The sequence below is a fragment of the Elaeis guineensis genome, chromosome 12 (assembly GCF_000442705.2).
Source record: "Elaeis guineensis isolate ETL-2024a chromosome 12, EG11, whole genome shotgun sequence".
Taxonomy (NCBI): domain Eukaryota; kingdom Viridiplantae; phylum Streptophyta; class Magnoliopsida; order Arecales; family Arecaceae; genus Elaeis; species Elaeis guineensis.
Genome location: NC_026004.2, coordinates 25,284,632 through 25,356,720, shown reverse-complemented (window position 1 = coordinate 25,356,720; position 72,089 = coordinate 25,284,632). Strand labels below are relative to the sequence as shown.

General features: G+C 40.3%; 1 protein-coding gene across 2 annotated transcripts; it reads right to left on the bottom strand.

Moving 5' to 3' along the window:
• Window positions 1-39,816: 39,816 nt before the first annotated feature.
• LOC105054626 (uncharacterized) lies at window positions 39,817-52,538 on the bottom strand. 2 transcript variants are annotated; one of them, XM_010936188.4, is made up of 7 exons: window positions 52,393-52,538; window positions 51,089-51,294; window positions 46,741-46,881; window positions 44,788-44,896; window positions 44,573-44,634; window positions 40,881-40,984; window positions 39,817-40,273 (listed from the first exon to the last, which is right to left on the bottom strand). In XM_010936188.4, exons 2-7 carry the CDS (start codon window positions 51,179-51,181, stop codon window positions 40,171-40,173), a joined length of 612 nt encoding a protein of 203 aa, XP_010934490.1. In that variant the 5' UTR covers window positions 51,182-51,294; window positions 52,393-52,538; the 3' UTR covers window positions 39,817-40,170. The 2 variants fall into 2 exon arrangements, with proteins under 2 accessions (XP_010934490.1, XP_010934491.1); XM_010936189.4 differs by having other exon boundaries at window positions 52,398-52,538.
• Window positions 52,539-72,089: the final 19,551 nt, after the last annotated feature.

Below are 72,089 nucleotides of genomic sequence, written 5' to 3'. Positions count from 1 at the left end.
GTTCTAGTTAATGGCCAATGTTGGCTTGTATTTTTTTTTTTTGTTATCTTTCCCTCTTTTGTACTTCTCGTGATGTCCTATTTTTGGTGATTAAAAAAAATAGCTAAAAGTTATTTCAATTTTGCTTACCACTTTCTGAGCATTACTGGGACTCCTCCAGAAGAAACAGAGCTTACTGCTAAATTCAATTTCAGGTGACTCTTCTAGTAAAAATTAGTTGGAGCAAATTTTTTATGATCAATTATCCCTCACTAGTTGATTTGTTATCTTCATGCAAAAATTGCTGCTTAGCCAATGCTCAATGAAACATATATGCATCTTGATATCTTCCACTGAATAAGTGGGGGTTTGCTGCAGTCCCACTGAATAGGTGGGGGCTTAATGCACTCCCATCAAATAAATGGAGACACGCTGTACTTCCATCAAATAGATGGGAGCTTAACGCACTCCCACCGAATAAATGAGGGCTCACTGTACTCCCATCGAATAGGTGGGGGCTTAATGCACTCCCACCGAATAGGTGGAGGCTTAACGCACTTTCACTGAATAAGTGGAAGCTTGCTGCACTCCCACCGAATAGGTGGGGGCTTAACGCACTTCCACCGAATAGGTGAGAGTTTGCTGTACTTTCATCGAATAGATGGAGACTTAACGTACTCTCACCGAATAGGTGGGGGCTTGCTGCACTCCCACCGAATAAGTGGAGGCTTACTACCGCAGTAGAATGGGCATCAATCTTTAATTGGGAGTCAACTTATAAATGAGATCATTCGGAGAGGAGATATACTTTTATTGACCAAATACAACATTTATAATACATATGAAGATTTTTTGAGTTCCAAGGGCGAGAAAGAAGTGTTCCATCCAACCGCTTGAGGCGATAAGTCCTAGGTTTGACAATCTCCTCTATTTGATAGAAGCCTTCCCATCTGAGGATTAGCTTCTCCTACTCTGTAGGCTGAGAGACTTTAGCTCTTCGTAGAACCAGATCATCGATTTTGAACTTCTTATATCTAACACGAAAATTATAATATCGGGCCATCTTTTGTTGATATCATGCTTCCATCCAAATTCTAATCTTTTCGCAAACTTCTTCTAACAAGTCTAAATTTGCCTAGAGTCGCTCCGCATTAACTTCGTTATCATAATTTTTCATCTAAAATGATGGAAGTCCGATCTCTACCTGTATGACAGCCTCTGTACCAAAAGAGAATTTAAAGGGAGTTTCACCTATTGGGGTCCTCTGGATGGTTCTGTAAGTTAGTATATTGTACAGTTCATCAACTCAAGCTCCTTTGGCTCGATCAATTCTGGCTTCGAGTCCTCATAGAATGGTTCTATTGATAACTTTGGCTTCATCATTAGCTTGAGGATGTCCTACCAATGTAAAATGTTGAGAGATGCCACGATCCTAGTAGAACTCAATAAATCTGGACCTGAAGAATTGATGCCTGTTGTCCATAATGATTACTCATGAGAGGTCGAATCTACAAATGATGATTTTTCAAACGAAGTCGATTACCTTTACCTCAGTAATCTTGGCCAAAGACTCGGCTTCTATCCACTTTGTGAAATAATCTATTGCCACAAGCAGAAATTTTTTTATCCTGAAGTTGGAGAAAAATGACCTAGAATATTCATCCCCCATTGTACGAATGGCCAGGGAGTTGCAATTGGAGTTAATAAAGCCACTGGCTGATGCTGGACATTAGCTATCCTTTGACATCAGTCACAGCGCTTGACAAAATTGACAGTATTATCCTACATTTTGGGCCAATAACACCCCTGCCAGAGTAGCCTATAATCCAATAACTTATTGGCTATATGACTCTCGCATATCCCTTCGTATACCTCTCGAAGGGCATATTCTGCCTCAAAGGGGTGGAGGCATCTGAGGAGCGGCAAGGATAAGGACCATCGGTAAAGTTGGCATTCATGAAGGATTTAATAGGGGGCCTGGTGCTTAACTTTCTTGGCTCTTTTCGAGTCAACTGGTAAAACTCCATCCTTTAAAAAGTGGATGAATGGATCAATCCAGCTGGGTTCTTCATCAATTTGTAACATAGGAATCGGATCTTCAAGACATGACTTCTTCAATATTTCAAAAAATGAACCCCTAAGGAGGTCGCCTGATGTCGAAGTTGCTAACTTGGAGAGGAGGTCAGCCCTTGAATTCTCTGACCAGGGAACTCTCTAAATTTCAAAATAAAAAAATATTAAGGTAAGATTCTTTACCTTTGAGAGGTATTTCTTCATATTCTCCTCTTGTGCTTCATACTCCTTTTTGACATGGCCAGCTACCAGTTGTGAATCAGTGTGGACCTTTAGCTTCTTAGCTCTCAACTCTCGTGGGGTTTTCAATCCGAATAGAAGGACTTCGTATTCGGCTTCATTGTTAGCACCAAAAAAGTCGAATCGTAGGGCATATTCCACAACAAATCCGTCCGATCTGAAAACCATCAAGCTTGCACTAGACCCAACAAAATTAGAAGATCCATCCATATCTACAGTTCAAGTCTCATCTTGTATGCCAGATAGGTCCTGATTGGATGCTTCAGTCTCGATAGCCACTTCTAGTTCAATTGGGTCTTCAGGAACAACGCACTCTACAATGAAGTCGGCCAGAGCTTGAGCTTAATTGGAAGGCCGAGGTCTAAAATATACTCCGTACTCCATGAGTTCAATGCCCATTTTGCTAATCACCCAGAAGTATCAGCACAATTCAATGCTGCCCTCAAAGGTTGATCAGTCACAACTACGATCGGATGTGCCTGAAAATATGGCTAGAGCCTGCGAGCGAAGATGATAAGGGCGAAGATGAGCTTCTCCAATTTAAGGTACCATGTCTCGGCATCGTGCAGGATTCGGCTAATATAATAAATGGGCTTTTGAATTTTCTCTTCCTCTTGAACTAGGATGGAGCTCATGGCAACTGGTGATACTACCAAGTATAAATAAAGTTCTTCGCCTGTTACTGGTTTGCTGAGAAGTGGCGGAGAAGCCAAATAATTTTAAGCTCTTTCAAACCACAATTGCATTTTGAGGTCCATAAGAAGTCCTTAGGCAGCCTTAAAACCTTAAAAAATGGAAGGCACTGTTCAACTGATCTGGACACAAATCAATTAAGCTTCGCTATCCATCCAGTGAGGCTCTGAACCTCCTTTATGGTCTTCGAAAGACTCATGTTCTAGATAGCTTCAATCTTCTCCGGATTGATTTCTATGCCTCAATTTGAAACCAAGAACCCCAGGAACCTCCCTGAGGTTACATCAAAAGCATATTTTGTTGGGTTTAGCTTCATTTGGTATCTTCAAAGTATGATGAAGGTCTTCCAAAGGTCGTCTACGTGGTAGGATGAAGTCTTGCTCTTGACAAGCATGTCATCCACGTAGAGCTCCATATTCTGATCGATTTGATGTTCGAACATTTTGTTCACTAATCGTTGGTAAATGACACACGCATTTTTTAGACCGAAGGGCATAACCCTATAACAAAAAAGACCCCGATCAATAACAAAGGTGGTCTTCGCCTCATCTTCAGATGCCATCCAAATTTGATTGTATTCTAAGAAGGCATCCATAAAGCTGAGGAGCTCATGCCCTGAAGTAGCATCTACCAACTGATCAATTGAGGACAAAGGATAGCTGTCCTTCTGACATATTTTATTTAAATCTTTGAAATCTATATAGATCCATCACTTGTCGTTAGCCTTTTTTACTAAAACAATATTAACAATCCAGTCAGAATAAGTTACTTCTCGAATAAAATCAATCTTGAGCAGCTTTCTTACATTTTCAGCCATAGCTCTCTATCGTTCGAGGGTGAAATTTATTTTCTTCTCTTTCACTGGATGATATGTAGGCTTGACAACATTCAACCAATGTATTGCTACGATTGGGTCAATCCTGGGCATATCCGTCGGAGTCCAGGCAAAGACGTCCAAGTTCTCCTGCAAAAAGGAAACAAGTTTCTTCTTATTTTCGGATTTAGTTTGGACCCGATTTGCATCATATGTTCTAGTTTTCCATCATTTAATGGGATTGCCTCAAGGTCTTCTATCGGCTCTCCTCATTCTTCAGTAAGATCGTCGCAGGTATCCAATCCATCGATAGGATAGATCTCTGATTGTTTAGTATCCCTAAGTGCGATGGAATAGTATTGGTGCACCAGCGCCCCCCTCAAACTTTACTGATCCCCTTATGGGTTGAAAACTTCATCTTAAGATGATAAGTAGATACTATTATCTGGAGAGCATTCAGCCCAGGATGCCCAATGATAGCATTGTATGCGGAGGGTGCCTATACTACTAAGAAGTCCACTTGAGCTATTGACTGGCAAGGGGTCTGGTCAGCAATCATAGGTAATGTGACTACTCTTTCAACAGGTATTGCATCATCCGTAAATTCAACCAAAGGAGCGTCCACCCATCCCAAACATTCAAAGGGTATTTTCATCTTAGAAAAGGTATCATAAAATAACACATCCATAGAACTGTCATTGTCTATCAGGACACGACGTACAAGATAGTTTTCTATGTTAAGAGTTACAACAACCGCATCATTATGCGGATACAAGATTCTCTGAGCATCTTCTTTGGTGAAGGTGATGGGCTCTTTGATTTTAGGCTTTTTAGAGGATTCAACTTCTTCTTCATCCCAAGGTCAATGCCCTCTGGCCACTATATTGATGATTCCGATCGGAGATCGATCTTCTGGAGACTTTGATCGATATTCTGATTGCGAAGGATCCCTTCGACACTCCTTATGATGGCCTGGGCGATGCCTGATGAATCGGTCCAAACATCCATGATGAATAAGCTCTTCGATCTCATCTCGAAGCTGAATACAGTCTTTGGTGTCGTGGCCATAATCACAATGGTAGAGGCAGAACTTATTCAAATTTGGAGGCATGAGATTTTTTCTCATCCTTTGTGGCTGAGGAATTTAGCCGCATCCTCCATGAGGACCTGCATTCTAGAGACATTAAAAGGAGTATAGTTAGTAAATTTTTTGGATAGAGATTCATGCCATTCTCTAACTGAACTTGTCTGCTGGCACCCCCTTGGGGGGATTCAAGACCCATTGCACCTGGGAGGAGACTGGACTTGCCGAAGATCTTTTTTCTGAGTCCCCCACGACTGGAACTTCTCAAGTTCTTTTTCTCTCTCTTTAGGGGTCCCTCCGAATGTGAATTCACCCACAAAGACTTCATCAGTGCGAGCATATTTTTTCGCTCTGGCCAACATCTCCGTGAAATCTCGAGGATAAGACTTCTCCAGAGAATATCGAAGGCTATTCTTCAAGAGTCTACTCTTTAAGGTTGTCATTGCGATTGACTGATCCAAGTCATGTATCTCCAAAATAGCCGCATTAAAATGGACAAGGTATGATCGAAGAGACTCCCCCTCTCTTTACTTGATGTTAATTAAGAAATCAGACCCCTTCCTTTACCTCCGGCTACTGATAAAATGGGTTACAAAGAAGCAATCCATCTAGTCAAATGAGAAGATTGAGCATGGCTTCAAACTGGCGTATCAGTGTCGGGCCACACCCTTAAGAGTAGCGAAAAATATTCTACAAAGCGTAGTGTTAGTAGCTCTGTGAAGGAGCATTACCATCTTGAAACTCTCCAAATGATTCACGAGATCCGTTGATCCATCATAGGGCCACACTCTTAAGAGTAGCGAAAAATATTCTACAAAGTATAGCATCAGTAGCTCTGTGAAGGAGCATTACCATCTTGAAACTCTCCAAATGATCCATGGGGTCTATTGATCCATCATAGATCTCCAACTAGAGCATTTTGAAGTGGTAGGGGAGCGATGGACTCATAATTTCAGTACTAAAAGGAGGATCGGTGTTGTAATTATCATCTTTAATGGGGGCTCGATTTTGTAGAGTCTGGATCATTTGTCTCATGTCTCGAAGCTGACGATCAACTTTTGCATCTCTAATAGTATAGGCTCTGGCATGAGGGGAGTAGGTCTGGCCTGGAGTAGAACCATACTCCGAACAAGGATTTGGAGATCACTGAACATTAAGCTCCAAGCCTCTCGGGCAACTTTGATGAGTTTGCGGTTGATTCTGAGAATGTACAGGCAAAAATGTGGCAGGTGGTGAAAGGTTATTTTGTTATGTCACCTATGCCATCGCAGTTAAATTTTGGACCTACTGAACCAGCAGGTTAAACTGATCCACGCCAACGATCGCTCCGGACGATGGAGCGACGATGGTGGGACCACCATCGGGGCATGTGCATTTGGAGATCAAGTGGATTGTCCGCCAGTCGAGAGGTTATGGCATTCGATCGGTGGGAAGATGCTCTTTTGCATGGTGCAATAATAATTTTAAGGCTCTCTCCTCTCCTTCTCAGAGCAGGCTTGAACCCTTCCTCTAGCGTCAATCTATTGTGAAAGATTTTTGACCCTATATGAAAATGGCTGGAGCAAAAAAAAGACCACCAGAGCGGCATTCCCGCAAAATAAGTTCCGATTGAAATTGGCTCCGACGAGAATCCTCCGATGGTTAAGTCAGAAATTTGGTACAACAGAGGAGAGGGAGAGAATGGGAAAGCAAAAAGTATTTTTTGGGACACACACATGAGTGTACATGGGGATATCCTTCTTATCTCTATTTATAGGGGGATTAATGATGATAAACCGTACAGATTATATCAGTTGGTAAGTTACCTTTTGCCTGTCGTGCAGTCGATAAAGGAGTCGACATGATATGAGCTTAGTAGGCACATGGGAGGTGACTAGAATTGCGGTTGTTGGGTATAAAATACCCCCCAGTCAAAGTTCGTGACAGGAGTGACCCTCCGGGGATTCTACCGACTTTCGACCTTCGGCGACATCTCTCCGAACCTCTCTGGCGGCCAAGCCTCTACAACAATCCCAAGTTTTGCCGACGGATAAGCCCCCACCAGCGTCGACCGGATTCTTCATGACGGACGGACTCCACCCAAGTTTCCACGATGATCGACCACCTTCTAGACTTTATCCAGACTCCTACGGGAGCTGGACTTCGTCCACGACTCCAGCTGCAGGAAGACTTCGTTCGGACTCCTACGGAAGCCGGACTTCGCCCCCGACTTCTATTGCAGGTAGACTTCGTCCGGACTCCTACGGGAGCCGGACTTCGCCTCCGACTTCAGTTGTAGGTAAACTCCGTCCGGACTCCTACGGGAGCCGGACTTCATCCCCGACTCTGGCTGCAGGAAGACTTCGTCCGGACTCCTATGGGAGCCGGACTTCGCCCCCGACTTCTATTGCAGGTAGACTTCGTCCGGACTCCTACGAGAGTCGAACTTCGCCTCCGACTTCAGTTGTAGGTAAACTCCATCCGGACTCCTACGGGAGCCGAACTTCATCCCCGACTCCGGCTGCAGGAAGACTTCGTCCGGACTCCTATGGGAGCCAGACTTCATCCCCGACTCCGGCTGCAGGTAGACTTCGTCCGGACTCCTACGAGAGCCGAACTTCACCTCCGACTTCAGTTGCAGGTAAATTCAGTCCGGACTCCTACAGGAGCCGGACTTCATCCCCGACTCCGGCTGCAGGAAGACTTCATCCGAACTCCTACGGGAGCCGAACTTCGCCTCTGACTTCAATTGCAGGTAAACTCCGTCCGGACTCCGACGGGAGCCGGACTTCATCCCCGACTCTGGCTGCAGGAAGATTTCGTCCGGACTCCCACGGGAGCCAAACTTCGCCCCCAACTTCAATTGCAGGTAGACTTCGTCCAGACCCCTACGGGAGCCGGACTTCATCCCCGACTCCGGCTGCAGGTAGACTCCATCCGGACTCCTACGGGAGCCGGACTTCGTCTCTGACTCCGGCTGCAGGAAGACTTTGTCCGGACTCCTACGGGAGCCGGACTTCATCCCCGACTTCGACTGCAGGAAGACTTCGTTCGGACTCTTACGGGAGTCGGACTTTGCCTCCGACTTCAGTTGCAGGTAAACTCCGTCCGGACTCCTACGGGAGCCGGACTTCATCCCTGACTCCGGCTGCAGGAAGATTTCATCCAGACTCCTACGGGAGCCGGACTTCGCCCCCGACTTCAATTGCAGGTAGACTTCATTCAGACTCCTACGGGAGCCAGACTTCACCCCCGACTTCAATTGCAGGTAGACTTCGTCCGGACTCCTACGGGAGCCGAACTTTGCCTCTGACTTCAGTTGCAGATAAACTCCGTCCGGACTCCTACGGGAGCCAGACTTCGTCCCCGGCTCCGGCTGCAGGAAGACTTCGTCCGGACTCCTACGGGAGCCAGACTTCGCCCCTAACTTCAGTCGCAGGCAGACTTCGTCCGGACTCCTACGGGAGCCGGACTTCACCTCCGACTTCAGTTGCAGGTAAACTCCATCCGGACTCCGACGGGAGCCAGACTTCATCCCCGACTCCGGCTGCAGGAAGACTTCTCCCGAACTCCTACGGGAGCCGGACTTCGTCTCCAACCTCGACTTCAGGAAGACTTCGTCCGGACTCCTACGAGAGCTGGACTCCGAGCTCCTCTCAGATGGGTAGCCAGCCACCTCTCTCTACCGGACACCCCAACCGAACTTCGGCCGGCAAGCCTAGACCCCCTGGCAGGCCGCAGTAACGGCCACAACTCTGCTCCACTTCCTGCGACATATTCTGTGCAGCTCCACCACTCCCCACAACAGGCTCCACGCGGTAGGCCGCAGTAATGGCCACGACTCTGCTCCACTCCCTGCGACGGATACTGCGCGGCTCCACCACTCCCTGGTGAGTCGCGACAACGGACGCCGCTCCACTCTCCACAACAGATTCCACATGGCGAGCCATGGTGACAGCCACGACTCCACCCCATTACTCTTCATAATAAACTCCTCCTGGCTCCAAGCAGCCCACTACTAGGCAGTTACAAACGTCGCTATCAATCCGTTGCTCCCTCCGCCTATAAAAAGGGGGCCCCAGATATGTTATTCTCTAAGCTCCAATTTCTATCCCAAAACTCTGCTAAAATTTTCGTTCGAGCACTCCATTCTTGTTGAGGTAGAGAACTGACTTGAGCATCGAAGGGTCTTGCCGGAGCAACCCCAACTCCGATTTAGACTTCTTTTGCAGGTCCCGACGGCGACCGCGACTCCTTCGACTCCAGCTTCTCCGATGCAGGTGAATTTTTGCACCAACAGGATTGACGCTAGAAGGAGGGCATGTCTTCGCAGTATCCTTGTTCTTAAAGGAGCGCTCAACGGGACCGCCTCCGGCCATCTTTTTCGACGTCCTCTCCTCCTTCCCCTGCTAGATCTTCGCCCGATGCCTCCTCACAAAGCATCCGCATGGCGACCCATGGCCTCTGCGGTCAGATCTCAGGCTCCGGCCTCGCCACCAGTTTCCCAGGCTCCTCCTCCGGCAATGGCCGCCGGCATGGAGCGGTCAGACAATCGGCCTCCGACAGATTTTGCCAACACCATCTCGGAAGAATCCCGACGGGGAGCGACCGGCGTATTGGCCGGACCTCCCAAGCGACGAAAGAGCGAGGAATCCATAACTTTCACTGAAGAAGATGCTCGAAGAGTTCAATTTCCTCATAACGACGCAGTTGTAGTTTCCTTGAATATAGCTAATTATGATGTCCGCCGCATTCTAGTCGACAATGAAAGTTTGGCCGACATTTTGTTCTACGATGCCTTCTCAAGAATGTCCATCCTTGATGGCCATTTGGGGCCGATTAGCTCCCCTCTGGTAGGGTTTACCGGTGATGCTGTCCTGGTGGAGGGAGTAATAACTTTGACTGTAGCTGCGGGTTGATATCCAAGACAATCCAAGGCTCTGGTGAATTTCCTGATGGTGAAGGCGCCGTCAGCCTACAACGCAATCCTCGACCGACCTGGCCTCAACGCTCTCTGAGCCGTCATGTCAACCTACCATTTGAAATTGAAATTCTCTACCAACCAGGGGGTCGGAGAAGTCAGGGGAGACCAAGCCCTGGCCAGACACTGCTACAACATAGCCTTGCAAAGAAGTGATCAATCCGACCTCTATCCAGTTGATAGGCTGGACGCCCGCGACGACCTCGCTGAGGAGAGGGGCAGCCCAATTGAAGATCTGGTTTCGATCCTTTTGAACGACGGGAATGCGGAGCATGTGGTGAAGATCGGCTCCAACCTGGGGGAAGAGGTGCGGATGCATCTCATCGATTTTCTACGAAAGAATGCGGATATTTTCGCTTGAGTTCCAGCAGACATGCCGGGGATTGACACGGAAGTCATGGAACACCGTCTAGCCGTCGATCCAAAGCATCGACCGATGAAAAAAAAATCCGAGGTCATACACCGGAGAGGCAGAAAGTGATAGCCGAGGAAGTGGACAAACTCCTGAAAGCCAGATTCATTAGAGAAGTCAATTATCCTGACTGAGTTTCCAACGTCATCCTAGTCAAAAAGGCAAACGGCAAGTGAAGGATGTGTATAGACTTTAAAAAGCTGAATAAAGCCTGCCCAAAGGACAGCTACCCTCTGTCCAGAATTGATCAACTGGTGGACGCAACCTCGGGCCATGAGCTTCTCATCTTTATGGATGCATTCTCCGGCTATAATCAAATCAGGATGGCACCGGAAGATGAAGAAAAGACTGCTTTCATTACTAACCGTGGCCTTTACTGTTACAGGGTCATGCCTTTCGGCCTCAAAAATGCAGGCGCAACCTACCAACGGCTGGTGAATAAAATCTTCAAGGAGCAGATCGGCCGCAATATGGAGGTCTACGTGGACGACATGCTCGTGAAAAATAAATCTTTCATGAACCACGTCGCCGACCTTGAGGAGACCTTCGACGCCCTCCGAAAATATAAGATGAAGCTGAACCCGACTAAATGTGCTTTCGAAGTGACCTCGGGGAAGTTCCTGGGCTTCATGGTATCGAGGCACAGAATTGAAGCTAATCCAGAGAAAATTTACGCCATCCAGGAGATGGCTGCCCCGAAGTCGATAAAAAAGGTTCAGCACCTTACAGGGAGGGTAGCAGCCCTGAATCGCTTCGTTGCGAGGTCGGTCGAATGGTGCTTACCCTTCTTCCAAACCCTCAAGCGGCCGAAGAACTTCTGTTGGACCGCTGAGTGCCAACAGGCGTTCGAAGAGCTAAGGAGCTACCTCGGCTCGCCTCCGTTGTTGGCGAAGCCCGAGTCTGGAGAGGAACTGTTTTTGTACCTGGCAGTCTCCCCCATGGCTCTCGCAGCAGTCCTTGTCAAGGAAGAGGCAAAAATCCAACGGTCGATCTACTACGTCAGTCGCGTGTTGAGAGACGTCGAAATCAGGTATACTAAATTAGAAAAACTAACTTACGCCCTGTTGATTGCAGCCCGGAGGCTCCGACCTTACTTTCAAGGGCACACCGTAACGTTGCTCACCGACCAACCGATCAAGGCGATTCTGCACCGAGCGGATGCCTCTGGAAGGACGACGAAATGGACGATCGAGCTCACAGAATTCGACATCAACTATCGACCTAGACCAACAGTGAAAGCCCAGATATTGGCAGATTTTATAGTGTAGTGCACTATCCTGGAGGAGGCCGAATCTGAACAGGGCAAAATTGACGGCCTGGAGCTCCAACCAAACTCCCCCGAAGAAGAAGCAGACCCCCTGGTTGCTTTTGGGCCCTCTACGTGGACAGGTCTTCCAACATGTCGGGCGCAGGCGCGGGCCTGATCTTGATCAGTCCAGAGGGAATCATCGCGGAGTACGCTCTGCACTTCGAGTTCCCCGCAACAAACAATGGAGCAGAATATGAAGCTCTGATCGCAGGATTGAAGATCGCCAAAGAGTTGGGAGTAGATCGGCTCCAAGTTCACAGCGACTCCCAACTGGTAGTGGGACAAGTCAGCAGAAACTACGAAGCACGAGAGGACAACATGGCTAAGTATCTTGAAAAGGTAAAGGAGCTCGTCTCCGCCTTCAGTAGCTTCAACATCAGGCAGATTCCAAGGATGGAAAATACCAGGGCCGATCTTCTCTCCAAGCTGGCTACGCTGGCCCCGGCTGAATTGCCCAAGGGTGTTCTCTTTGAAGTTCTAAAGTGCCCGAGTACGAAAGAATCGCGGCCCATGATGGAAATTGACCACGAGCCCAGTTGGATCGACCCACTGATAACATACCTCAGAGATGGAGTTCTCCCTCATGATGCAAAAGAAGTTCGGAAGCTCAGAAATCAAGCCTCCCGATACATCCTTTGTGAGGGTAAGTTATACAAGAGATCATACTCTTTGCCCCTTTTAAAATATCTCCGGCCTTCGGAAGCTGACTACGCCTTGTGGGAGGTGCATGAAGGAATTTGCGGAAGCCATCTGGGGGCTAGATCCTTGTCCCACAAGTTGCTCCGCCAAGGATATTACTGGCCGACTATGCATCATGACTCAATTGAATACGTCAGAAAGTGCGACCGATGTCAGAGATATGCCAACATCCAGAGACAGTCCGCCATCGAGCTTACACCCTTGAGTGCCCCATGGCCGTTTGCACAATGGGGGATGGATATCCTTGGACCCTTTCCCATGGTGTCGGGGCAGAGGAAGTTCCTCCTGATAGCGATTGACTATTTCATCAAGTGGGTCGAGGTCGAACCGCTGGCAAAAATCACAGAAGCTAAAGTACAAGTCTTCATCTAGAAGTCAATCGTTTGCAGGTTCGTCCTGTCGAGAACCCTAATTACTGATAATGGATGACAATTCGCGGGAGCGAGATTCGCCGAATTTTGTGAGGACCTAAGCATCTCCCACAACTTCACATCCGTAGCCCATCCTCAGGCGAATGGCGAAGCTGAAGTAACCAATAGAATTCTGCTGCAAGGGATCAAGACAAGGCTCGAAAAAGCGAAGGGAACTTGGGCAGACGAACTTTATCATGTGTTGTGGGCATACCGAACTACCCAAAGACTGCCCACGGGGGAGACCCCCTTCGCTCTAGCCTTCAGAACGGAGGCCATTATCCCAATTGAGCTCAAGCTCCCATCGACACGAGTCGTGGCATTCAACGAGCATCACAATTTGCAAGGTCTTAAAGCCAACCTCGACTTGCTGGAAGAAAAGTGAGAGGTAGCTCAAGTTCGGATGGCAGTCTACAGGCAGAAAGTTGTCCGCTATTACAACTCCCGGGTCAAGAATAAAGTCTTTAGAGCAGGAGATTTAGTGCTTCGACGAGCCGCCGTCTCGCAACCTCAGGATCGAGGGAAGCTCGCCCCAAATTGGGAAGGCCCATACAAAGTCAAAGAAGTAGTCCAGCCCGAAACTTATTTCCTCAAGGAGCTCGGAGGAGCAGACCTCTCGTGACCATGGAGCTCTGAAAATTTACGAATGTATTACCGGTAACTTCATTTTTAATAAAAGTCTTATATCCACATGTCTTCTCTCTTGGCACGAGCCTATATCGACAGGACGATCAAAACAAACAGTGTTAGGAACAGGAGGAGAACCTCGTCCTAACATGAGCAAAGTCGAAGGTCCGATTACATTTAGACCGGATGGGGGGAGAGGCCCTGCAACGCCCATATGTGCCCCCACAGCCATGTTAGGAACAGGAGGAGAACCTCGTCCTAACATGAGCAAAGTCGAAGGCCCGGTTACATTTAGATCGGATGGGGGGAGAGGCCCTGCAACGCCCATATGTGCCCCCACAGCCATGTTAGAAACAGGAGGAGAACCTCGTCCTAACATGAGCAAAGTCGAAGGCCCGGTTACATTTAGACCAGATAGGGGGAGAAGCCCTGCAACGCCCATATGTGCCCCCACAGCCATGTTAGGAACAGGAGGAGAACCTCGTCCTAATATGAGCAAAGTCGAAGGTCCGGTTACATTTAGATCGGATGGGGGGAGAAGCCCTGCAACGCCCATATGTGCCCCCACAGTCATGTTAGGAACAGGAGGAGAACCTCATCCTAACATGAGCAAAGTCGAAGGTCCGATTATATTTAGACCGGATGGGGGGAGAGGCCCTGCAACGCCCATATGTGCCCCCACAGCCATGTTAGGAACAGGAGGAGAACCTCGTCCTAACATGGGCAAAGTCGAAGGCCCGATTACACTTAGACCGGATGGGGGGAAAGGCCCTGCAACGCCCATATGTGCCCCCACAGCCACATTAGGGACAGGAGGAGAACCTCGTCCTAACCTGAGCAAAGTCGAAGGCACAGTTACATTTAGACCGGATGGGGGGAGAGGTCCTGCAACGCCCATATATACCTCCATAGCCCTGTTAGAGACAAGAGGAGGACCTCGTCCTAACCAGAGCTGAAACCTATTACGACAGAAATAGGGGAAGAACCTCATCCCGACACCAATTAAGGTCTGGTCATTCAAGATCGGATGGGAAAAAGGAGACCTTCCCAGCGGTCCCTTCGCGCTCCCGCGACCCCACCAAGAGTAGAAGAAAAACCCTCACTTGAAAAAGAAAAAGGAGAAAGGGGAGGGGAGTTAAAAAGGAAAGTGACGGACTGCGTCAGCGACGAATGAAAAACAAACAGCATCAAAGATGCAAGGAACCTCGTCCCAGCAAAGATTGGGGTTCTTATCAAAAACTCCGGCCTTCAAGAAAGCTCTCAACGCAAGCCCGAGATAAGACGACTTCCTCAGGGTGACGAGAAGCTCGGACCTCCGAGCTCGAACTCTGAAAGGGGGCGTCAAACCCGAGCGGCCTCGGGCAAATCTGCAGCCATGGATGAAAGGATGGGTTAATGCGACGGTAATCGGGTACCTCCGAACGGCATCGATTTCAAGCAAGGCAAAAGCCGAAAGAAGCTCGACAAGCGACAATTCAACACATGAGTAAAAGAGGTAGCAAAAAATTTCTTTCTCATGTTATTTATTAAATATGCATTACAGAGCCATTAAGGCTGAAGAAGAAGGATGACTGGAAAAGCGAGCTGACGCGACAACGACCAGTAACCTCCGGACGACGTCAAAAAAAAAAAAGAAAAGAAAAAGAAAAAGAAGGGAATACAACAATAACAATGGTAAATGAAAGAAGTTCGGCAGGTAGCAATTCGACGCAAAGTGCGGACGAAGTAACAAAATCTCCTTCTCATTCTTGATTAACAAGGTGTACGTTACAAGGCCCTGGGGGCCGAGAAAAAAGAACATTACTACAAGACTCAAAAGGAACACGTTGGAGACCACTTCAAGCTCCCAACTTCTCCTTCCGGTTCCATCCTTCTCGACAGTATTTTTCAGTGCGTGTGATAAATCCCTCAGCTCTCATCCCCCGCCTCGTTCCGCTCCATCGTCGAAACCCCAACCCTAGGGGGAAAAGAGGGGGATAGAATTCAAGGGGCAGCGACGGCGACGGCAGCAGCAACGACGACCTGCATCGGGAAGAACTGAAAGTACCTCGGAGGCCGCGACGGTGCCGGAGGCATGCACCACCATCGTGTGCTCCACGACAACCACCATCCTAGGTACTTCGGCAAGGTCGGCATGCGCTACTTCCACCATCCCCGCAACAAGTTCTACTGTCCCACCATCAGCGTCACGGAACGCGCTCACCGATTGTTTTCGTTATTAAATCCTTATTGTTGAAGAAATTCTCTCTCGAGCCTCCTTTGAGGCGGTGGGAACCCTCAGTGACAGTTCGACAGTCGGAGAATTCGCAGGCCGCTGTTTTCCCCCTCATACTCCTCTTGATCCGTGGCATCCTCTAGAGGTTGGCTTCCGGGGCAGAAGCCCCGGTGGGAGAACCCTTCTAAGGGACTCGGAAGGCTGAAGGCGGCGAGGAGCCGGTGGAGATGGCGAAGCCTGGTGCGAAGAGCGCTTAGAGTCAAAAAGGATGCCGATGGAGTGACTAAACTCTCAGGCAGAAGAAAGGTGTCAACTCTCAGGCGAAGTGAAGCCCGTGGAGAGAAGGAGAGGGCTTAAATAAGCGATGGGGCCTGGCGCAGTTATGGTGGCAGATATCCCTAAGTCCACCAACGCCCGCCACGTGTCCCACTCACCATGACGTAGGGCTAGCTGCTTGCGGGACCATTATGGTGTGGCGCTTAGGACAATGCACCGGGGGGAATTCCAAAAGGACCCTTCGGATCGCCCTAATCGGAAAAAGACTCCAGCACACGCGCATTGAATGCCAAGATTTTTGAGGGTGGTCGTGTGCGGAACTCAAGGAAACAACTTCGGCTGTGAAAATTTTTCTGCACTTCCTTCACTCGAAACTCGAACTCGAAAGTAGGGGGACTGGTGTTGGGTATAAAATATCCCCCAGCCGAAGTTTGTGACAGGAGTGACCCTCTGGGGATTCTACCAACTTCCGACCTTCGGCGACATCTCTCCGAACCTCTCTGGCGGCCAAGCCTCCGCAACACTCCCAAGTTTTGCCGACGGATAAGCCCCCACCAGCGTCAACCGGATTCTTCGTGACGGACGGACTCCACCCAAGTTTCCACGACGATCGACCACCTTCTAGACTTTGTCCGGACTCCTACGAGAATCGGACTTCGTCCTCGACTCCGACTGCAGGAAGACTTCATCCAGACTCCTACGGGAGCCAGACTTCGCCCCCGACTTCTATTGTAGGTAGACTTCGTCCGGACTCCTACGGGAGCCGGACTTCACCTCCGACTTCAGTTGCAGGTAAACTCTGTTCGGACTCCTACAGGAGCCGGACTTCATCCCCGACTCCGGCTGCAGGAAAACTTCGTCCGGACTCCTACGGGAGCCGGACTTTGCCCCCAACTTCTATTGCAGGTAGACTTCGTCCGGACTCCTACGGGAGCCGAACTTCGCCTCCGATTTCAGTTGCAGGTAAACTCCGTCCGGACTCCTACGAGAGCCGGACTTCGTCCCCGACTCCAGCTACAGGAAGACTTCGTCCGGACTCCTACAGGAGCCGGACTTCATCTCCGACTCCGACTGCAGGTAGACTTCGTCCAGACTCCTACAGGAGCCGGACTTCACCTCCGACTTCAGTTGCAGGTAAACTCCGTCCGGACTCCTACAGGAGCCAGACTTCATCCCCGACTCCGGCTGCAGGAAAACTTCGTCCAGACTCCTATGGGAGCCGGACTTCGTCCCCGACTCCGGCTGCAGGAAGACTTCGTCCGGACTCCTACGGGAGCCGGACTTCGCCTCCGACTTCAGTTGCAGGTAAACTCCATCCGGACTCCTACAGGTGCCGGACTTCATCCCCGACTCCGGCTGTAGGAAGATTTCATCCGGACTCCTGCGGGAGCCAGACTTCGCCCCCGACTTCAATTGCAGGTAGACTTTGTCCGGACTCCTACGGGAGCCGGACTTCGTCCCAGACTCTGGCTGCAGGTAGACTCCGTCCGGACTCCTACGAGAGTCGGACTTCATCCCCGACTCCGACTGCAGGAAGACTTCGTCCGGACTCCTACGGGAGTCGGACTTCGTCTCCAACTCCGGCTGCAAGAAGACTTCGTCCGGACTCCTATGGGAGCCGGACTTCGCCTCCGACTTCAGTTGCAGGTAGACTCCATCCGGACTCCTACGGGAGCTGGACTTCATCCCCGACTCCGGCTGCAGAAAGATTTCGTCCGGACTCCTATGGGAGCCAGACTTCGCCCCCGACTTCAATTGCAGGTAGACTTCGTCCGGACTCCTACGGGAGCCGGACTTCGCCCCCGACTTCAATTGCAGGTAGACTTCATCTGGACTCCTACGGGAGCCAGACTTCGCCTCCGACTTCAGTTGCAGGTAAACTCCGTCCGGACTCCTACGGGAGCCGGACTTCGTCCCCGGTTCCGACTGCAGGAAGACTTCGTCCGGACTCCTACGGGAGCCGGACTTTGCCCCCGACTTCAGTCGCAGACAGACTTCGTCCGGACTCCTACGGGAGCTAGACTTCGCCTCCGACTTCAGTTGCAGGTAAACTCCGTCCGGACTCCTACGGGAGCCGGACTTCGTCCCCGACTCCGACTGCAGGAAGACTTCGTCCGGACTCCTACGGGAGCCGGACTTCGTCTCCGACCTCGACTGCAGGAAGATTTCGTCCGGACTCCTACGGGAGCCAGACTCCGAGCTCCTCTCAGATGGGTAGCTAGCCACCTCTCTCCACCGGACACCCCAATCGAACTTCGGCCGGCAGGCCTGGACCCCCTGGCAGGCCGCAGTAACGGCCACAACTCTGCTTCACTTCCTACGGTGGATTCTATACGGCTCCACTACTCTCCGCAACAGGCTCCACACGGTAGGCCGCAGTAATGGCCACGACTCTGCTCCACTCCCTGCGGCGGATACTGCACGGCTCCACCACTCTCTGGCGAGTCACGACAACGAACGTCGCTCCACTCTCCGCAACAGATTCCACGTGGCGAGCCATGGTGACAGCCATGACTCCACCTTATTACTCTTCATAATAAACTCCTCCTGGCTCCGAGCGGCCCACTACTAGGTGGTTACAAATGTCGCTATCAATCCGTTGCTCCCTCCGCCTATAAAAAGGAGGCCCCAGATACGTTATTCTCTAAGCTCCAATTTCTATCCCAAAACTCTGCTAAAATTTCCGTTCGAACACTCCATTCTTGTTGAGGTAGAGAACTAACTTAAGCGTCGGAGGGTCTTGTCGGAGCAACCCCAACTCCGGTTTAGATTTCTTTTGCAGGTTCCGGTGGCGACCGCGACTCCTTCGACTCTAGCTTCTCCAACGCAGGCAGATTTTTGCACCAACAGCGGTGATGTATCTTGATTTGACATATTTAGACAAAAATTATTATTAACCTTGGGGTTTGTCCGTGTGGTGTTTGTTTGTTGTCCTGTGTCCGATTCCTTCTTGGATGTCGAAGTCGAGGGACCAAAAAAAGTCTTTACTTTTAAATGGAGAGCATCGGCCAAAGAAGAGGACCGAACAGTTGGCTTGAGTTCGTCTATCCACGAGTCGATAGGGATTGGGATTGGCAGTGGAGATATAGATATCAGAAGGCTTCCACAGGATCCTGTTCGGAGGATCAATATTATAGAGGCCAACCTCCTAGAAATGATTAGTTGTAATAGTAAAAGACCCTGAGTCCAATTAGGAGTAAGGATTGATCAAGAATCTTAGAGAATAGTTGTGCCTTTTCTAATTCAATACTCGATGCCCTAAAGTTACTTTTAGGGAGGGATCAGCTGTCGAGGGGTTCGAAAGGGGACGGTGTCATATGGCTGAGTTGAGGATCGGTACCGCCACTTTAGTCGGGATGGCTCCAAGAAAATTAGAATCAATAGTGAAAAGATGGGAGTTATTATGACTGTCCTGTTGCATAGAGCCATCTGAGGTACTTGAATACCCCTGACAGTGATCATGAATTGGCTTGGCATGCAACTAGCCTTGAAAATAGTCCCAAGACATGATGTGGGATAGATGAGCAGAGCGACACTGCATGATAGGGCTTTTTACTCAACAAGGGGCTCGTCAGACGTTCTATAGTTTGAACCTCGAGTAAGAATTGAGTAGGATGTGATGGAACCGAACCCCCCGGAGGGGGGATTCAGTTCTGTGTAGTGAGACCGAACTCCTTTCTACGTGGTGAGATTGAACCCCTAGAGGGGGGATTGGTTCTGTTCGGCAGCTAACGGAGGTGAGCTCTAACTGTAGGAAGGCATCTTCCATTCAACAATTGTGTTGTCTGTCTTCTTTTCTTATAGACGGTTCCCAGAAACATCCATTCAGTGATTCTTTTAGACTAGCCACTAATGAAATCTGGATGGTATTCAAGATATATCCCACCGAACGGGGTCGAGGATCTTAATAATTTTCTTTAGCCTGTAATGGCCAATGTATCACCTCCCAACAGAAGCCATTAAAAGGGTGCTACTACTAATTCGATCCATCATCTTCTCTTGGGTATGATCTAATTCAAATGGTCTCTTTCTCTATTTCATGTATCTCATGTTTTCTGGGAGGCAAGTCAATTGGCTAATATGCTTGATACAATGGGCTCAAATAATGATTTCTATTCCTTCAAACTCCCTCCAGTTACCAAACCCTTGACGCAAGCAGATATTTGTTTTTATGAACTTGGTTGGTGGGAGTTTCCCACTTTATTTTACCGAAACAAAAATCATGATTTGTTAAAAAATTGAAACAAAAATGATAAAACATGCAAGCAAGCATAGCATGATAGTTTCCTTTGTCATGTTATGGGTCATGTTAAAAGTAAACAATAAATAATTGGTAATTAAAAATCAAAACCATATCAAAAAAAATATGAAGTGCATGATATCATTCCCATATATAAAATTATGTAACTTGGAGAGGTTATCCTTTTTCTTGTAACACTTACATGTGTAAATGTAGTGATTGCAAATGAGCTTTAACCATTTAAATTATGGGAGAATATATGATAAAATGTTGGAGGAATCTGAACTTAAAATGAAAAGCTACATAAGTTCTAATATATAGAAATTTTTGCTTGTCTTATTTCTTGACTTCCTCATTCTTTTTCCCATTATAATCCATTTCCAACATCATTTCTACTATGACATCAAGACCCAACAATGTAAAAACTTAGAGATTCTTATATCTTAATTTAAATTCTCATATCTGATCATCTATCTAGTTATTACTTTTGTTTAATCTACATATCAAAAGAAGATTATTGAACCAACTTTGATAATAATTGATGTCCTTATCAATCCACCCCAGTTAAACCTGGCTCTTGGGGCAACATTGTAGCGTTAATGAAATCCTTTACTAATCAAAATTTCTTTTGTGATGGTAATTGTCATCATATAATAAAGTCTTCTATCTTTTAGAAGTATAAATGGTTGTCATTGATTTATACTAGATAATAGAAAGTATTAACATAAAATTTTAACAAAACTCCATGTAGTGAGCACAATCAGTGCACTCAAATTATAAACTTATTGAAATGTAAAGAATTCAATTTAGTTGTTTCCAAAGAAAAATAAAATTTTATATAATAAAAAGGTGTGACTTTTGTCTTCTCCATCTTATGGTGCAAGCATGCAAGACATATGCTAATCTTTCACAAGCAAAAAAGGTCATTTAAGGATATTAAGTTTCATGTTTTGTCAACTAGACAAATTAGTCAATTGACCACTCTATTTACTAAAATATTATATTTTTTAATTAATGTTAAATGATAGCTATTGTGTCACATTATTAATTATTTAGTAGTGTAGCTTACTTAGATATGAAATTAAGTAGTTTCGAGACTCCATGTCGTATATTTGAAAGTTTAAATTTATGTATTTAAATGAATTAATGGATCAAGAACATAAGCCAAAATTAAGATTAGTAATGGGTACATTTACTCAGCTACACAAAGTTTCCAGCAAGAAGGCAATGAGATATTAGAAAGTGGTAAAAATGTTCATAGTAGCTTGGAAGCTGGAATATAAATGTACAGATGTGAGAAGAAACTTGTATGGTTATTGTCTAAGTAATTTTTTTATTAGTCTAACTTCGAAAAACACTAAAAATAATAGAGAAAAAATTTTCCTTATTGAATTTTTTGCATATTAGTCCCCATACTTTTGCATTTTTTCTTATGAACATCATATTTGCATGTTAAGCCTTCAATGGTATGGCTTGTTGCATATAAGTTCCTTAGATTAACTAAAGTTAGATATGAACAAAATACTTCTCATTTATTCCCTTAATGCTGTTACTTTACTAATACTCTAATAATTTTGGCTTTAATGATTGTTTTGCCCTAAGTACATGAGAGTTAAATAAATTTTTAATACTTAGGAAAATACTCTTGGCTTCGTATGGAATTTTTTTTTGAGGGTAATCACTTACTATAGAATAAGAGGGGAGAATAGAACACTTAAGAAAACAATTGAAATCCCTAACCCTCTTCACTTTAGCCTCCCCAAGTTCTTTCTTACTTTTTGTCAGTTTGTAGCTGTAATAACCCTAAACCATGGGTTGTTCAAGTAAGTAGCAGAATGGTTAATATACATAATAGAGAATGCTACGGATAGGAAATCTTTTCTCTCAATTAAAGCTGATGCATAGGAAAGTTGGGCCTAGTCTGACCTTGATGTTAACTGACCAGAGCTAGAAAAATCTCAGAATCTGCATGACAACCTATCGTGAATAAATAAAGAAAGAGATAATGATGCATCTGTTCAGATAGAGTAGGGGATAACAAACATATTTCATCAGATAAGATAGGAGATAACAATCATATCGTGTTCAAGCAAGACTAACAATTGGATTCTCCTTCTTCATGGAACCTTAGCCTATACCTATAAATGGAGGCCTACAAGAAACCCCCAAGGTAAGCACAAAATCTCCTTCATGCTCACTCTTTCTTATCTGTTTCACACTTCTAACTTGAGCATTAGAGGTCCCCTATTGGAACCAACTCCGGTCTGAAATTTATTTTGTAGATACTGCAATCATTATCCTACTGTCGCCGCCCACCTCCAGCCAAGCCGATCAGAGCCAGGAGTCTGCAGCAACAAATTGGCACTAGAAGGAGGGCTAGACCTATTTACAGAAAGGAGCAAACATCCTATCGGCATGGCACCATGTAAAGAAACTTCGTTAAGCCACTCCAACATCACTCCTCAAGGCCGACCGAGGTTCCTGCCAATGCTCGCCACCAAGCCCGAGATCGAAGTGAAGGCTAAACACGCAAAGGCTAAGCTCCTAAAGATTAGATTGGCTAGATATCAACCAGATCTAGGCTAACCATCACCAGATCGATCAGATCCAATCATCTTTAGATCAATCGATGTTGATCAGATTCGACCATCTCCAGATAGCCCAAATGTCAACCAAAATAGAATCCACAGTCCTCTAAGGAAGATCAATACTCTATCTTCCACAATCATGAGTCGAGCAGATCAATCAACGCCTTCTAGACTATTCTAGTTGGACTCAAAAGTGGGGAATAGATGATATGGTATGAAATTAGCCTATTAATCATGAAGGGACGTGTGGCAAGAAAAAATTTGAATTCTTGCAAGATTCAAACAAGGAAGGAGATTGCAACAGATTAAAATCCAGATAAGGAAGGAGATTATGGGAATCCCTCAATTTCCACCCCAAATCATGACAAATCCGTGCTTCCTTATGTACATTTCAAAATTCAAATTCTTAGCGAGATCCAAATAAAGAGGATATCGCAGCAAACTAGAATTCAAATAAAGAAGGAGATTACAGGAATCTCTCGATTTTTGCCTCCTAAATCATGATGGATCCATGCTTCCTCATCTATCTAAATAGGACCAAGGAGATCCCAAGAAAATAGGTTCTGAGAAGGAGAGACTCCCAATACTCAAAGCTCTCATAGTAAAAGGCTCTCATGGCCCCATCCATCATTCTATTTTCTTTCCTTCTATCAAGTCCTCAAGTCTTTGAGCACTCGAGCCGAGCTACCAAGCCTAAGGCTAAGGTGAAGACCGAGCCAAGATGAGGATTAAGAGCAAGACTGAGATATCAAGCCTAAGGCCATAGTGAAGACTGAGCCGAGGTGAGAATCAAGATCGAGGTTGAACTAACAAGCCCAAGACCGAGGTAAAGACTGAGCAGAGATAAAGATCAAGATCAAACCCGAGCTATGAAGCTCAAGGCCAAGATAAAGACCAAGTCTAAGGCCGAGGTAAAGATCGAGCCAAGGTGAAGATTAAGCCAAGACAGATCAAAATCAAGGTTGAGCATAGAAGTTTAAGGCCAAGATAAAGATTGAGCTAAGATAAAGATCAAAACTGAGGCCAAGCCATCAAGCCTAAGGCCGAGACCAAATCAAGATGAAGACAGAGGTTGAGCTACTAAGTCCAACAAAAAGATGAAGATCGAGCCAAGGTGAAGATCAAACTAAAGTAAAGGTCAAGGTCGAGGCTGACCTATAAAGCCTAAGGCCGAGGTAAAGACCAAGTTGAGATAAAGATCCAGACTAAAATTGAGCTATCAAGCCAAAGGTGAAGATCGAGACCGAGCTATAAAGCCAAGATGAAAATCGAGATCGAGCTATCAAGCCAAAGGCCAAGGCTGAAATCCAGCTGAGGTAAAGATCAAGATCAAGTCCAAGGTGAAGATCAAGCCCAAAGTCAAGGTGAAGACCAAGCTGAGGTGAAGATCGAGACCGACCGCAAAAGGTCGGTGTCATCAAAAGACTGAGGTCATCAGAAGATCGATCTAAGCAAATCGAGGTCATTAAAAGGCTGAGGTCATGAAAAAGCCAACCTCAGAAGGTTGACATCACCAAAAGGCCCAGGTGCAAAACTAACTTGAGGAGGCCAACCTAACAAAGCCAATCTGAGAAGATCAAGGTAAAAAGCTGACCTAAGGAGTCCAACCTAAAAAGGCCGAGATGTAAAGCTGGCCAAAGCAACCGACCTCACGAAGCTGACCTATAAAGGCCAAGATATGAAGCCGACCCGAGCAATCGATCTCACAAAGCCGACCTAACAAAACTGACCTAAGAAAGCCAACCTAACAAAGCTGACCTGTGGAGGCCGATCTGATAAAGCTGATGTGTGAAGAACAACCAAACAAAGCCAACCTGACAAAGCTGAATTGAGGAGGCCAAGGTAACTAAACTGCACTCTTTTGCAGGGTCTAAAGGCAAAGTTGGATCCAGACCAAAGACCTCAGATGTCCATGAGCAAAGAATGCCCCTCATCCCAAGATGAGTAGAGTAGAAATCCTTGGTCGCCCAAGAAGCGAGGGATAATCCTATAAGAGGATCTTCGAATCCCGAAAGCATCAAATCGGGAAGAAGATCTTAGATGACCATGAATGAAGAATGCCTCTCGTCTTAAGACGAACAAAGCAAAAACCCTTGGTCACCTAAGAGGCATGGAATAACCCCATAAAAGGATCCTTGAAGTCCTAAAAGCGTCAAATCAGATCGAAGACCTTGGATGACCATGAGCAAAGAATGCACCTCATCTTAAGATGAGCAGAGTAGAAATCCTTTGTTTCCCAAGAAGCAAGAGGAAATCCCATAAAAGGACTCTCGAGGCCTTAAAAGTGTCAAATCAGGTCGAAGACCTCAAGACCATGAGCGAAGAATACACCTCATCTCAAGACAAGTAGAGTAAAAACCCTTGGTTGCTTGAAAAGCATGGAGTAACCCCATAAGAGGACTCTCGAAGTCCTAAAGTATCAAATTGGGTTGAAGACCTCGAACGACCTTGAGAGCCAAATGCCTTTCATCCTAAGATGAGCAAAGTAAAAATCCTTGGTTGCCTAAGAAGTGAAAAACAACCCCATAAGAAAACTCTCGAAGCCCTACAAGCATTAAATCGGGCCAAAAATCTCAAACAACCATGAGCGAAGAATGCCCCTTATCCCAAGATGAGCTGAGCAAATATCCTTAATCATCCAAGAAGCGAGAAATAACCTTATAAGAGAACCCTCGAAATCCTAAAAGCATTGATCCAGATCAAAGACCTCGGATGACCGAAGAGCCAAAAGCTCTGTTGAAAATTCTCATAAAGTAGGCTTCCATTGATTATAGACCGATTTCTTATTTTGATTTGTTACGAAAAAATACGGACTAGGTTGTCGTCTGAATAAATAATTAAGGAGCCCATATGATGTGGCAGATATTAGTGTAGGCCTGACTTGGTTAATAGGCTCTGTGATGGATGGATCCATTAGTATTACTAATTGGGCTAAGTCTCCACTCTACTTCTATATATATCCGTCTGTAGAGAAACTCTAGGGTATCAAGATCTCTACGTTTTTAGAGCAAACCTATCCCATTGAGGAGACAGGCATAACATAGAGACAGAGAGAAAAATCTATGCCACTATTATTGATTTTTTTCTTCTATAAGATGCTAGTATTACGATCATTAATGACCGCTTAAAGATTTTAAGATATGATTCATTGATTAAAATTTATTTTGATTTTTTGAATAATTATTTTTTGTGTCCTAATCTTTTGCATGAGATTCAAAAGAAAATTTTTTTAATTAAATTTTTTATAATTAATATCAGAGTTCAAATTTTATAAAAAATTAAAATTAAAATTAATAAATTTTTATAAATTATTAGAATCAAATAAAGAATCAAAATTTTGGGATTCAATTAACAAATATATATATATACATATTAGAGGAAAGGGAAGAGGGACGGTCTTCCCTGTGGCCGTGCCCTCTTCTCCTTTTGGTTCTCGCCGGCCGGACCATTCTCCGGCGGGATCAAGCTCCGGCCACCACCGGGACCAGCCGGCGGTGAAGGGCTGGCGATTCCCGTCCGGATCTAACGATCTAAGCAAGCAAACAAAAAATAAATAAATAAATAAATAACGGGAGAAGAAAAGAGACGGATCTCCCTGTGGCCGTCCCCCTTCTCTTCTTCTTCCCGTCGGCATGATGGGACCAGTTGCCGTCGAGGTGGGATGAAGGTCCAGTGGCCACCTCGTCCTCCTCGGACGGGCTGGCGGTTCCGGTCGGATCTGAACAAAAAAAAAAAAGCAACGACAAAAAAGGGGCGGCGGTTCCCACCGCCGTGCCCTCCTCCTCCTCTCAGAGCGCCATTCGGGTAGGCGGTGGTGCCGGGCGCCGGTTCTCCTCTTCCTCCCATCCTCTTTAAAAAGTTCCAACAAAAAAAAAAAAAGAGAAGGAACCGCCGGCTTTCGTCTCTACCGGCGGTGGACGGCGGAGAGAAGCCAGCTGCCGGAGGAGCTCGGCGGAGAGAGGCCGGCGGTCGGCCTACTGAGGCTTCCTGCCGGCCGCCGGACCGGAATAAGGAGAGGAGGGGCGCTCGTTTTGCCCCTTCTCCACCGCACGATCGTGAGGCGGAAGAAGCCCTTAACGGGTCACGGGTTTTCGGTTTCAACGCGAAATCCGAGCCCTATTTGCTGCCTTTAGTTCCAGGTAAATTTGCATGTTAGTCCCTGCAGATATTTAACTCAGTATTTTAAAAATTACATTTAGTCCCTATGATGGAATTTATTGTATAAAGATCCCTGTATTACTATTTAGCCCTTGATGAAGTTTGTTATTCATGATAGTCCTTCAAAAACTTCAGTTTAATCCGTGAAAAGTTAATTTCTGATGATGATCCTCAAAAAATGCTATTTTAAATTTAGTACTCTCATATTTAGTTTGAGTAATAATATATTTTGTGTTAATCCCTAATATAGAGGGTTATGAATTTCAATGGGTGGTGACCACCAAAGTGGCCCATTCATTGAGATCTGCAGGATTTCTGTTTGGTATGTAAGGAGTTTGATATGTTAAATTTTGACAAATTGTATGACCTTGGCGTATCAAGATGAATGAATGCATTTATGGGCATATTTAATTGATCCATGACTTAGAGAGTTATAGATTTCAATAGATGATGACCACCAAAGTGGTTCATTTGTTGAGATTTACAGGATCCCTCTATCTGATATTTAATGACATTAAATATGCTAATTTTTTTTAAATTTGCTTGCTATTGGTGCATTAAATGGAATAAATAGATTTTTGGATATGACTGGTTGATCCCTAATTGAAGGCTTGTAGATTTCATTGATGGTGACCACTCCTATTCACTGACATTTGCAAGATCTTCTATACAATATTTTAGAGGGATTTAGAAGTATTGTAAAATTATTGCATACGATCATCTCCCTAAAGGGAGCTTATTGTGTGTTATAATTTTGAAGTGGAATATTTGTAATTGATGAGTGTGCATAGTCTAGAGATTTATTTTACCAAAGTAGATGGACCTCCAAAAGCTGATGATATACCTTGCTAAGTTGATTCCACTAGATGCTAGAAAGATATCTTATGTGGGTTACTTTCTTCCCAAAAAAATTTATGGCATTGCACCAAAGGCTCTCATTAAAATAATACTTACAAAAATTTTCAAGCATATATTTTATCTATATTTGTCTATTGATTAACTGCATAAAGATTGTTTAGTAGTTAACATCTTTGTATTGAACAAACATTACCTATTGGAGAGAGGTACCTTATGTGGGTCACTTCCTTTCCAAAAAAAGTTTGTGGTATTGCATCATGGGCTCTCATTGATATAATACTTATAAAGTTTCTCAAGCATATAAATTGCTCATATTTATTTATTTATTAACTGTATAAAGGTTGTGTAGTAGTTAGCACTTTATATTGAATAACATTATTGCTCCCATTAAGACTTTAATTGCAATAACATATGAAAATATGGAATAATAGTAGCACTGTATTTGATGAAATTTGGATATTGCACTAAGTAATGATCCTCCATCTTAGGTTATTAGTGAGAGTACTATAAAATACAAACTACCTATGAAAAGTAATAGAGAGTGAATCATCTTAGCCTGAAAATCATGAAGAAGTCATTGTTAATACCATTATGGATGCTATACTTAAGAATGGTGATTATAAATAATTCTTTAACCTCATTAATAGAAGGTATGTAGAATCTGATAAGACAAAGGCTGGATAACTAATAAATAAATTAATCAATCTGAGATATGATGGCATGATGATGTTAGGTTTACATTATAAAACTAGAGAGTATTGCACCTAAGCTTAATATTTTTTTAGATCCCTATCCCTAATGCTTTTCTTGGTCATTAAGCTCTTAGTCTTCTTTTTGCGCAATATAGTCATCCTCAAACCACAAATAATGCATAAAGGGATAAATAAAATGTGAACAAATTTATTTCTTTTTTGTTCAAGAGTTTTAATATTTTAGGAGAAAGGATGAGAATGCTTATATGGTGTATTGGTCACACCCTAAAGGTTCTATACATAATAAGAAAAAGATAATGATTCCAAAAGGGATAGTTGCTTAATACATCATGCTTAAAACTCCTGAGTAAACTGGTGTGACTGAAAGGTATAATTGTACTCATAAGCATATGATTAGAAGCACGATGAATGGGTGTAATGTATCATGATATCTTTACAGTAAGACCCTAAAAACCGTTATCAATATCTTGAATAGAGTTCTTAATAAGACAATTTATAAGATATCTTTTGAGTTATCAGTTAGTAGGAAGCCCATTATTATTTTTTTTTTAATGCTGGGGCTACCTTGTAAAGGTTAAATTATATAAACTGATAATAATAATTTGGATTAGAACTACTTATTGTTATTTTATTAGCTATTCAGATAATCTTAAAAGATATAGATTCTACTATCCTGATAGAGGTGTAAAGATTGTTGAGTCTAATCATATCAAATTTTTAGAGTCTGATATGGATGATTACAGATGCTCTTGTACCGAAGATATGACAGTAAAAAAAATAATAAGTTATTGTTCTTATTTCAGTTGTCTAAAAAAATATTATATTTTATTCTAAAAGGATAGTAGAAGAGCAACATCAGATATACGAATCGATTATAGCACTTTTATAGCCAGTTAATGAAGTATCAGTAAAAAAATCATATAAAAAAAAAGAAAACTCATCATTCCTAATGACCATTTGGTTTATTTAAATGAGAATGACTATAGGATTGGCCATATAGCTAAAAGTTAATTTGATTTTATATGATCAGAGTATTGTATATTTCTAATTAGCTAAGTAGCTTGAAGCATGTCTGATAGGATATAGTTTATGGTTAAAAATAAAGTATGGGATCTGATGGCATTACCTGAAGCGTCTAAGCCTATAAGGTCTAAGTAGGCATTTAAAATTAAGAATGACTCTAAAGGTGATATTAAATACTTGAATGCCAGATTGGTTGCATAATAGTATATGAAAGAGGTATCAATTACAATGAGGCTTTTTCTTTAGTCTCTTGTTAGGATTCTTTGAGTATAGTCATGGCATTGATAACCCATTTTGACGTAGAGCTTCATCGGAAGAATTTTATATAAATCAACTATAAGATTTTATTTTTATTGAGAGTGAAAAAGAACATATGGTATATAGACCTAAGGGATATATCTATGGTCTTCAGTAGTCATCAAAAAAATAACATCTTAGGTTTGATGGCTTTGAGCATTTTGGGATTTATAGATAATGAAGTACATCAATATATGTATCTTAAGGTCGATGGGAGTAGATTTCTCTTCTTTATCTTATATATGAATCATGTTTTATTTGTTAGTAGTGACTCTATTATTGTACGAGAGCAAACTATGCTATCTAAGATTTTAGAGAAGCTTTAATTTATATTTGATTTTAAGATTCACAAGAATAATCTATGATATATATTAGGGTTGTCTCAGAGAGCTTATATTGATTGTATACTGAATAATATTGGTATGCACAACTACAAACTTGAAGATGTACATGTAATCAAGAAAGATAAATTTAGGAGAAACCAATGTCCTAAGAATAATGTAAAAAAGAATTCATAAGGAATGTGCCTTATTCAACTACTGTGTAGTTTAATATATGTTGATTTTTAAAAATTGGATCATTTTGAGATGATTAGATATTATAATTATGAATTTTACTGGTTGCATGGATAATATAAAATATAATTTTATTATATTTTTTGATGGAGACAAGAGGAGCTATATTCGCTATTTCTTTAAAAGGTTTAAAATCACACTCTTGTTGTATTTTGTGTTATGTTGGCAGAGTTTGTGGCATGTTAGGTGCTACAACTCATACTGTTTTATTTAGAAACTTCATCCCAGGGCATATTATTATTGATTCTATCTCAAAACCACTTTAGATTTATTGTGATAATAGTGCAGCTATATTCTTTTCAAAAAATAATAAAAATTTTCAGCACCTCTATCTATATATAAATAAAATATTTGGCGGTCAGAAATTTGAATAAAAGAAGACATTGTAATTGAACATATAGAGACTGATGCAATGCTGACAGACCCATTAATCAAAGGACTTAGATTCACTGTATTTATCAAACATGTAAAAATATGGATTTATTGAAATCTTTTGATATACTTTATTAGTGGGAGCATTGTTTTTGTTGAACATTATATGGATGTCATAAAGTTTTTATTTTTCATTATTTTCATAATAAAATATTGTATTTTATTTGTGCACATATGGTTGTTTGTAAATGCTATTTAAATGAAAGTCTTTAGCATAAAGATATCACTTAAGTATAAAGATATTGTTTGAATTGAAGTCTTAAGCATAAAGATGCCTCTCAAGTATAAAAATATTGCTTATGTTATAATTGATATCGTTGATATCACGATTCATCTTAAGACATAAAGGACTCATCTTCAAACATATGATGAAATTATGATATAAGCTTAAAATTGTTGTAGCTTTCATTGGAAAGCATAAAGATATTTCATTTGAAACTATAAAGTGGACTAATGGTGAGCTTTGCATGATTTGATCATGTGGGTACAAAGTTCACACTACAAGCACTACATCACTGAAATCTATGTCAATAAGATTGCTAACATTTGTAATCATATAGAGGTCTAATATCAATAAATGGTATGAAGACTACTGTAATTCAATGTTGGTGGTTTCAGCGAACCGGATTTTTAACTAAAGATGTTATTCATTCAGGATATTTGCATATGTGGCCACATGAGGTGCGCTTAGCCCGAGAGTCATTTTCAAACTATATATATAATAAATATATTTTCTTGAATAATAATAAAAAAAGGATCTTAATCAATATTGCCCAAGTGGGAGAATGTTGAAAATTCTCATAAAGTGGGTTTTCATTGATTATAAACTGATTTCTTATTCTGATTTGTTACAAAAAATACAAACTAAGTTGTCATCTGAATAAATGATTAAAGAGCCTATGATTACCTATGATCATATTATTTGGATCCTATTGTCTAGTCATATGATGTGGCAGATATCAATGTAGGCCTGACTTAATTAATGGGCTCAATAATGGATGGATCCATTAGCATTACTAACTGGATTAGGTTCCCACTACACTCCTATATATATCCACCTGTAGAAAAATCATAGAGCATCAAGATCTCCACATTTTTAGGACGGACTTATCCCATTAAGGAGACAGACATAAGGTGGAGATGAAGAGGAAGATTTATGCCACCATTGTTGATTTTTTCTTTTACAAGATGCTAGTACTACGATCATTAACGATTGCTCAAAGATTTTAAGGTATGATTCATTGATTAAATTTTATTTTGATTTTTTGGATAATTATTTTTTATGTTCTAATCTTCTGTATGAGATCTATAAAGAAATTTTTCTTCATTAAATTTCCTACAAGCCCCTTATCCCAAGACGAGTTGAGCTGAAAGCCATGGCCATCTGACAAGCAAGGGGTAACCTATTGCCTAGAAGGTTAACAACACAAAAGGGGATAAATTGGGAATTACAAAAACTTCTAGCAAATTTAAATCTGAGCAATTATGTGCTGTAAATTACTTAACTTTTGTGCAAGCAATGTGTATGGAATGTGCAGCTGTGGAATTAAAAAATGATGTAGTGAAAGAATCAAAGGCAAGCAAAATAAAGCACACTATAAAAATAAAAGATTTATAGTAATTTGGTACAATCCACATCTACATCCACTTTTCAAGCTCTTTTTAAGAATTTTACAATAATCACCCCAATTACAGTGTGATTGTTTTATCCAAAGTCATAATCAAATCTAGTTGATTTTCGATCTCACCAACCAAAATTTGATACAATTATTTTCTGGGATTGCAATCCAACCAAGTTGATTTTTGAGACTCATCAATCAAAATCATACAAAATCCAATTCCATGCTCGGACATGCCTAACGTAAGTTTCTTTCACCCCAAAGAAATTTGTAAAGAAATCCATAATACAAGAGATGAGAATTTCAACACAAACAAAAAGATTAAAAAAACTATTTTAAGCTCGATGAAGTTACTGAAAGATTGCTCTTTTGAAGCTTAAGAGGATGTAGCTGATGAAGAAATAGATCACTTTTGAAAGCTCACTGAAATTTTTGTACAATCTATTTCTCTCTTTCTCTTTTTCAAGGATATTTAATGATGGCTCACATAAATGAAGTATTCTCTTTTCGATCCTCTTCTTTTTCTTTACAAAATAATTTTTTAGTTTTTAATAGGCTTGAAGTGACTGGAGAATGAGTTTTGATTATTGGAAAGGTTGAACTAGCCATTGGAGTGGAGAAATAGCCATTAAAAAAAGATTAAAAAAATTAGTAATTAGAGCTATTTCTATGTTAGGAGTTGACTCTAGTTCCTCAAGATTGACTTGACCTGCTCACGAGTTGACTCATTCTTTTCAGATTCGGCTCGCCCTCAAGTCTAAAAAAATCCTGCATTCTAACTTCATCAGAGAGTCGACTTCTCTATTTCATGAGTTGGCTCGACCTGTCTAAGAATTGACTCGACTTCTTTATGAGTTCTCTTGCATGGGTTCTAAAAATACAGTTCTCTATCTCGACTGAGAGAGTCAACTTGAGCTCTACAGGAGTCAACTCGTTGTCTATGCTAGTGACCTCCAATATACCAGAGTCAATTTTTCTTTAATAGGGGTCAACTCCTCTAATCCAAACTTATGAAAACTTGTTCTTTGAAGGCTTTAACATGGTATCTTTGAGAGGATTTCTTCCATAGATAATTTTTTTATTGTGAGCATCTAAGAAATCCTATATCCATCTTTGAAACACATAATTAGTATTAATTATACTCGATAATTTGTTATCATCAAAATCGGTCTCAGGATGAGTAGGTCAATAATCTCCCTCTTTATGAAGATGACAAAATTTTGAGTATATATGCAATAAAATATAATGTATTTCAATTAATTTATCAATATGAATGTGAATCATGAAGTCATAAATAAGCAAGCACTAATAAGGATAAACTTCATGATTGTTTCATATAATTTCTGTATAGATTTGGATTTAATACAGATGTTCAAGATGGTATACATCCAAACATATGCTCATTTTATATGACTATCTCTAGCAAACAAACAGGCATCTCAAGTATAACTAGTCCCTTATATTCAATTTAAATAAAAAGACATATAAGCATATACTCAATAATATTTTTTTCTCTTTTTGATAGCATCAAAAAGTCTAAGAGAAAGATTTAAAAAGTATCATCAAAATTAAGTTAAAACTTAAATCAAATTTGAAAAATAAATTCAAATCGAGTTGGAAAACAAATTGAATGTGTATCAAATTCACATTAAAGAAAATAACACTTCTCCTCTTTCCGAATTCAAATTAAGACTTGGCTAATTTCATAAATTATTTCAATTTTTGATACCAATTGTTTTGGCTTTGAGAGAAAAAGATGAATTGATTAAATTTAGATCAAACTATTTTAATACCAAGTGATCAATCATTTTGAATTGATAGCAATAGATTATTTAAAACAAGTCATGAAAAGATTTCTGCTATTCTTCGAAAGGTTCACCTCTTTCTTTTCTTAAGAAATATCGATCAATTTAGTTTAGAAAAGGTATGCATTTTTTGAATTTATCTTAAACAATATCATGTTAAGAATATAGCTATACAAATCAGATTTGAGACAAAATATTCTTTTCTTTTTGTCAAAAAGTAGAGGAATTGATTACAAGACAATAGTAAGCCATTTGATTCCAATCATATATGAATTGTTTGAAACCTTCAATCTTCTTTAAATATCTAGCTCTAAAAATAAATGATAACTGGAAAAATTTTATTTGATACCAATTTCAAAAGATTCAAAAAGAATATTTTTCAAATTTATTTTTTATTACCAATTAATTAGATCAAAGCATGCAAAGTATGAATAAGTGCTCAAAATAAATCAAATGAATAAAACCACATGAATGCATAAACAAATCCATATGACCAAATTAAGATAAGCAGAGTACAAATGTTTATCAATAATTTTTCTTATTAAGTTCAGAAATGACTTCTCCCCATATTTTTAATAATAAATGCTAGAAAAATTATTTTTCTTAATTCTCTCTTTTTTTAATTGATAATTATTAGAAATTTTATTTTTCTTAATTCTCACCCTATTTCTTTCAAAAAGAAATATGCACATTAATCTAATTTAATCAAGCATTCTTTTCCCCTCCTTTATTCTATAAATAAAGCATATTCCCAATCAAACAGATAAATACAGATGTAAACATCAAACATACTGGATAAAAAGTTAAATTTTCATTGATTAGTAAAATCTTCAAAAATCATGAGTCGATTCTCCAGGTCTAAGAGTCGACTTCTTAATACAGAAAATAGTTCAAAGAGTTTTGATCCAAAAAAAATTAGCTCAAATAAGATAGAGATCAAAGACAAATTAAATCATTGATTAAAAATAATATTTAAATCAAAATAGATGAATCAAGTGGGGGATCAAAAATCAATCAATTCAAATATGATTAAATCAAGAGAAAACTAGATAAGGACTCTAAGAATAAATTCAAATAGGAGATTAAGAAAGTCTTAAAGATCAAACTAAGAAATATCAAGATGCAATAATTTATCATGCAAATCAGCATCTTGCACATGATCTTTTGTAAATAAATATTTTATTTTAAAATCTTTCAAATCATGTGATTGTTGAGAAATTTCAATAATTAGGTATCCTATGAGAATATCAAAATTTAATTCATAAGATTTATACATAAATAATTTCTTATACAATCAAGCTTAATATAATTTAACTTTTTTATATAATTAACAATCAAAATAACAAGATATAAAGAATTAAGAGAGCATACAGACTTTATAATAAAAACATATACTTGGTTATGAATAACACATCAAAATATTCAAGACAGAGAATAAGGTTATCACAATATATATTCTAGTATTATGTATGCATATGAAGCATCAAAATCAATCAACTAAACAAAATAAATTCAACAACCAATGATGGTATAACGTCAAAAGATTTAGCTTTTATCAAACACATCATCCATCCATTTTGAGTTCTAAACATCTATTTTTTAAAAATTTACTCATTTTAAAGCATTGGATATTTGGCACACCTACAAAATGATCATTTTCTAGATTTTGGTGCATAAACTTTCTTGAGTCCATAAAAATTAGTGCATATGGTTTCTTTTAGAATTCAAATTTATCTACTACTTTACCATTTAACTTTCTGAAATTGTAGGAATAAACTTTATGTCCTACTTTTTCATAGCAAAAATAAGTAATTTTTGAAGTAGCATGTGATGAAGAACTGGTAAAAAAATTTTTCAGAAACTTTTGTTTGTTATTAGCTAGGGTTAAAATCAAGATCAGTTTTATCAAAAATTGCTCTTTGATTACTCAAAATCATCTGGAATATTTCAAACTATATATAAACTTGTCGACCAAAGATTTAAGATTTTCTACTTCCTTCTTTAGAGAATAATTTTCTTCCATCAAAACCTTATTGCTTTGTAGAACCTCTTCTTTCTCTTTTGATAATGATTAATTTTTTATTTTCAAATCTTTATTTTTCAAACTGATTTTCTAAACTCAAACAATTCATGAAAGGCATCTCAAAGCTCATCAAATGTAAAATCTAAGTTGTGTTCAGATTTTACCTCCTCTTGTATCATGAGACACAAATTTGTAACAATCTAATTTTTTTTATCAAAACTAGATTCTTCACTGTCGCTACATGTGATGACCCATTGCTTTCTTCTTTGTCCATTTGTATCGCTTCTTTAGAATTGGGCAATCGGCTTTGAAATACTTTGCTTTCTTTAGAGTTGAGCAATCGGCTTTGAAATTCCCTTCTAACCGTCCAATGACAAGGAACATGCCACCTAGCTCAATCATTTGCATGTTGTTTCCTCATCTCTGTTGGTCAATATCTTCACATAGCATGGTGGTTGGTCTCGAAGAAATTCGAGAATCTAATTACATTAATGCTGTGATCCTGACTTCATTTCTGGGGACAGTAATTGGAGGCTAGGTATTGTTCTAGTTCAATTACAGAGTTGGGTGCATGCCTAGAAATCTAATTATTCTTTCAGGTTGACCAAATTCAAGAGGGAGCTCAAAGTAGCCGTTGCTAATTTACCACAAGACCCCAACATGCTTTGACTGTTAGGGAAGGGTCAACAGTATATACTATGCCTTCGCAGTCAAGGGTAATATTTGGAGGATGTCCTCTCGGAGGACATCGCATCGGTGTTGGGGGGGCAGGCTTACGTGGTGACCAAAGTAGGGCAATGTAACAAGGAATAGAGACATGGTAATATCCTATGGCTTTGGATCAAAGGTAACCAAAATATTCCAAAGAGCCTCCAGCAATATGGGAGATGGAGTTCACAGCAAGCACCAAATTGAACATTTCTATTCTTTGTTATTAATAATTTTTTATTCTTTTTCTAGTCATTTGATTACGATATTATCATTTAACTTATCCAAGACCACACATTTCGTAGGGCCGAATATACAAAAATAATTTTTCAGATGTTGTTATCTTATTTTTCAAATATTACTGTATTCTTATTATTATTTAAATTATTATTACTAATAAATTAATATTTTAAAAATAATATTTTTATTATTATTTTAAAAAAATAATATTTTTAAAATAATATTTTTTATTAATTTTTTGAAATTATTTTTTAAAAATAATATGTTATTATATAAATAGTATTTTTTAAATTAATAATAAAAATATTATTTTTAAAAATAATAATTTGAAAAAATAATAATTTTATTATTATTGTAAAGTTAATATTTTTTCTTTTGCTTTAAATTATTATTAATAATAAAATAATAATATTTTTTTCTTTTTTTCCTCCCTCTAGCCAAATATTTTTTTTCTTTTTTTTTCTTTTCTTTTTATTTTTCCTTCTTAATATTATTTTAAAAGTAATATTTTTATTATTATTTTAAAATTAATATTTTTTTGCTTTAAATTAATAATAATAATAATATTTTTTCTTTTTTCCTCCTTCTCTCTAAATATTTTTTTTCTTCTTTTTCCTTCCTCCCGCCGCCCCTGCCCCCACAACATAAGACCCAGATTACGGCCATCCGTGCAGCCCCCACGATGGCTCTGACCCACCGTCATCCTCGTCGGATGCACAAAAATAATTTTTCTAATGTTGTTGTATTCTTGTTATTATTCGAATTATTATTAATAATAAATTAATATTTTAAAAATAATATATGTATTATTATTTAAAGTATAATATTTTTAAATAATATTTTATTATTAATTTTTTAAAATATTTTTAAAATAATATTTTTTATTATTAATAATATTTTTAAAATAATATTTTTATTATTATTTTAAAATTAATATTTTTCTTCTGCTTCAAATTATTATTAATAATAAAATAATAATAATTTTTTTACTTTTTCTTTTTTTCTCCCCTCTCCAAATATTTTTTTAAATTAAAATTCTAGAAAAATAATATTTTAAATTATTATTAGTGATAAAATTATAATATTTTTTCCACCTCCTTTCTAAATATTTTTTTCTTACTTTTCTTTTTTTCTTTTTTCCCCCTCCCTTTCCTTCCTCCCGTCGCCTCCCCCATTGCATCCCCCTACTCTAGTGCCACCAACCCCCCCTCCTCTCTACGGCCCCGTCCCATCGCCATCCCCTCCTGATTCCTCTCTCAGTCCTGGCGAACCCGAGCCCCCACGGCTTCGTGCGAGCGCCGACGACCATCCTTCCCCTCCTTCAGCTCCGACGCCACCAATCCGACCCCACCCCACTGCCATTCGCACTGCAAATATTTTACTTATACAATACTTTGCATTGCAAGCCAAGCAAACCTCCTTTTCTATAAACTAGCTCTCTTTCAAGCAACCATCCCATCCTCACAGTGACCATTCTCGGCCAAAGATGGCGTCTAATGATCCAAATTTGCCAAAAGGCCCAAAAAGCCTGGGTCCCCTACCACCGCCGCTCTCTCGACTAACTTTCTTTTCTTTGAAGCCTTGAATTTTCGCTTCCGACAGGTCAAGCGGCCATCCTTGCCGCCGTTTGAGAGAAAGGGATTGAAGACCGACCGAAGGGAGAGACTGCAATCATCATTGGAGTTGTCGCTGGTGAGAAAGTCGAAGGACACATTTTGCCTGTCAGATCTGATAGATATAAATAGAGGAATCCAGTGAAATTCAATCGAAAGAAGGAGATGGACATCTGGAAGACTCAAGAAGCTTCGAAGAAAAAAAAAATGGAAGGAGAAAGATAACGGTGCCTCAAAAAGATTGGATCGACGGACCGACACTGGTAATGATGGGGAGGAAAGTGACGGTGCAGAACGGCAGGAGGTGATGGCGAGGAGAGCAGGAAAAAGATGAAAAAAAAATAAAAAAAATTGAAAATTTTCGTAAGAAAAAAAATAAAATATATATAAAAAACTCAGAGCCCAACGCATGACACTTTTAGAGGATTTTGACTTTCTAAATTGACAACACTATAATACTCCTTCATAAAATATTATTATACATGCGTGCACGCGCGCGCACACACAATTGCTAATATTTTGTCAGCAGGAGTATTATTTTGTTCCTAATTCCCTTTTCCATTTACTTTTTCAATCACCAAAAGGTTTTGCTTTTCTAAACTCTTAACGTTTTAATTATGACAAACAGCTCATAATTCTGGAATAATTCCACTCCAATCAGATCATTCCCAGATGCTGAACTTGTGACCATGCAGGGAGTCTGCTTGTTCAACTAGTAATACCTGCGGAATTCCATCTGGGAACTGTATGGCTTAGGTCTGCTGCCCATCAGCAAACAGATAGAGATTGTGACTTTGTACTCAACACTGCATGTTTAGCAGTATGTAAGTTTTCGATTTGCACAGAACTGTTTGCATCATAATGATCAGGCCAGCTGCAAAATCAATCATCTTATAATTTAAAATTTTCATTTCAGGAATATATAAATTAACCAGGCCAAGTGCAAATAATATTCATTACCTTGATATATCGGTCCATGGGTGTCCATAGCCTTCCCACCTTCTACGAGGATAATATGTGAAGTTCAATACTTCAGCAATTGCAAATCAACTTGCATCATCCGATTCAATACCGAAGAAAAAGGTTAAACAACCTAATTTATAGAATGTATCATGAAAACTAAAGACCTCATATCCTTCAAAAAGCCTTTAAAGCAACTTGGAATTCCTATTGGCTTTATCATGTATTTGATGCTATTCAATAAGCTGTCACATATAACAAAGGGCAAACAAAATATGTGCCAAGTGGCAAAATGATTTGAGAATCACCTTCACATCAAACACATCAGGCTACACAAGATAATGCTGAACTGTAATGGCTACCGTAATTTTATCAACCAGGACTACAAAATGAAGCCAACTGAATGCAGCTTGTGTTGAAGATAAGCTTGAGATCACAAAATTACATCTCCAGACTAGTACAAACAATCTCCATAGCAAATGCTTCAATTTGGATGCTTGCTGACATTAGTTGAGGCAAGGATGTTGCTAAGCATGCCCAGCTGCACCTGTTCGTATTCTTAACAACTCAGTACGTTTACTTCTTTCCATAACCTCCACTAACCACTCGATCGCAAGTTTAATCCCCATCCTGCAAACAAGAAAATATGGTGATTATGGATCACCCAATAAGGCAATACAGAACGATTGGACATTCATAGAATAAAAATCAATCTTTAGTGAGAGAAGACAGCTGATGTTCCATGGGTGTACAAACATGATATCTGTGGCTGGATATCCATTAGGGAGATCTGCTTTGGAATGGTATACTGCAAAGAGTAGCTGACAACCAGTATGCCAAACTTGAAAATGGATTTCCTAAGGATATCCATACACAAGATGCCACGTGCATTTGAATTGTGACTTCCAGCATCACAAAATCCATGGCTTCTCAGTACTCATATACCTTTACCTTGCTACACTTTTAACTCTTGTTGAATTCAAGGCTCACAGTCATGCATTCCAACCATCCAAGGATACTGTTCAGATAGGACATGCATCCAAACCTATAATATTATCTACAAATTCTCTTTGAATTGATTTTCATAATTTACTTTCTGAGATAATATCAACCATAGCCATTATTCAAGCAGTTTACAAGAAGAGGCATTTTACTAGGGTTGTTTGCCACTTCATCCATACATAATACAAGTTCTCACAATGTGGATATGTAAGGGAACTGGGGTCGATCTACTCACCCATCATATGCAGATACAGCTTCAAACATGTACAGCCTTTCATCCAACTCTTTGAGATCCAAATATCTAGCCAGTTCTTCAACAGACACAGATCCAGGAAGATCCTGCCACTATTTATATTAGAACGAGCAATTTGAAGCATTAATTCTGATTCTATAAATTAACTTTCTATTAATCCTTTCAGAAATTAAAGTTGCACAATATTTGAGCAAGTATTACCCCGCACAAACCATCGACCTTGAAATAATTTGGTGCTCGCACCTTAAGGGGAGGAATTCCATACGAGTTCTTTGTTTTTTACTTTCTCCAATAATTTAACAATTACTTATGTTCACAATCTCAATGCCACAAAAGCAAGACCTTCATCATCTCATGAACATAAACTTTGGATGTCGAAAATCCATTTTTAAGCATTTTAAAGTGACTAAGTCATATCCAATTCAGTTGTTCCCTAAATATGACGATTTTCTTGGCTCTTTACATAGGTTTCTTAACCATGCAGTCAGCAAAAGAACTTGAATGTCCCAATTGATAGATCTGCTGAATCTGGAAAAGTTGCAAAACAAGAAATTTGCCTTCACCATATCAAGTAATTATTCCCACATCTGAATATCAAACATTGTTTTTCTGAAATTGAAACTAGTCATGAATGTTATTCCCATGTCAGCACAAGAATTTGATTGCCCCACATCGTAGATATTTGATAGATGTGCTGAATCCGGAAATGTTTAAGCAAGAATTTTACCTTCACAATATCAAGTAATTATTCCCACATCCGAATATCAAACATTGCATTTCTGAACTTGAAACTAGTCATGAATATTAGTACCGCCAATGTAGATTTTTTATTAGCTGTTTCATGTACTGACATCTTAAATTCTATCAAGTGAATTACACAAGCCTGGTGATCTAAATCTTGACAACGCTACATGATATAAAGCACAGGGGCTATTTGGTACCCTGCAAGTTAAGATGCATTTTAGATAGAGTTGCATGGAGCTGGTACCACAACAATCAGAGTTGCATGTCACAGGAAGTATTTTATTTGGATAAATGCAGCTATGGTTGCCATGACTGCAGCTTTTTTTATTAGAAGCACACCAATTGGAATTGTGAGTTCTGATGGAATGTTATTTTTGATTTTATACACACACACACACACATATACTTACATACATACATATATTACGCTTTTTGTTCCAAAAAAGAAAGATTCAATTAGACAAGATTCCAAATTAAAGATAAATTACAGCCACTATTTAATAGTTCAACCAGTTGGGGGCTAACCTGGGAATAAAACAGTGACAAATATGATAGTCATTATTTTCCATTAAATGGGAATCAATTAAAAATGCGAAAAGATAATAGGAGTATTCGCTCAAATCACTTTCACTGAATGGAATATATTTGCCAGCCGACATAAGAATTTCAATTTACAGTATTCAGGTAAACAGTGAATATTTTAAATGACAACTTTTATTTTCATTAAACGGCGGCAAGTTATAATGGAGTAGTGGTCAAATATGGATTGTCATTTAGTTCCTATTATCTAGATAACAAATGCCCTTCAAAATTGCTATGATGACCATTATAACATTGCAAAGACATTTTTTTTAAAAAAACCTAAAAAGAAGTGATTTATCACCAAATGTTATCAAGGTCCCACTCTTTAATTTGTCAGTTTTCAAGAAGTGCCATTCACTAATTCCATGTAAGCAAGCATCTTTCTAGATTGCCCTTACTTAGATGGCCATATTTTCCAATGCTTAAATGCATAACCCATCAAAATGCTAATATCTGGAACTGTTCTAAGAAAACTCACCAAAGAAAAGAAATCTTTTCAAAAACCGCCAGGCTGTCCCTCCAGAAGATTCTCTTTATGATTAGACCAATTGAAGCATCCCAAAACTGCAGCCACCTGTTGAACCCTTGCACTATGGCCCCTCTTAACCAGCATTAGCAAGGTCTCTTAACCATGGCAATGACTCAATGGTCTCTTCAAGTCTATCATCACCCCCCTTGACAACTACAGTTCCCCTCCCCCCACCCAATTTTGTCAGCTTCATCTACTGACTCCTTCACGCAGCAATCATCCTGACTTGTCCACCAACTACTGGCAGAAAATCAGAGTGCTGGATGTCCACCACACAGATCAGTATATAATCACAGATCTTGCCAGCAAGCAAATGGCTGATTTGTATAGTGTGCTGTGTTAGGTGGTCAAAGTCATCAAGCAGGAGAGCCAAGAAGGTAAGGACTCAAAGGAGTGGGACAGGACATGGCCAAGGGGAAGAGGAGGTTCGTTGGACAATGAGGGTGATGGGTTAGAGGCATCAATGCCACAAAAAAGCTACAAAGATGAGTGATCTGGAGAGGCCAAAGAGACATAGCAAGGGTCACCAGTCACCACTGACATCCCAGGTGGGGAAGGGAGATCTGTTTCAAAGAACCACTAGAATCGAGTGGCAAGCCTCTAGTTTAAGATGTTGTAGCTCGACCAGCAATCATCTTGACTAAAGCCGAGTTATTGCCATGTGGCCCTAAACATCAGCCTGGCTTGCTACAGTTCACTGAGCTCCAGTAAATGGAAATCAAAACCCAAGTCTTTGCAACTAGACCTGCCGGAAGGTCCACTAGAGCAAACAGACCCTCAATCCAAACACTATTGCTGCAATTGCTGATTCTTTTTCCCCATCTCTATTTTTGGGAGGGGGAGGGGTGAAAAGAAAGAACATAAAGCTAAGCAAAGGTTAGCCAGATGCCAAATATTTTGTTAAAATTGTCATGGCATTACACTATCACTTGTTTAGCTCAGAAACCTATTTTTAAATTATATTTTGTTATAACAATATCATGGCAGGAAACATGTAGAGGTACCTAGTTTGAAATTTTTCGAATTTCAACAAAGTTTATTCCAGTTTAATCTGTAATATCTTCCTAACTTTTTTTGTGTACCAAATTTGCTAAGATAGCTTCTATGCTTTTTCCACAGGTAACATATTCACCAAACCAAAAGTTATGACTCTCAACAACATGATTACAGTTTAGATACTAATGTGATTTGGAAGCTCTTATCAGTTTTGGGGAATTTCCTTTGTAATTATGCATGTAATAGAATTGTGTCGTCAAGAAAAAGATGACAGTTGGGCTGCAAGCTAGTCATAATATGTTGGCCCATCAAAACAAGTTGACCAATCACTTCCACTAGCCTATGAATACCAATGGCTTTAGGTGATACTTGTACAATCCATGAGCAAAAGCAATACAAGCCAATTTATTAAAACTCAACAAGAATAATACTGGATTATTTTGGACATCAATTAATTGATGTCCAAATCGTCATGTAGATGGAGGATAGACAATACCCGGGCCCAGATGAAAGAACTTTGCACAATAAAATGGACAGTTTTAGGAAATTTTAGAGGAACAGCAAACATAGAACGTACAGTTATGCATCCAAAATATTTTATGTTTACTTGAATGGAAGGGAACTAAAATAGCACTTACGATGTTAGGCCGAACATAAAGCCACAGGTAAACTGGTCTACATTATTAAACGTAATGATCCGGGCCAATTAAAAGAGGTGTGGAACACAAACCAAAAAACAATGATCTATAACATGTGCAGAGGTAGTAAACCATACATAAGTCAAACTAAAAAAAAAAATGAGAAGGGGGGAAAAAACTCTAACCTGCTTGTTGGCTAGTATCAGAAGTGGTGCCCCTCGTAAATCCTCATGTCGAAGTACTTTTTCTGTTCAGCAGTTTCTAGATTTTATTATTCATAATATATATGTGACTATACAGAAAATATCGCAAAGATAATTCAAGCTGAATGGCTGTAGCAGGCCAAAATCAATATCATATAAATTTTCCAGATAATGAAGTAGCAGTGGCTGGTACTAACCTAATGCAGACTTGGAATGTTCAAATGATGATGGACAAGCAGCATCAATAACATAGACTATAGCATGTGCCTCCTCATAATATTTTTCCCAGATTGTTCGCAGACCAATCTGCCAATTTAAGTTAATGTGTCATAATTTTGAAGCTTGATAACCAAAAGCACTATATTATTTTCAGTTATGCATTTAAAGATGAAGTTTTTGTAAATCAAGCCCCCACTATCTACCCTTTTGAAGCTTTTGTAGCTTGAAGCAAGTCCTATTGATAATCCCTACAATCTAATTTATGGGTTCCTTACATTGTTCGATGAAATGAAACTCACTTTCAACTCCAAGGTTCAATTTCCTCATGCACTAAAGACAGTCAACTTGTGGATCTGGAGTTGAAAGGCAATGTTATTAACATATTAATACCAGTGATTAGGAAGGGAAATATTATAACTTCTGTAGGCACTAACATACCATAAACTTAATGAAGATTACTGTGGCAGATAATGCCTATTGCAGTATTCTTGTGTAACTTCTTTAGACCTAGCGTTGCACAATTCCCCATGCAGATAATTTTTACTAAAACAATGAAATCAAGTTACTCTTGAGTGAAGAGGTGAGTCTGCCAACTCGACAAGTAATACAAAGGGGTCATTCTAAAACCTAGGAAACTCAAATATCACAATAACTGCAATTTGAAAACTAGGAAACTGCTTTAGAATACTTAGAGGGAGCAGCACAAATTATTAGCTTTTGAACATGGAGAATAATAGGGGAGGAATCATTTGCATACAAAGAAATCTGAATTGCCATATAGTTTAAGCAGGATTGTATTCCAGTCAGACAGTACAAAAAAAAATATTGTTTGGAGTTCTTGTAGATCTTTTCGAGATAATCAAAAGATCAGTAAGTTGTCAGCATCCATGTTGTGATTAAAAAACTAAAAGAAATTGAATTTCATATTCTAGTAAAATATTGTTTCATATCAACGGTGTTATTTGTTTATTTAGGATAGAAATGTGATTTGTAAAATAATATCTTTGGCATGGCTGAAGTTTCTGAAATAAAACTCCAATGAGCGATCACCTCAATAATACCAATGTGGAATAATTTTAACACGTTTCTTTTCATTATTGAGTCAGATAATTCTATTTCAAGTATGACCCCATATCGAGTTGAAGGCCCAAAATAGAATTCACTTTGGTTCAGCCAACAATGCCCTGCGCCTTTTGTCCTCCTGAATAGGATGTGCTTGATACTGACAGAACCAGTCTTGGTATCAGATTGTACTGATCGAAACCGATTGGAACAGGTCATTCATCCTATTCGCATGCTTTAAAAAATAAAAATAGATCATCCTGACTAGAACGGGCTCTGTACTGGCCTTCATACCGGTCAGAGACGACAGGTACATCCAGATTTTGCTTATTTCATGGTCTAGAGCCATTTTTGTGCAGAAATAGTATGACACTGGCACCACCATCCTGTTTCAGCAGTATTTAAAATCCATTATGTGAAACAATTCTTTTGAAATACGATATTTTATCATGCTAACTTTTTGTTGTTATAACATGTACCTTGCAATAACATATGATGGGAACAAATATGCCAATAATAATTAATCAAGAAGTAGATCTGAGTTGGAGAATTGAAAGAAAGAACTTGCTGACTTAATCAATGAAGGCTCCAAATGGAGTAACATGGAATTTTAATCTTTACCAGTGACTGCCTAATAATTCTTTCTATAAAGAGAGCATATAGAATAACATGTGGAAAACTGGAAAGTATATGATGGATCTTATTTATATGAAGAAAACCTGTTCCTTTCTCTATAGCCAAAACTGTTGCATCAAACTAGACCTAGTATAACTAACAGAACAGTTTACAAAGAATACATAACTCGTGGCATAAGCCTTGCAACTTCATGATAATTTCATAGTTTTAAAGTTGGGCTTGAAAGCAAATACCTGACCTCCTAAGTCCCAAAACACAAGTTTTGCATCTGAAGCTTCAATACGACCAATGTTCAATCCGACTGTTGGAACAATCCGGTCAGGTGGGAGCCCTTCCAAGTTTGAATACAATGACTTTAACTTCTCCAACAAAGTCTTCATTTTCAAAAAAAATATTAAGAATCAAGTTTAGCATACTCAATATATAAAAAAAACTTACAAATGAAAATAAGATGTAATATTTAGTGAAGAAATGGAAGCAAATCACAATGCAGCAAGAAGTAAAAAAGAAATAAATAAATAAAAGTAATATCACCATTTTCATTAAATACATGCACACTTATATAAGTGCAAAATTTTGTTCAGTATTTGCATCAAAACAAGAAGAAAATTAACAAAGAAAGATCAAATCACAAACTACAACTCATATGTTTGATTATGAGGCTTGTAGCAAATAAGGAGATCAACTGTCTTCTCTCTAAGGAAGAAAAAAATAAGTGACTTACTTCTTTTTGCATCACCGACATGATTCATTGTCAAACTCAAACTCAAAAAAAAAAAAGGGAGATACACAATTCCTATTTGCAGAATAAAAATATCAGGCATGCCTATATAATTACCCATTACTGTGGCCACATTAATTGCATATCTGATGTTCATCTGATCAAAATAATATTTTCATATTCCATTTTGTATAAATAGTTGGAAGAATGTTATCTTTTATGACCAATTATGTTCTCATACAATGTTGGCCAACCACCTGTATGATGGTAAGTACAGACTATAACTAGGAATTATTTGTTACATATGTTTGGAGGTACACTGTTGATTAACAGGTCCCATGACCAGTGGCAAGCAATGCTAAGAAGAAGCCAAAAAATAAGGCCAACTACCAATCTGTCAGCATGAGATCCATAATAAGTAACTAAGATGAGAAGCAGAATGTGGCAGTTCTGTCCTGGCTGACAAAAGAAAAATGACATGCAACAGAACTTGCGATGGAAAGAGAAAATTTCAAGTTGCCAAAGCATAAAAATGTTCATTTTGTGTAGTTAGAAGGAAACTAATACAAGTTTGAAGAACAGAACATGCTAGACATCAATGTACCATGCCTACAACAGACAAGCTTGGAGAGGGTAACATATGTGTGTAACACTCCATGCTGGTTCGTATTAGTGAATGCCAAAGAGTGACATACCAGCAGAGATCAATATGGGCTAGCAAATCCTAATTTGTTTGCCACAAGCATCCCATGCCACCGGACCTTTGATTACCCTTAAGTAGCCACACAAGACACATGCATAGATATTGCTATGACATGGTTCGCCAAACCGCCCCAACCAGACCCGAACCATACTGGCAGCCGACCAGATGGTTCTGATGTTCGAAACAAGAAACTAGCGATGAGGAGGAGAGGGAGAAAGAAAAAGAAGAAGAGGGAAGGAGAGAGGGGAAGGGAAGGAGAGAAAAGGGGGGCCGTCAGAGGGCAGCCGAGCTGCCGAGCTTGCATGCAGCAAGCTCAACAGAACCTAAAGGACGAGGGAGGGAGGGAAGGAGAGGAAGAGGGAGAGGATGCTGCCAAAGGCCTCCGAAGGGCCAACAATGCCACCGCATCTCCATCATACTGATGAAGGCCAGAAGAGGGGCTCTGCCCTCCTTTTGATTGAAACAAAAGGCTTTGGCAACTGAAAATCTCAAAAAATTAGAAAAAAACAATGAAGTCGACAACAAATAAATCCAAAGAAAAAAAAAGAAATTGGGGCCGAAGCCACTATTTTGATCGAGAGAAAAGCGGAGCCCCTCCTCTAACCTTCGCCAGCATGGTGGAGACTTGGTGGCATCGTCAGCGCTTTGGTGGTCTCAAGCCGCCTCCTTTCCCTCTCCCTCTCCTTCCCTCCATCCCCCCTCCTTCGAGTTCCGCCAAGCTCGGCAACAAGGTAGCAAACTCAACTGCCCTCCAATGGCCTCTAGAGGCCCTCTCTCCCTCTGCCTCTTCTTCCCTCCCTCTCTCTCCCTCTTTTTTCCTCTCCCATTCTCCCTTCACCTCTCTCTGTATCGGTTTGGGCCTAGTATGAAACGACACAGGATCGTATCGAATTGTAACACCGGCCAACCAGTTTAGGCTCCGATACCAGCAATGCGATCCTTGGTATGACAATTAGATATAGCACTCCAAGAAGAAGTTCCTCGATATTGAAAGGATCAGTTGCTAGATTCATACTACACAATCAACACATAGTTAAGCCCACATAACATAGCAAACACCTAGCACGTGGACCAATGGTGGGCATATGACCAACATGGTACATATCAAAGTTTGAAATCTTATGGGACAAAAGTGTCCCAGTATCTATATAGAACAAGATGTCTCGCTATCTCATCCCGTCCTAGTAGCTATTCCAGTCATATATCCTGATAGATATCCTCTGTCTCTCTTTCCTTTTTTCCTTGCTTTCTTTCTTTTCTTTCCTTCATTCTTTTCTTTCTTTTCTTCTACCTTCTTTCTTTTATTTCTTTTTTCTTTCTTTTTCTTATCCTTTCCTTTATTTTTTTTTCTTTTCTTCTTATTTCTCTTTCCTTTCTTCTTTTTCTTCTCCCTTCCTTTTCTTCATTTTTCTTCTTCTTTCCTTACTCTTTTTTTACATTTCATCTTTCTTTCTTTCTTTCCTCTTTTTTCTTCTCTCCCCGTATAAATTGGTTTCGAAGTCTCAACCCCATCCCGATCCCATTTTCTCACAGGAATGGGATGGGACGCCGGGATGCCTTCCATCCCACCAAGACATGAAATCTTGGTACATATCATGCTAGCTAGTTACCAACATGGAAACAACATGCGGAACATGATAGCATCATTCAATTATGATTGGAGGTTATATAATTCAATAAGGCATATCTTCCTACCGATTAACCAGCCCCATAGGTTTCATATAAGTCTTCACTTGCCTAGAGTAGCCTTCTAATAGAGCCAAAACCAAAGAAAGTAGGCTTGACATCATGCTCCAACTTCATTGGAAAAAAATAATAATAATAACAAGTCTCAATGATTATGCCTATTCCATAAAGTTAACCCCATGTGAATAAGATAAAGCTTGTTAGATAAGGTTAAGAATATGCGTATTCACTGGAAAAGTAAACAAACTGACACAAGAGCTCCTCGTTAGTATGAACTAAATCGAAATAAAGGATAGAACTAATCAGAATAAAGGTTGCAATGAAGACATTAATAACAAGATGGAAATAAAGGAACTAGATTTTAAATAATCGAAAGGTAATAGCATGGCAACATTAAAATTCAAAAGAGAAACTAATAGACATTGGGTAATTGATGGAAAAAATCCATAAAAACTCGATAGAGAACAGGACTACTCTCAAATGTGAGCACCAAGATGACAGAATGATAATATGGGTTCAAACAAAATAAGGGGGAAAATCCAACCAATTTGATTAATGGAAGCATGACAAGAATGTGACATTAAAATTACCTTGCACAAAAAGGGAAAAAAAAAAGTGGGGAAAAGAAGAATCAAACCAATTTTCTGATTAGTGGTCATACTGACTTAGGATAGATAGCACATTTCTAGCAAATGAATTAGTTGTAAGAGGATTCAAATTGGCAGCATTGTGAAGAAGGCTGAAGAAGGAAGAAAGAAAAATTTCCCATGCATGGGTGATCTTCAATATGAACTCTGAAATTGGTAGAACAGAATCAAGCCAGTATGCTTTACTGACATGACTGCATGGAAGAATGTCGACACTACAACATTTTTCCCACACATAAAGATCCTCAATCTTAACATATAATTATAATAGCAAGGTTGCAATCATGCAAGTTCAACACCATCATTATTAAGCCACTTAAATAATTCACTCACCTTATCGTTAGTTACAAATATAAAATCATCCCTTCATAATGGAAGAAAGGAGTAAAATGGCTCGCATAGTTGATTGGAGATGAGCAAATAGAAAATTTTTGCAGGAAATGGGAAACCAAAAAATACATAAGAAAGATAAGAGAGGGGCAAAGGAATCAGAAAGCTAATCAGAGAGGGTGAATATGAGACATAAAGGGAGTACAGTAAGGATTTCCAAAATCAAATAAGCACAATTTGATGTACTATACTATGATGATACCATAAAAGATAAATGTACACCCACACTGCATGTAAAACAAAAGGAAATCGAAGCATGAACACAGAGTTTCTCAATATCTGACACAAAAGAGTATTGGACTTGTACATACACACAAAGCATTCAGGAGCACACTGCGTTTTTAACCACTGAAACTAGGTTGTATGTCAAAAACATAAATTTAAAAAGATGTAGGTTAAAAAAAAAAAAAAGCATAAGGAAGGACAAGAATTACAGTTTTTCCAGCTTTGTCAATTCCAAGAATAAGAACATGGAACTCTGTCTTGCTGAAGAGATATTTCCAGAGTCCATAGAACAATGAGAACATTTCTTTGCCGTTCTTGTTGCCTTAAGATAGTTTGTACTTAGCAGTAACTTTCAAAATCCAATAAGGATTTCCATAAAAATGATGCCAATATCGTCTTTACACGCCACTGAATCCTGCACAGATAAACATCTAACTCAAGATCTGGAAGCAGAAAATAAGAGATGAAAAACTAGAACTAGGTACAAAATCATTCTTGGCTATTTCCAAGCATAGTTGTTAAATTCCCTAACAAGTCTGTGCAGCAGACCTAACTTGTTGTCCCTACAGTCACAAAGGTGCCTAGGTAATTGCCTGAAAACCAGACTCTATACAAATTGAATCATTTTGATTTGACTTCTTTATTTAACATATTAATTTTTTGCATTTTTCAATAGTTTATTTTTTGAGTATTTCTTAAGGACTACATGGCAAAATAATTAGAAACATTTCAAAATTTATTTCAGTTTGATATATATACCAAACTCCTAAAAAATTACAAAAGAAATAAGATATGTTGCTGTTCTTTAAGCTAGAGTGTTAGAGATTGAAACGCTTCTTCAATTGTCCATCTTGCTCAAGACAAGAACTCATGTCTAGGTTTTGAATGAAACAAGGATCAAGATATCTGCTAGTGCCATGATGGCTGGAACTAGCACAGTACTTATCATGCCATTCCATGGCTGGCAAACACTGGCACAATGGCATACCAAGCATTAGAGAATGCAGCCAATATTGTGCCACCGCAGCATGCTGGTAAGGCACAAGCACGATATATAAAGTGTCATATCAACCATGCTGACCAGCATATTAATCCATGCAATGAAAGATCTTTCATGTTCAGCACCTGAATTCAAGTTCTTTTTCTTTTCTATACAACTCTATTTATTACTTGTTTGATAAATTCTACTCCCTTATTAGCATCCATGTATCATTCATAAAGAGAAATAATAAGTAAACACTTCCCATTTCATCGAAAAAAGAAAAAAGTTCAGAGAGTAGCATAATTAGAGATCAGAGCAGAGCACAATTAATCCACGACAAACACGTACAGTTAAGCACAAAAAATTCATAGCAAGTGAAGCCAAAAATTAAAACAATTGAAGGGGAAAAGCCACAGATAGCACGCAAATGTACAGAACACACAAAAAATCCCAAGTTAGAAATGGGAGATCCACATCTACGGTTGAATCAAGGCGGAATATCTGCATCTAGGGTTACAGGGAAAGGAATACCTCACCGCCAGGGAGAAGAGGATAGAGAACGGAGAGGAGGAGATCGCCGGCCGGAGGGGAGAAAGGGAAGAGAGGAACGGAGGAAAGGAGGGGAGAGAGAACGACGAGATCGACGAAGGGGAGAGAGGAGTCGGAAGAGTCCTTTTCCTAAGTAATATAAAAAAAAAAACTTAATTACAAAAATAATTCAACTTTTAACCTATTTATCGATTTGATGTAAAAACAATAAAATATCATTCAAAATAATATTTTATCATCCACGACACCCATCCTTCATTTTCCACGTAGATCATGTTAAAAAAAAAAAATTTAAAAATATTATTTTGTGTGACATTTTTAAAAACACCGTTCTAAACCGTATTTTTAAAAATACCAAGCCAAATAGTACTTTTAAATATTTTTAAAAAAATCAAAAAATAATCAAAAAATAAAAATTATAATTTTCAATTTTTTTAAAAATAAAATTATAATTTTAAAAAAATAAAAAATTATCTTTTTATTTTAAATTATTTTTTAAAAAAAATATATGAAAAAAATTATTATAAAAAAATTTAAAATATCATAAAAATTAAAAAGAAATAAAAATTATAATTTAAAATTTTAAGAAAATAAAAATTTTAAATTTAATTCAAATAAAAATCATCGACAATCACCTTTTCGAATTAATTTTTTTAAAAAAATATCATAAAAGAAGAAAAAAAATATAAAAAAATTAAAAATTATAATTTGGAATGAATTTTTAAAAATTAAATTTTAAATTTTAATTAAAATAAAAAAAATAATTTTAAATTATTTTCTTCATTCAAATTTAATTTTTTAAAAAAAAATATGTAAACTAAAAAAAAATCTAAAAAAAACTTTCTCAAAAAATTTAAAAAATAAAAAATACCCACAAAAATTGAAAAAGAAATGAGAAAAAAATTATAATTATAATTTTAAATAAAAATAAATAAAATTTTAATTTTAATTCAAATAAAAACCATCATTTAAAATTACTTTCCCAATTTTAAATTATTTTTTTTTAAAAATATGTAAAAAAATAAAAAATAAAAAAAATAACATAATTTTAAATTTTAAAAAAATTAATTTTTAAATTTTAATTAAAATAAAAAATATCATTTCAAATTACTTTTTCCATTTCAAATTATTTTTTTAAAAAACATTCCAAACAAAGAAGTAAAAAATGAGAAAAAAATGAGAAAAAATATAAATTTAAAATTTAAAAAATAAAAATTTTAATTTTAATTCAAATAAAAAATAATTTTAAATTATTTTTTTCATTTAAAATTAATTTTTTTAAAAAAAAATTTAAAAAAAATCTTAAAAAATTAAAAAAATAAAATATACCATAAAAAAGATAAGATGAGAAAGAAATGAGAAAAAATATAAGTTATAATTTTAAATTTAAAAAAATAAAAATTTTAATTTTAATTCAAATAAAAAATATTATTTCAAATTATTTTTCCCATTTAAAATTAAATTTTTTTAAAAAATATTTCAAAAAAAATAAAAAATTAAAAACATAAAAAGTACCATAAAGAAGCCAAAAATTTAAAAAAATAGAAAAAAATAAAAATTATAAATTTAAATTTAGAAAAAATTAAATTTTTAATTTTAATTAAAATAAAAAATATCATTTCAAATAATTTTTTCCATTTTAAATTATTTTTTTAAAAAATATTCAAAACAAAGAAGAAAAAAATGAGAAAAAAATAAAAAGTATAAATTTAAATTTTAAAAAATAAAAATTTTACTTTTAATTCAAATAAAAAAGATAATTTTAAAATATTTTTTCATTTAAAATTAAAATATATCATTAAATTAAAAAATTAAAAAATATAATTATTTTTAAGAAATATTCCAAAGAAAATTTTAAAAAATTAAAAAAATAAAATATATCATAAAAAAAGAAAAGATAAGAAAGAAATGAGAAAAAAATATAATTCAAATAAGAAACATCATTTCAAATTACTTTCTTTATTTTAAATTAATTAATTTTTTTTTCATACCGCACCATATGTAACTATACGTGTCCGTACCAAATCGAGATGTACCAATACGGTCCGATTCATCTCATAATTAAATTATTCGATATATGATAAATATTTATGTTATAATTTCTATAGTCCTTTTAGCATAACTTTTTCTCTCCTAATGTTCTGAGACACATTCGAGTATGTGTATCCATATCTACAAAGCATAATATCTGTTCACTTGAAATTAAATAATATAAAATAAAATTAATATTTAATAATATTAAATAGAAAAAATATCAAGCGTACAAAAAATAGTACAATAAATGTTACAAAAATACTAAGTACAAATCTAAAAAAGACTAAGTCCCATAAGGACGTCGTGGTACCCATGGTCATTTGGACCTTCTCAGGAAGGTCCTCACCGGCTGCTCCTGCTCCTGCTGTGACGGTTCCTCCCCTATATCAGTGGAGGAGGTCTACTAGTCATGCTGCTCAGGAATAACTGATGCTGTCGGATCATCTACGGACTGAACGACCCACTCAACCCTCTCATCTGGATACACGGATGGACCTGAAAAGAAAGTATCATACTCATGTGGCCAACTGGTACCCGGTGATGTCATCTGGGGGATGTAGGAAGAAGAAGGTGCTGCCATCTGTGGATCAAAAGGCGGTGGCATATGTGCAGCATCTAGTGATGACATCTGCGGAATATGCAGAGATGGCATATGTGGAACATATGGTGACGGCGTATATCTCATATCTGGTGCATCGGCTGCTCTATACCAAGGTGCACAGTTATATGGATCAATACCAATCGCCACCAATGTTTCGGAACTTGCTCTCTCTATCTCATGCAATATCCGAATCCGTTCGTCCTCATCAGTCGTAGATAAAACACGACGAGTGTCCAACACAACATCCGACATAGAATCAGTCTACAAAATAAAAATAAAACAGTCAATATACAGTAAAATATAAAATAAAAATATAACACAAACAACATAAACTAATTTTCGTAATCTTACCAAAAGACGCATAGCAGAACTCTCACCTTCGTATCCAAGAACTGCATACCGAGACTGTCCAATGACTCACACTGTAATGCTAAAAAATCAAGCCATGTAGTCATCGGTATATGAACGGCCTCTCAAAATAGGATCACCATGAACAATGTGATCTCGACGTCCATCCCAAATATCGATATACTCTGCATGTCTGATACGCCAGTCAATACGAGCTCTCCCTCATCAATCAATACGATGAAGTGCCTGACTGGTATCAAACTGCTCTGGGATACCCTAAATCTGACCAAACTGCCACAGGACACGATCGAAAAGATGCCACTCTACCATATCAAAATAAATAAGTGGCACCCTAGCAGTCCATATGTCATGTCCAACTATACACATCTGTAGCACTATAGCCAATATCTCATCTGTATATGGCTCCCACAAAAACTGATAGAGTTAAAATAAAAAAAATTAGTAATCTAAAATTTTAATAGATTATGAAAACTGTAAAATGATATTTACAAAAAATTTAAAATTTATCCGTCTATATGTATCAACTAATGTATCCAACTGGCACCTATAAATCCATGCCACTCTCGTCAATACGTGATGAACGTTGAATACAATGTTCTATCTGTTTCACAATCTACTCATGTTAAATAAATTTTATCGAATTTAAAATAGTAAGTTTCAAATAAAAAAATAATATTTTTATACCTATATCTCAATGATCCGTCTAGTCTGAATGGAACATCAGGATCATGCTGCTCTGATGGCATCTCGAGCAACTATCATCGTAATGGACTGATAGTCGGCATATGCTTTCATACCTAAATCTGCAAATTTCAAAAAAATCATATATGATATATCCAATGTGAAATATAACTGAATATTAAAAATAAAAATTTATAATTCACATATCTGTAATAATACAAGATAACCACCAATCTCACTCTGATCAGCATCAGAACTCCGATACATAGCTCTGTATAGGCAAGCTAGTACTGCACTACCCCAATTGAGTGTACGAGCGAAGTCTAAATCCTCTAATAATGGCAAAAATATCAACTTCAACTTATTCGATGAAGTATCGGGTAACAAGACACCACCTAACAACCGCAGTACCTGACCCCTAACATACTGCTGCACCATCTCCTCTGGTGCATCATCTACAATATGAAAATGTCGATAACGATCATCCAAACACTCAATCCTGAGTCGTAAATGATCGAAAAAGTGTGCGTCGGGCTCAAACCCTAGCAATCGCAAGCACAAAGCCTACCACTTTGGAATGGTAAGCATGGGATCAACTCCGGTAACTGGATCACCACCAACTGGTAGTCCAATAAGGATGCTGACATCCTGTAAAGTGATAGTCGCCTCACCAAATGAAAGATAAAATGTGTGTGTTTATGGATGCCATCTCTCAAGCAAAGCAATAATAAGACCAACGTCCATCTGTATACAACCAATCCGATATACTCCATAAAATCCAAGATATCGTAAATAATCCAGCACTCTATGTGGAATGTCCTCTGTCCTTCAGAAGTCAGCATCGAATCATCGTACACGAAGTTGTGGATTTGAGGGCAATGGTTCTTTTCTTTTTGACTTCATCCTCTTGATGTTGCTTCATGCTAAGTTCATGAGTCATCAAGGATCCAAGAAGCTCTTCTAGAGGTAGAGTGTTCAAGTCCTTTGCTTCTTGGATGGCAGTTACCTTGGCTTCCCAAGTTCTTGGCAGTGACCTAAGAATCTTCCTTACAAGTTCACTGTTAGTATAAGATTTGCCAAGACTCTTTAAACCATTGATTATATCAGTAAAACGAGTAAACATAGCAGTTATGGACTCATCATGCTCTATTTTGAACAATTCATATTTATGTACAAGCATGTTTATTTTAGACTCTTTTACTTGATTTGTTCCCTCATGGGTTACTTCTAACCTATTCCATATTTCTTTAGCACATGCACAAGTAGAAATGCGATTAAATTCACTTGCATCTAATGCACAATAAAGAACATTCATGGCTTTGGCATTTAATTGTGCCAATTTCTTGTCAACCTCATCCCATTCTTTCTCGGGTTTGGTTGATTCCTCACCATCTATAATCTTGGTGGGTGTGTGAGGACCATTCACTATGATACTCCACATATCATAGTCGAGTGCTTGTATGAAAATCTTCATCCGAGCTTTCCAATAGGTGTAATTAGACCCATTGAAAAGTGGAGGTCAGTTTGTTGATTGCCCCTCGGCTAGAGAAATACCAACATGGGTTGCCATAGATCTTTGGCTCTTTGATTATTAGATCAAAGAAGGGCTAGAGCACCGGCTCTGATACCACTTGTTGCCCAGCTATGCAACCCAAGAGGGGGGGTGAATTGGGTTTCTAAAAATTTTAAGCCCAACAGATTACTTATGAAGAACAAAATAAAGATTTTAATTCAATATTAATTACCTAAAGCAGGAATGCAAGAATATAATTAAGATATAAAGTGAAGCGATAAAGCACACCACAAACACAAGAATTTATAGTGGTTCGGTGCTAACCTTGCACCTACATCCACTCCCCAAGATCCTACTTGGGAATTTCAATCCACTATCCTTTGTATTCAACCCGAATACAAAACGTCGGAAACTCCGACACTAGCTATCCCAAGCTAGATCACTTGTTTCTCGGGTACAAGTAAACCCAAAACACTCCGATTTTAGGTTCGGATCAACCTTTCCTTGTTTTGGAAATCCTCCAAAAACAAGAACAAAAACTTACAAAGAGTAAGAATATTTAGAGCACGGATTAATACAATAACAGCTCCTTAAATGAGCAAATATAACAATAAAAACTTTACTCAAATGATGAACCCCTTTTTTTTTGGATTTTCTCAAAGTGGATGAACGCTTGAATGCTTGAGAAGAGGTTGATTGTTGATTTAAGATCTATTGAAAGCTTTGAACGATCTCTAGATCAAGGTTGAAACAATAGGCGTGAAAAATTCTCTCCTTGAAAGCTCTTGCTTTTCTCTTTCACAATCTCTCTGGTATATTGTGGATCCTCTCTCTTTTTTTTTTTGGATTTTTCGTTGATCTCAGGCTTTTTCGTGCAGATTTCGGATCCTCTCTTCTGTTCTTCTCATTTTTTTTTGATTTCACGTTTGATCTCTATTTAATCTGCAATTTCTTTCATCACGAGAAATCTCTTTTCAAAGGAGGCGATTTTTAGTGGAGAGTAGGAGGGAGAATTGCCTCGAGATAAATCCTTGGATTTGGAGCAAAAAAGAGTTGGAAAGAACGGCTTTCGGAAGGAAGACGATGAGAAGATGAGTCGTCTCACAACAGGGTTCCCGTTTAAAAACAATGAGCCCGTGGGAAGTTTGTGGGATTTACAAGTTTGCCATTGAGTCGACTCATGGGGATCGACTCATGAAGTTCAGAAATTCAGGAAAAATACAAATAAATTCCAGAAAAATTCGAAATTTTGGAAGAAAGAATTTTGCTCAATGATAAGTTTTTAGAGTGATAAATCTGAGCTTTTGGGACCAGGATAGATGTTGAAAATTGAGCTCTAATCAATTCTTTGGAAATTGAGAAATTTTAGGCAAATGGATCTAGAATTCCTAGATTTCTTCTAATTTCACAGAATCTATCCTCACTAAGGGCCTTTTTAAAGATATCAGCTAATTGATTTTCAGTGCTAACATATTCAAGAATTATATTTTTGTTTTGAACATGTTCTCTTATGAAATGATGTCTTATTTCAATATGTTTGGATCTTGAGTGTTGTATTGGATTTTTAGATAGATTTATGGCACTTGTATTATCACATTTTATTGGTGTTTCATTAAGTTTGATTCCAAAATCTTCGAGTTGTTGCTTAATCCACAAGATTTGAGCACAACAACTTCCGGCTGCAATGTATTCGGCCTCAGCCGTAGACAGTGCCACCGAATTTTGTTTCTTGCTAAACCATGAGATTAGGTTAACTCCAAGAAATTGGCAAGTTCCACTTGTGCTTTTTCTATCTAATTTACATCCAACAAAATCAGCATCTGAATATCCTAACAAATTAATTTGTGAGTCCTTAGAGTACCATAACCCTATAGTTTGTGTACCATTTAAGTATCTAAGGATTCTTTTAACAGCATTCAAATGAGATTCCTTAGGATTAGATTGATATCTAGCACATAAGCAAACACTAAACATGATATCAGGCCTACTTGCAGTTAGATATAATAATGAGCCAATCATACCTCTATAGTATTTTAAGTCTACGCTTTTACCTTCATCATCCTTGTCAAGCTTACTTGAGGGACTCATTGGTGTGCCAATTGGTTTGCAGTTCTCCATTCCAAATCTTTTGAGAAGTTCCTTGGTGTACTTGCTTTGGGTGATGGAGATTCCCTCTTTTGATTGTTTGATTTGGAGTCCGAGGAAGAAGGTGAGTTCTTCCATCATGCTCATCTCGAACTCTCCCTGCATAAGCTTAGCAAAGTCTTGACAAAGGGATTCATTAGTAGACCCAAAAATTATGTCATCAACATAAATTTGTATAATTAGCATATCATTTTGGTTTCTTTTAATAAATAAGGTTGTATCTACATTGCCTCTTGAGAAACCATTGTTTAGTAGAAATTTGCTTAGCCTTTCATACCATGCTCTAGGTGCTTGTTTTAGACCATATAAAGCTTTATTTAATCTAAAGACATGATTGGGAAAAGCATGATTTTCAAATCCAGGGGGTTGTTCTACATATACTTCTTTAGAAATATATCCATTTAAAAATGCACTTTTAACATCCATTTGAAATAACTTGAAATTCATAAAGCAAGCATATGCAAGTAGAAGCCTAATAGCTTCTAATCTAGCAACAGGTGCAAAGGTTTCATCAAAATCAATTCCTTTTTCTTGATTATATCCCTTAGCAACCAGTCTTGCTTTATTTCTAATTACATTTTCATGCTCATCTAATTTATTTCTAAAAACCCATTTTATGCCAATTATTGAATAATCTTTAGATCTTTTCACTAAGGTCCAAACATTATTTCTTTCAAATTGATTAAGTTCTTCTTGCATAGCATTAATCCAGTTATGATCATTTTCAGCTTCTTCAAAAGTTTTAGGTTCAAGTTGAGATACAAATGCACAATGATTAAGTACATCTCTAAGTGAAGAACGGATTTTTACCCCATGCATAGGATCACCAATTATTAACTTCTTAGGGTGGTTGTGAACATACCTCCATTCCTTGGGTAAGTCATTTGTACCTTGAGGTTGTTCTTGAATTTCTTCACCTTTCTCATTTTGTTCGTCTTCTTGATCCTTGTCTTCTGGAGTTGCTGAATCTTTCAGAGTGATCTCCTTTATACCTTCTATTAGTGGATCTGCATCATCAACACCCTCATTCTTCTTTGAAGGAAGATCGTTAGATTCATCAAAGACAACATGTATGGACTCCTCAACTACTAAAGTTCTTTTGTTGAAAACTCTAAATGCTTTACTAGTGGAGGAGTAACCTAGAAAGATTGCTTCATCTGATTTTGCATCAAATTTATCAAGTTTTTTTTTTCCATTATTTAATACAAAACATCGGCAATCAAAAACATGAAAATAGGCAATATTTGGTTTTCTTCCTTTCCAAAGTTCATAGGGGGTTTTCTTTAAAAATTATCTTATTAAAGCACGATTTAAAATGTAACATGCTGTGTTAATAGCTTCTGCCCAAAAATATCTTGGAAGGTTGCTTTCACAAAGCATGGTACGGGCCATTTCTTCTAAGGTTCTGTTTTTCCTTTCAACTACCCCATTTTGTTGGGGTGTCCTAGGAGCAGAGAAGTTATGGCCAATTCCATTTTCATCACAAAAATTTTCAAAATCTTGATTTTCAAATTCAGTTCCATGATCACTTCTAATATTTTGAATTGAAAACCCTTTTTCATTAGTGACTTTTCGATGAAATTTAGTGAAAATTTGAAAAATTTCATTTTTGTGAGCTAAAAAAAAAACCCAAGTAAAACGAGAGTAATCATCTATTATTACAAATCCATATCGTTTTCCTCCTAGACTAGTGGTTCTAGTTGGTCCAAATAAATCCATATGTAAGAGCTCTAAAGGTCTAGAAGTTGAAACAGTGTTTTTGGATTTAAATGATACTCTAGTTTGTTTACCTAATTGGCATGCATCACAAATTCTATCCTTTTCAAAATTCAATTTTGGCAAACCGAGAACTAAATCCTTTTTGATTAATTTTGAAAGAGAATGCATGCTAATATGTGCAAGTCTACGATGCCACAGCCAACTAGTCTCATTTATTTTAGCATTTAAGGAAACTAGGCATTGCATGTCTAATTTAGTTAAATCATTCAAGTCTACCATATAAACATTGCCATGCTTATGTCCTATAAATTTAATGCCATCGTTAATAGGACTCGTCACAATGCAAACAGATGATTCAAAACTTACTTTATACCCTTTATCACAGAATTGACTAATGCTAAGTAAGTTATGCTTTAAACCTTTAACTAATAAAACATTCTCAATGTATTTGGAGGGAGTGATACCAATGTTACCTATCCCGATGATCTTTTCTTTGCTATTATCTCCAAAGGTGACCATCCCTCCATCCTTAGCATCAAGCGTGATGAATTGTGATTCATCACCAGTCATATGTCTCGAGCATCCACTGTCAAGATACCATTTCCTGTTTCCTTCTTGGGATGCTAGACACACCTGCAAGCAAAGATCAAGTTTCTGTCTTAGGTACCCAAGCTTTCTTGGGTCCTTTCAGGTTAGTCAGAATAGTTCCTTTTGGAACCCATATTTTCTTTGTGTTTGCATATTTGTTAATAAGACATGTATATGATTTATGTCCTATTCTTCCACATTTAAAACAAGTAATATTTGTAGACTTGTTACTTGAATAATTTACATAAATATCTTTCAAAAATTTTTATTTCTTCAGAGGTTTATAACCAAGTCCAGCCTTATCATATATAGCTTTCTGATTTTCAAGGATCATATTTAGTTTGTTTGAACTTAAGGTGAACTTATCTACTATAGATTTCAGCTTGTTCATTTCATCCTTTAAGTTTTGATTTTCTTGAATCAAGGTGAATTTTTTAATTGAAAGATTTTCAGCTTGTTTTACTAAGGACTGATTTTTCAATTTCAGTTCTTTATTTTTCTTCCCTAGTTTTTTTAATTCATCAATTGAATCATAGAATGCTTCATGCAATTCTTCAAAAGTAAATTCACTAGTGGATTCAGAAGTTACCTCATTTTCGTGTGCCATCAGGCACAGGTTGGCTTGTTCTGTTGAGGTTTTCTCGTCGGAGCTTGAGTCATTACTCGCACTCCAGGTTGCCATCATTGCCTTCTTTTTGAACTTCTTTGGACCTTTCTTCAATTGTGGACATTCGGATCTGAAATGTCCCGGCTTCTTGCACTCGTAGCATATAGGGGGTTGATCTTTCTCCTTTTCTTTGCTTTGATCCCCTTTTGTGAATTTCTTTCTCATCCCCTGTTTCCTTTTTCTTAGAAACTTCTTAAATTTTCGGGTGATGAGAGCCATCTCTTCATCCTGATCTTCATCTTCAGAGTCATCCGTTTCATAATCAGGCGAAGTTGTGGATTTGAGGGCAATGGTTCTTTTCTTTTTGACTTCATCCTCTTGATGTTGCTTCATGCTAAGTTCATGAGTCATCAAGGATCCAAGAAGCTCTTCTAGAGGTAGAGTGTTCAAGTCCTTTGCTTCTTGGATGGCAGTTACCTTGGCTTCCCAAGTTCTTGGCAGTGACCTAAGAATCTTCCTTACAAGTTCACTGTTAGTATAAGATTTGCCAAGACTCTTTAAACCATTGATTATATCAGTAAAACGAGTAAACATAGCAGTTATGGACTCATCATGCTCTATTTTGAATAATTCATATTTATGTACAAGCATGTTTATTTTAGACTCTTTTACTTGATTTGTTCCCTCATGGGTTACTTCTAACCTATTCCATATTTCTTTAGCACATGCACAAGTAGAAATGCGATTAAATTCACTTGCATCTAGTGCACAATAAAGAACATTCATGGCTTTGGCATTTAATTGTGCCAATTTCTTGTCAACCTCATCCCATTCTTTCTCAGGTTTGGTTGATTCCTCACCATCTATAATCTTGGTGGGTGTGTGAGGACCATTCACTATGATACTCCACATATCATAGTCGAGTGCTTGTATGAAAATCTTCATCCGAGCTTTTCAATAGGTGTAATTAGACCCATTGAAAAGTGGAGGTCCGTTTGTTGATTGCCCCTCGGCTAGAGAAATACCAACATGGGTTGCCATAGATCTTTGACTCTTTGATTATTAGATCAAAGAAGGGCTAGAGCACCGGCTCTGATACCACTTGTTGCCCAGCTATGCAACCCAAGAGGGGGGGGTGAATTGGGTTTCTAAAAATTTTAAGCCCAACAGATTACTTATGAAGAACAAAACAAAGACTTTAATTCAATATTAATTATCTAAAGTAGGAATGCAAGAATATAATAAAGATATAAAGTGAAGCGATAAAGCACACCACAAACACAAGAATTTATAGTGGTTCGGTGCTAACCTTGCACCTACATCCACTCCCCAAGATCCTACTTGGGAATTTCAATCCACTATCCTTTGTATTCAACCCGAATACAAAACGTCAGAAACTCCGACACTAGCTATCCCAAGCTAGATCACTTGTTTCTCGGGTACAAGTAAACCCAAAACACTCCGATTTTAGGTTCGGATCAACCTTTTCTTGTTTTGAAAATCCTCCAAAAACAAGAACAAAAACTTACAAAGAGTAAGAATATTTAGAGCATGGATTAATACAATAACAGCTCCTTAAATGAGCAAATATAACAATAAAAACTTTACTCAAATGATGAACCCCTTTTTTTTCGGATTTTCTCAAAGTGGATGAACGCTTGAATGCTTGAGAAGAGGTTGATTGTTGATTTAAGATCTCTTGAAAGCTTTGAACGATCTCTAGATCAAGGTTGAAACAATAGGCGTGAAGAATTCTCTTCTTGAAAGCTCTTGCTTTTCTCTTTCACAATCTCTCTGGTATATTGTGGATCCTCTCTTTTTTTCTTTTTGGATTTTTCGTTGATCTCAGGCTTTTTCGTGCAGATTTCGGATCCTCTCTTCTGTTCTTCTCATTTTTTTTTGATTTCACATTTGATCTCTATTTAATCTGCAATTTCATTCATCATTTAAAGCATTTTGTAGCATTAGAAGTGTTGGTGCAAAAATCTGCCTGCGCCGGAGAAGCTGGAGTTGAGGAAGCCGCGGTCGCCGCCGGGACCTGCAAGGGAAGTCTAAACCGGAGGTGGGGTTGCTCCGGCAAGACCCTCCGACGCTCAAGTCAGTTCTCTGCCTCAACAAGAATGGAGTGCTCGAACGGAGAATTTAGCAGAGTTTTGAGATAAGGCAAAAGAGCTTAGAGAATAACGTATCTGGATCCCCTTTTATAGGCAGAGGGGGCAACGAATTGATGGTGACACCTGCAACCGTTTGGTAGTGGGCCGCCCATGGTCAGGGAAATTAATTGCGGAGAGTGGTGGGGTAGACTCGTGGCTATTGTCATAGTCTGTCACGTATGGCCTGTTGCGGATAGTGGGGCGGCGTCCGTTGCCGCTAGCTATCAGTGAGTAGTGGAATCGTGCAGCACCTGCCGCAGGGAGCGGGACAGAATCGTGGCCGTTTGCTACAGCCTGTCAGGGAGTAATGGGTCCGCTGCTGGAGCCGCGTAGAATCCGCTGTAGGACCTGGAACAGGATCATGATTGTTGTCGCGACCTGCCGAGGGGGTGCGGATCCGTCGATTGAGGTTCGGCCGCGGTTGGAGTCCGGCCTCCGTAGGAGCCCGGGCGGAATCGCTCCGATGTCGAAGGTGGAGCCCGGCTCCCGTAGGAGTCCGGGCGGAGCCGTTCTGATGTCGGAGGTGGAGCCCGGCTCCCGTAGGAGTCCCAGTGGAACCGCTCTGATGTCGAAGGTGGAGCCCGACTCCCGTAGGAGTCCGGGCGGAGCCGTTCTGATGTCGGAGGTGGAGCCCGGCTCCCGTAGGAGTCCGGGCGGAGCCTTTCTGATGTCGGAGGTGGAGCCCGGCTCCCGTAGGAGTCCGGGCGGAGCCATTCTGATGTCGGAGGTGGAGCCCGGTTCCCGTAGGAGTCCGGGCGGAGCCTTTCTGACGTCGAAGGTGGAGCCCGGCTCCCGTAGGAGTCCGGGCGGAGCCTTTCTGATGTCGGAGGTGGAGCCCGGTTCCCGTAGGAGTCCGGGCGGAGCCTTTCTGATGTCGGAGGTGGAGCCCGGCTCCCGTAGGAGTCCGGGCGGAGCCTTTCTGATGTCGGAGGTGGAGCCCGGCTCCCGTAGGAGTCCGGGCGGAGCCTTTCTGATGTCGGAGGAGGAGCCCGATTCCCGTAGGAGTCCGGGCGGAGCCTTTCTGATGGGAATTTCGGCCGCGGGTATTTTATACCTAACACCAGTCCCCCTACTTCCAAGTTTGAATTTCAAGCGAAGGAAGTACACAGAGAGAGAGATGCGCAGTCAAAATTGCCCCCTCGATCCCTGTGTGCAGCTGCCCCCACTTAATGTGCGCGTGTCAGAATCCGTTTTTTGACAAAGGCGACTTGAAAGGTCTTTTCGAAACCCCCGTTGAAACGCGATCCCAGGCGTCGTTCTGTGGGAATCTATGAGCGGTCAACCCTCGATAGCAACAAAGCGGATAAGCGCGACACGCGGCACACACCATCTGGCCCAGAAATTTCTCGCCGTCATAACTGCGCCAGGATCCGCCGGCTATTTAAACCCTTCGATCCATTCACGGTCTCATTCTGGCGTTCTTCTTTTCCCCTGAGAGTCTTGCTCCCCTCATGCCAATTCTCGCCACCTTTTGCCCATCAATCCTTCTCTGAGGGTTTCCACACCATGTCCTCAACTCTGGAGGCTGTTCTTGAGGGGATTGTTAGGGCTTAGAGGAAGGTGAGGAGGAGGACGACGGTCGGTGAGAATCTCTGTCATCTCAGAGGGGGCCCAAGGAAGAATTCCTTCAACAACAGGGGTTTAATATCGGGGGCTGTTGTAGAAGCTATTCTGCCCGCGAATTTCGGAGCAGTAAGGCGGGGCAATACCGATCAAGAGGGCAGAATAGACATCACAAGTCATGACGGGATCCTTGACGCCGTCGGGGCCAAGGGACCAGAGACGGTCGACGGCGGGGCGGTAGAACTTGTTGCGGAGACGGTGGAAGTAGCGCATGCCGACCTTGCCGGAGCATCTCGGGTGGCGGCCGTCATGGCTATGGCTCTTCTTGAAACAGGTCTTCGTTACTGCCGTTGTTACCCCCGCCGCCTTCGGAGATCAATCCCACCCCTTTCTCACTAAGGTCGGAACTTTGGGGACAGAATGAAGAGAGATGGGGCGAGAGATGTTACACGCACTGGAGAATGCGACTGAGAAGAATAGAGACGGGAAGAGAAATTTGCAGCTTGGATCGGCCTACGGTTCATCCTGCCCGAACCGTGCTTTGCGAGACATGTATTTTCTTTTTCTCTTTTTCCTGACCCGCCGGGTCCTGTAACGTGTGCTTCTATCAAATAAAATAGTGATTTCAGTACCTTGTTTACCTCTCGTGTCAAATAATTGTCTGCCGAACTTTTTTCCTTCTCTTTGCCTGTGTCATGCCGTTCCAAGACCGTCGGCGACCTTTTCAGTTCATGTGGGGTCGTCCTTCGCCGGGCTTCTTTTCGGTTTTTCCTGCCGTTAGGAGATATCCACTTGTTAGGTTTGCTGGGATCTTTCTCCGCTGGAGTTGGGGCTAGGTTCGAAGAAGCTCCTGGAAGTTGAAGCAGCATAGTTTTCATAAGAGGTAGGGCAAAGTCTTTCTGTAATCAAAGTCATAAGTAAAGTTCAGCTTCCGTAGAAGTCCGGGCGGAGCCGCTCTGATGTCGAAGGTGGAGCCCGGCTCCCGTAGGAGTCCGGGCGAAGCCTTTTCGTGGCGGAACCCGGCTCCCGTAGGAGTCCGGGCGAAACCTTTTGGTGGCGGAACCCGACTCCCGTAGGAGTTCGGGTGAAGCTTTTTGGTGGTGGAACCCGGCTCCCGTAGGAGTCCGGGTGAAGCTTTTTGGTGGTGGAACCCGGCTCCCGTAGGAGTCCGGGTGAAGCTTTACCTTGATGGCGGAACCAGGCTCCCATAGGAGCCCGGGTGAAGCTTTACCTTGGCGGCGGAACCCGGCTCCCGTAGGAGCCCGGGTGAAGCTTTACCTTGGCGGCGGAACCCGGCTCCCGTAGGAGCCCGGGTGAAGCTTTACCTTGGCGGCGGAACCCGGCTCCCGTAGGAGTCCGGGTCTTCCATTTTGCTTGAGCCGGTGGCGAGGTTCTCGTCATCAGCCTGGCTTGTGGGGGCGCGTTAGGGCGCTGTAAGGCCTCTCCCCCCTCCGGTCTAAAAGAACCGGGTCTTCGACTTTGCTCAAGTTAGGGCGAGGTTCTCCTCCTGTCCCTAACAGGGCTGTGGGGGCACATATGGGCGTTGTGAGGCCTCTCCCCCCATCCGGTCTAAAGGAACCGGGCCTTCGACTTTGCTCAAGTTAGGGCGAGGTTCTCCTCCTGTCCCTAACAGGGCTGTGGGGGCACATATGGGCGTTGTGAGGCCTCTCCCCCCATCCGGTCTAAAGGAACCGGGCCTTCGACTTTGCTCAAGTTAGGGCGAGGTTCTCCTCCTGTCCCTAACAGGACTGTGGGGGCACATATGGGCGTTGTGAGGCCTCTCCCCCCATCCGGTCTAAAGGAACCGGGCCTTCGACTTTGCTCAAGTTAGGGCGAGGTTCTCCTCCTATCCCTAACAGGGCTGTGGGGGCACATATGGGCGTTGTGAGGCCTCTCCCCCCATCCGGTCTAAAGGAACCGGGCCTTCGACTTTTGTAAGATTGCGTTCTCATTTTTGATACCGTCTGCTTGAATTGTCCCTAGACAAGTGGGCACACATTTTTCGATTAGGATGAAATCACTGGTAGTATACCCGTAAGTTTTCTGAGTTCCATGGTCGCGGGAGGTCGGCCCCTCCGAGCTCCTTAAGATAATAAGTCCCAGGTCGGACTACTTCTTTGATTTCATAAGGTCCTTCCCAATTTGGGGCTAGCTTCCCCTGGGCCTGCGGCTGTGAGACAGCAGCTCGTCGGAGTACAAGGTCCCCCGCTCTAAATGTCCTGTTCTTGACTCGGGCGTTATAATATCGGGCAATCTTCTGTCTGTAGGCCGCCATTCGGACCTGAGCGATCTCCCGCCTTTCTTCCAGTAGGTCGAGGTTGGCCCTGAGATTTTGTGCATTCTGGGGTTCGTCGAACGCCACGACTCGTGCCGACGGGAGTTTAAGTTCGATCGGGATGACGGCTTCTGTACCAAAGGCTAGAGCGAAGGGAGTCTCTCCCGTAGGCAACCTCCGGGTAGTTCGGTACGCCCATAGCACATGGTAAAGCTCGTCCGCCCAAGTTTCTTTCGCTTTTTCAAGCCTTGTCTTGATTCCCTGCAAAAGGGTTCTGTTCGTTACCTCGGCTTCGCCGTTTGCCTGGGGATGGGCCACTGATGTGAACTTGTGGGAGATGTTTAGGTCTTCACAGAATTCAGCAAATCTGGCTCCCGCGAATTGCCGTCCATTATCAGTGATCAGTGTTCGAGGTAAACCGAACCTGCACACTATTGATTTCCAGACGAAATCCTGCACTTTCACTTCTGTGATTTTGGCTAGTGGTTCGGCCTCGACCTATTTGGTGAAGTAGTCGATTGCTACAAGGAGGAATTTCCTTTGACCGGACGCCATGGGAAAGGGGCCAAGAATATCCATCCCCCATTGCGCAAAAGGCCATGGGGCACTCAGGGGTGTGAGCTCGGTAGCAGGTTGTCTCTGGACGTTGGCGTACCTTTGGCATCGATCGCATTTTTTGACATATTCGATTGAATCATGATGCATTATGGGCCAGTAGTACCCTTGGCGGAGTAGTTTGTGGGACAGAGATCTGGCACCCAAATGGCTTCCGCAAACTCCCTCGTGCACTTCCCATAAAGCGTAGTCGGCTTCTGAGGGTCGGAGACATCTCAAGAGAGGCAAGGAGTACGATCTCTTGTACAATTTGCCCTCATAGAGGATGTACCGGAATGCCTGATTTCGGAGTTTCCGGGCCTCTTTCGCATCTTGGGGGAGAATCCCATCTCTAAGATAGGTTATCAGCGGGTCGACCCAGCTGGGCTCGTGGTCAATATCCATTACGAGCTGCGGTTCTTCCGTACTTGGATGCTTTAAAACTTCAAAGAGGACACCTTTGGGCAATTCGGCCGGAGCCGATGTTGCTAGCTTGGAGAGAAAATTGGCTCTGGCATTCTCCAATCTTGGAATTTGCTTGATGTCGAAATTGTTGAAGGCGGGGGTGAATTCCTTCACCTTCTCAAGATATCTGGCCATACTGTCCTCCCGCGCTTCAAAGCTCCCGCTGACTTGTCCCACTACAAGTTGGGAATCGCTGTGCACCCGGAGTTGGTTTATTCCAAGCTCCTTAGTGATCCTCAATCCCGCGATTAGAGCTTCATATTCTGCTCCATTGTTTGTTGCGGGGAACCCGAAACGCAGAGCGTACTCCGCGACGACTCCCTCCGGGCTGGTCAAGATCAGGCCTGCACCAGCGCCCGCCATGTTGGAAGATCCGTCCACGTGGAGGGTCCAAAAGCCATCGAAGGAACTGGCTTCTTCGTCGGAGGGGTCCGGTTGAGTCTTCAGGTCGTCAATTTTGCTTTGCTCAGGTTCGGCCTCCTCAGGGACGGTGCATTCTACTATGAAATCCGCCAATACCTGGGCCTTTATTGCCGGCCTAGGCTGGTATTTGATGTCGAATTCTGTGAGCTCGATTGCCCATTTCGCCATTCTCCCAGAAATATCAGCTTGGTGCAAAACCGCTTTGATCGGTTGGTCGGTGAGCAACGTCACCGTGTGCCCTTGAAAGTAAGGTCGAAGTCTCCGAGCTGCAATCAACAAAGCGTAGGTCAATTTCTCTAATTTAGTATACCTGGTCTCGGCGTCCCTTAGCACGCGGCTAATGTAGTAGACCGGTCGCTGGACTTTCATTTCCTCCTTAACAAGGACGGCTGCAAGGGCTGTGGGAGAGACTGTCAGGTACAAAAATAATTCCTCTTTGGGTTCGGGCTTTGCCAGCAGTGGGGGTGAGCCAAGATAGCTTTTCAATTCTTCGAATGCCTGTTGGCATTCAGGGGTCCAACAGAAGTTTTTCGGCTGCTTGAGAGTTTGAAAGAAGGGCAGACATCGCTCGACCGACCTTGCGACAAAGCGATTGAGAGCCGCAATTCTTCCCGTGAGGCACTGAACCTCTTTGATCAACCTTGGGGCAACCATATCTTGGATGGCGCGGATTTTCTCCGGATTGGCCTCGATCCCGCGCCCTGATACCATGAAGCCCAGGAATTTCTCCGAGGTTACCCCAAAGGCGCATTTGGTTGGGTTCAGCTTCATTCTATACTTTCGAAGAGCACCAAAGGTTTCTTCAAGGTCGGTGATATGATTCCCGGAAGACCTACTTTTCACGAGCATATCGTCCACATAAACTTCCATATTTCGGCCGATCTGCTCCTTGAAGATTTTGTTCACCAATCGTTGATAGGTTGCACCCGCATTCTTGAGGCCGAACGGCATAACCCTGTAGCAGTAAAGGCCGCGACTAGTGATAAAAGCAGTCTTTTCTTCATCTTCCGATGCCATCCTAATCTGGTTATAGCCGGAGAATGCGTCCATGAAAGTGAGAAGCTCGTGGCCCGAGGTAGCGTCCACCAGCTGGTCGATCCTGGGCAGGGGGTAGCTGTCCTTTGGGCAAGCTTTATTCAGCTTTTTGAAGTCGATACACATCCTCCACTTGCCGTTTGCTTTCTTAACCAAGACAACATTGGAGATCCACTCTGGATAATTGACCTCCCTGATGAATCCGGTCTTGAGAAGTTTATCCACTTCCTCGGCTATCGCCTTCTGCCTCTCTGGGGCATGACTCCGGATTTTTTCTTTTGTTGGCCGATGTTTAGGATCGACCGCCAGATGATGTTCCATGACCTCTGTCTCGATCCCTGGCATATCCACCGGGACCCATGCGAAAACGTCCGCATTTCTTCGGAGGAAGTCCACGAGATGCGTCCGCACCTCCTCCTCCAGGTTGGAGCCAATCAACATCACGTGCTCCGCATTCCCATCATTCAAAGGAATTGGTATTAGGTCCTCGATCGGGCCGCCCCTCTCTTCAGTGAGGTCATCGCGCGCATCCAACCCGTCGACTGGACAAAGGTCCGCTTGATCGCTTCTTTGCAGGGCAATATTGTAGCAGTGCCTGGCCAGCGCCTGGTCTCCCCGAACTTCTCCAATCCCTTTGTCAGTGGGGAACTTCAACTTCAAATGATAGGTTGAAACAACGGCTCTGAGGGCATTGAGGCCGGGACGGCCAAGAATTGCATTGTAGGTAGATGGCGCCTTTACCACCAGAAAATTCACCAGAGCCCTGGACTGCTTTGGATGCTGACCCGCGGTCACAGTTAGAGCTATCGTTCCTTCCGTAGGAACGGCGTCACCAGTAAACCCTATCAAGGGGGAGCACATCGGCCTTAGATGACCGCCAAGAGTGGTCATTCTTGAAAAGGCGTTGTAGAACA

What these genes read in the sequence shown, in the direction of transcription:
- LOC105054626 (XM_010936188.4), bottom strand. Translation starts at nt 51,181, where the DNA reads ATGTTCTCATTGTTCTATGGACTCTGGAAATATCTCTTCAGCAAGACA. An exon ending in TTTGGGACTTAGGAGGTCAG is followed by an intron (nt 44,897 to 46,740) that starts GTATTTGCTTTC and finishes TTAAATTGGCAG; the next exon opens with ATTGGTCTGCGAACAATCTG. An exon ending in ACATTCCAAGTCTGCATTAG is followed by an intron (nt 44,635 to 44,787) that starts GTTAGTACCAGC and finishes ACTGCTGAACAG; the next exon opens with AAAAAGTACTTCGACATGAG.